The 72,089-nt window shown below is 37.4% G+C and overlaps 1 protein-coding gene and 1 pseudogene across 4 annotated transcripts; one reads left to right on the top strand and one right to left on the bottom strand.

Moving 5' to 3' along the window:
- The first annotated feature begins 35,030 nt into the window (after positions 1-35,030).
- On the top strand, positions 35,031-68,905 carry DNAJC10 (DnaJ heat shock protein family (Hsp40) member C10). Of its 4 annotated transcripts, XM_036421440.2 has the most exons (23): positions 35,032-35,251; positions 36,668-37,016; positions 39,082-39,247; positions 41,191-41,241; positions 42,788-42,870; positions 43,108-43,239; positions 44,202-44,295; positions 45,033-45,110; positions 46,859-46,902; positions 47,374-47,511; positions 49,104-49,193; positions 50,040-50,153; positions 50,641-50,755; positions 54,027-54,154; positions 54,442-54,558; positions 56,846-56,947; positions 58,159-58,314; positions 59,814-59,947; positions 60,884-60,937; positions 61,202-61,349; positions 62,621-62,740; positions 66,017-66,121; positions 67,376-68,905. In XM_036421440.2, exons 2-23 carry the CDS (start codon positions 36,813-36,815, stop codon positions 67,385-67,387), a joined length of 2,385 nt encoding a protein of 794 aa, XP_036277333.1. In that variant the 5' UTR covers positions 35,032-35,251; positions 36,668-36,812; the 3' UTR covers positions 67,388-68,905. The 4 variants fall into 4 exon arrangements, with proteins under 4 accessions (XP_036277334.1, XP_036277335.1, XP_036277333.1 ...); XM_036421441.2 differs by lacking the exon at positions 45,033-45,110 and having other exon boundaries at positions 35,031-35,251; XM_036421442.2 differs by lacking the exon at positions 54,442-54,558 and having other exon boundaries at positions 35,031-35,251.
- A 964-nt stretch (positions 68,906-69,869) lies between these two features.
- LOC118709262 lies at positions 69,870-70,469 on the bottom strand (annotated as a pseudogene).
- Positions 70,470-72,089: the final 1,620 nt, after the last annotated feature.

Raw genomic sequence — 72,089 nt, 5'->3', positions numbered from 1 at the left:
ACATATATTTAAAAAGATAAATTGTACTAAATTATTTTAATCTTCAAAAGCGTAGGAACTTGAAATAGCATAAATCATCCCCTACATTCTCAGGCACTCGAAGATCTTCCACTTTTCCACAACTGCTTTCCCCTTTGGAGTGTTGTTTTATTGTGAATATTCCTTTTCCCCTGGTGCCATATTATTTCTTTGGGGAAGTCTTTCTAATAAAATTGTCACATTATGAAATCACTACCAATTTATTACTTTTTACATTTGCTTTATCTGTACAGAACCACACAAGCATGGTTGACTTTTTTTTATTCAAAACACATCAATAATGTTGTAGGCCAGAGTACACTTCATCTTTTCCTGTCAAACTGAAGTCAACTATCATACTATTTGGAATATTAATGGAGACCCTGTCAGGTATGCAAATTATTGTGGACAATGTTTATCAAAATCATTATGCTCAAGGAAAAACAATAAGCAAAAACCCTGAATACCTAAAATACATTAAACATACATTTTTTTCAGATTACCTTAAATCTTTAATTTCTAATGAAAAAAAAATGTGGCCTATACTGAACAAAATATGGTAAATCTAAGTACTATGTAATCAGAATTGTTAATGTGATAAAGTAAAACAGTCAAAGTTATGCCATCTGCTTGTTCCTTAGTTAAGAGAAATCCATGTTTCAAATATTACCACTTGGCTAACAAGGTAAATTATTATTCATCTTAACGTTATCCAGAGGGGGAAAAACTTGCCAAAAATAAGCTTTCCTTTTTTCTAAATATGCTGAATTAGTGATTCATATATTTTCAACTTGGGGATAAAATAGCACGTTTCTGTTGAAAATAACTTCTGAAGGGCTACTTGAAAATAAAAAAGGCACATAAATGAAATGGTATAGTGTAAAAAACCTTCATCCACTCTTCTGTGTAATTAGAAGAATATAGGTCAGCCCAGCTAGTGTTGCTCAGTGATTGAGCATCAACCCAGGAACCAAGAGGTCACCAGATCAATTCCTGGTTATAGCACATGCCTGGGTAACAGGCTCAATCCACAGGAGAGGGCATGCGGAAGGCAGCTAATCAATGATGTTTCTTTCTCATCAATGTTTCTATCTCTCTCCCTTTCTCTCTAAAAATCAATTTAAAATATTTTGAAAGTAATATAGTTCAAACTGGTCATGAATATTTACAGTAATAGTTAAGCAAAGTCACCTAAAAATTGTAATCCCCAAGTTCGTGAAACATAAGTATAACCCAATTAAAGGTTGTAATATAGCTGAAGAAATTATGTATTAATCAGAAAGAAATATTTAATGGCTTCAAAATCATAAAAGTCTTTTACAAACATTGGCAGTGATTACCCAGACCAGACTGTCAAGAAAAAAAATGGGAAATTTAGCCACCAGACTATCATAATATAATTCATTTCCATGTAGGTTTACATGGAGAAAAATAAGATTCTGGCTGATAGAAGGCTTCCAGTTTTTATCACAAATATAATGGCAAGGTAATAAATTGGCACTCTGATTTTATATATCAACTAGAGGCCCGGTGCACAAAACTTGTGCATGGGTATGGTCCCTAGGCCTGGCCAGCGATCAGCGCCAATTGGGACCTTCCAGCTGCCAGCCAGGCCTCCCTTCCCCAGCTGCCAGCTGCCAGCGGGGGCCTTCCTTCATTTCGTGCCGCCCCATGATGGTCAGCACACATCATAGTGAACCATCAAACTCACAGTCTCTCTGTTGAACTCCCAAAGGGATACTTTGCATATTAGACTTTTAGAGAGAGAGATTTTTAGAGGTGTGGTGAGTATTTTTAAGTTGAACCCAACTCTGGAACTGACTGGATTATGGTTTTAAGCCTGTCCTGCTAAGATCAAGGCAAGTCCTCCAAAGGGCCTCCATTCCACGAGGTCTCTTCTCTTCGCTGGGTGACCTCACCCTGGGCCTGGGCCCTGCCATGCGCTCTGTTAGAGCTATGCCCCCACAGATGAGGGAACATGACAATATAGATTAATGGGTGAATTAGCAGTTTTCAAGAAGAGAATTATTTCTCTTCTCCTTCCAAGAGTATGATTAGGCTAGATTGCATGCTTTTCTAGAACATCTTATTTCTTGCCATCATTATATAATTTGTCATTTTTTTCTAATGGGATTTTTATATTTATAATTTGTTTTTATAATGGGCCAACGGTCTCCTGGGATTTAACTTAAGAGTCATTGAGGTAGTCTAGCAACTTCTATCGGGATGGAATGGGGTCATTTAGAGAAAGTCATATCACCTTCCTCTGAGAAGATAAGAAAGGGATTTAAAGCAACTTTAGCAATAATCTTCTTGGATGGGTACAATTTCAGAATCATTTATTCCAATTCAATTCAGCACAAGGATTATCTACAAATCAAATGGCCATTCAAACCCAAATTACACAGTGCGTTGATAGGCTATAAAATGATATTCTGTCACTGACAGCAGGAGCTGGGCAGAGGAAGAGGCAAAAGGGGAAGAAAGGATGCTTTAATTTATCTGTAGAGGGGAAAAGGCACAGAAAAGGGAGAGAGCATGAGCGGGTAGATTTCACACCTTTCCAAGAGACTCTGTCCCTGGAAGTTGATTTTCAAATTTGCTTGAAAATAAGAGCTCTCTATAATATTTGTTTAAAAACGCTCAGACCTCAGCCCAGCCCTGTCAACCACAGCGTGCTGGGAAGAAACATGGCAACTTGGCAATGTGTGCATATGACAAGGCCTTGGGTGGGTCTTCTCTGATAAGTTTGGGAGGCACTGTTTGAAAAGAGAATGTCAAGCTATTAGCTGAGAGGATGGCTCTATGTGCTTATGGTGATATGCTGAGCCTTGGGAATAGTGAGCCTCATTTCTAATAAGATGATAATTCAATTCTTGGAGCCAGCATAGGAGCTCTGATTTAGTGAGCTGAACAAAAATATCGAGGCCTCAAAATGTGGGCTAGAGCTTAAGCAGACTCAGTAATAACCAGAAATTTGGGTAAGACAATACAATCCTATTACCAATGGCAATTACTTTAAACAAACAATAACAGAAAAGTATCCTGATAGTTGCCCCGATGAAGACATGGGTGCAAATCCTGACTTTTTCAAAAATATTTTTATCATCTATAGAAAAGAAGTAATGATATCAACTGTGGAGAGGCTTATTATCAGACCTAATATAATAAGTAAGTTAAATAATCAGGTAGTCATAATCCTATCAGGTAGTCATAATCCCTCATATTTAGGTGCACCTTTAAACACATTTTAAATAATGTGTTTAAAGGTGCACCTAAATATGAGGGATTATGACTACCTGATAAGGAGTATAAGGGCAAGTATTGGTATCAGGAGAGTCCAACAAGAGAAGTCCTTATAGGTGGGAGGGGAAACCCTGCCACGGGAATGTAGCATATAAGTGGCAGCAGATAACAGCCCCCTCTAGTGGTCAGTAAGTCAGATAAAGCTGTCATCTCCAGGTAAAGAAGAAATTTTAAATAGGACTCAAGTTACTTGAGGATTTTGGAAGAAAGAAGTGTTACCTAGATAAATTTCAGACAACAGGCGGAAAATCAGTACCCACCTCCTGAAAATGGGAAGTGTGGTGAGAGCTTTGTGCCACACAAGTTATTAGCAGTGAAAGCAAAGTCAGAACAGGAAAAGCAGCAGTGAGCTATTCCTAAGACTTCAGTTCCCCTTGCTCACGTCTGGCAAAGTTGAGCCAGCAAATGGAAATAAAATGTCAGCGATAAAGAGTGGAGAGATTCAGAAAGCTAAGGAGGCCCATAAACCAAACTGATGAGGTAACACTTAACCACAAAACGGTGTTCAAAAAAGACACCTGCTCCAAGCAAAAGATCCTGGGTCTATTCAGAAATCCAAACACACACAGCATTTCATGTCAGGCAGGTGGTGTATGTCATTGGGGGCATGTGAGCATTGTTAGAATTTAGAACGCAGTCATTTAAATGCAGTAAAACTCAGACTTTTAAAAACCTACTGACAAACAAAAATGGTCTCTGAGTTAAATTAAACTCCTAGCGACCAGGTTCTTACCATCACCTAATCCATAAGTGGCCCAGGGGTGAGAGCAGAGATACAGAGAATGTAATATTTACATTAACATTAAGAGGGGTTTTTTAATCTTCAGATTTAGATTTAAGGAGCATTCATTTAACACTTACTACAAGGCAGACACCAGATGCGGCCCTCCCACATACACATAATGTGCATGTAATTATAGGAGAATCAAAGTAACATGACAATCCCACTCCAGAAAACATACCCAAACTCTGCATAAAGGGTTTTAAAACTTATGGCAATAATAATGTTATAGCAATAGCAATCAAGTAAAAAATTTTTAAATAAAATGTAATTAAGCAATTCAGAGAAAACAATTAGACTTACATATATTAGAACATTGAACTTTTTTAATATAGGTATATTCCCTTGAGAACTGAATTTTATCTTAGGAATTTAAAAAAATATCCCAAGTGAAAATATGTAACATAAAATGCAAAATCCCATTAATTCGTACTGATTTCAAGATCTTGCGTAAGGATTCTAACCTTCTGTGAAGTAGTCACAATGAATTTTAAATATCTACAATCATCCCTGCATGGAGAAGGGATTTCACCACCTCTTGAAAAACAATAGGCATAGAGTGCCCTCTAGGGTCTAATGCATGTGGTCTTTTTAATTTACTTTTTAAAATTAAATTTCGGGGGGTGACATTGGTTAAGAAAATATACAGTTTTCAAGTGTATAATTCTGTAATACATCTAATGCAAAATCAAGGGGGAAATCTCATTTTGATAATTCCTGGCTATGTTCATTTAAATTTAGAAACACTGTAAAATTTGTCTATTGTTGCTACAAAAAATATATATCTACAAAATTTAATTTAATTCTTTTCCCCCCAAAAAAAAAGTCTTTTAACATTACTTATTTACACAAAACCAGCAAACTGAAGATTTGTATTTAATATGAAACCCACTTTTCTTTTACTTTCTTTCTATGATCTAGACATACAAATATATTTAAAGTAAATCTAATACCAGTAGGCTATTTTCATTTTTGTGTGTATGTTATTTGTTTATCTTATGCATTCATTTGGATCTATTTCCAAAAAGGAGAAACAATGTGAACCTAATAGTTGAGGCTCCTACCTTAAACTGAGGCAGTGCGTGAGAGTAACTAATAAATGCTTTTATATACAGACTGACCAACATGCAATGGTTAAAACAGAGGCATAAGTGACGTAACTTAGCTCTGTTCAAGGCATATAGATCAGAATGTGGCTGTAACTACAGGCATAACAGGAACAGGCTTATAAATAATATGTGAAGCTGGCAGCTGTGAACTTGGATTCAGAGACCAAAATGCAAAGTTTAAAAAGATGAAGAATTACTTGCTGCAGTTTAACAAGGAGTAGGTTTTGCTTTAACATTCAGCTATCGATTCTTTATCAATAAAGTCAGGGATCCAATATCCTAATATTTAAAACGGGGATAATTTCAACAGCTGAACATATTACATGATTTTTTTTTAATCTATCAGATGTGAAAACTTACAGAAGGGCTTTATAAACTACTATTTATAAAAGTGTGTGCTATTATTCTGTTTTCTATATAAAATTGAGATTAGTAAATTTGGCTAATTTAGGCCATCTGAAATAAAAAATTAAGCATTCTCCTGATATTATAAGCTTTTTGTCAGTGTTCCCTTTTTGTCCATATATTAACTGTTCCTCAAATATAAATGTTTTACATATTCTTTAGAACATTCCCCCGTTACCTTTCTCTTTTCTCTTGAAATTTTTCCTAGAGAATATCTTTCCCTCCAATGTCTTCAAATACCTTCTATAGTATGGGAACACTTACATTTACCTCTACAGACCTACTTCCTAATATCTAGATCCATATCCCAGATGCTTATTTTCCACCTCCTTCATCCACAGCGTCAGGGAGCCTTGGGGCTGAGATCAAAGGCATACAGTGTTGGAGGCAAGATGCTATGAGTGTAAAAGGAGGCAAAACATACTGGGAAGTGTCCACTCCAGCCACAGCTGGATTCAGAGAAACGATCAAGAGCAGGTGAGGGCACCAGAGGCACCTTGACCGTGTCTACCCTAGCACCTGTCAGATCCACTCCTACCCTCACACACCCATTACTGAGTGTTCAAGGTGTTATCCTCTTTTAAAAGCTTAAAACACAAGGGTTAGAGAGACACGCTACAGATGCTGCAACTGATACCCAAACCAAAATTCATGTTTCTATTACCCTTATATATTTTTCTCTCCCTCTATCTGCTAGGTGCTCAGCCACACCTCCTTATCTCAGCCCGTTTCTCCTTCATACAAAGTAAACAACTGTGTGTAATGCTCCCACCTCTGCTAATCAGGAGTGTTTCCTCCTTCCCACTGTTCTTCAGGGCCCCCCCTGAGGAAGGCTATAATGAGGTAGCAGCCCACACTTGGTTTCACATATGGAGCCAGCCTATGTATATGAGGTGAGGGAGCTATATAAATGCATTTGAGAGAAGTAAGTAGAATTTGGGTAATCAAATGTATTCGCCCTATGACCTTCTTGGGCCTGATCCCAAAAATACCATTTCCATTTGTCTTAGTTCATTCATGGTACTATAATAAAAATGCCATGGACTTGGTGGTTCATAAACAACAGACGTTTATTTCTCACAGTTCTGGAGGCTGGGAAATCCAAGATATGGCTCCAGTAGATTTGGTGTCTGGTGAGAACCCACTTCCTCATAGACAGCTCTTCTTTTGCTGTAACCTCACATGGTGAAATGGGCAAGGGAGCTTTCTCAGAGCCTCCTTCATAAGGGCACTATTTCCATTCGTGAAGGCTCCATCCTCATGAAATATCACCTCCTAATGACCCCACCTCCCAATACTACCCCACTTAGGGGTTAGGAAGCTAAGATATGACCCATAGCACTATTTTGCAATGAATTTTCACTGTGCTCATCCTAGCTTGATAATTCAGTGATCTTCCCTGGCTGTGGTGGGCAGCTGATGGCTCAGTCTCTTCTCGTGCTCAGCAGTGCGCCAGAGCCCACTGCTGATGAAATACAAGATCTTGGTCTGAGCCACAACTTCCCTGGTAGGGCCTCCAGATACTCCATGTGGAGTCCTTACCTGCCTCTTTACAAGTCAATCTGCCTGAGAGACAGGGCAGCTTGAACTACAGCATGGACCTGCTGCAGAGCCCTCTTTTGCTACAGGTCCCACTTGAAACTAGCTACAGTGTTTGGGAAAATAAGTATTTTTAAGTGTCGTGTATGCTGTCTTAAAATCCAAAAAGGCCTATTAATCACTCTGCCTATTTTCTTGGTCGCATTGGGTATGGAGCAGAAAGTGAGTTAATTTGTTCTTTAACATGGAGAGAATATCCTGGAATGTCCCAAGTCATTAAATCTCTAGAAACACTAACAATAAGATAGCTCTCTGTAACTTTACAGAGTTTTTCTCTTATGATCTGACATGAATGCCACTACTAGGGTAACTAGGGTACTTCCTTCTTACACACCAGATCCAGGTAGCAGAGGCATCAGAATAGTAGTCCAGTGTAATGATCTTTGGAATGTTAAGATATCAATGTCCCTGAAGATCTTAGTATTATAGAGAGCAGGAGCATTAATATTGTCCTGGACAAGACAGTAAATGTGTACCACTGTTCATCTAACAATAAGTAATTTGACCTTGAAACTCTTGAATGCTTTTGCTAGATCAATACCAAGTATAAGAAGCTGTATTGATCTGTTCTAGCAGAGATAAAATATGTGGCACCTCTGCATTAGGGCCAACCACTTGGTTAAATTTGTGGTAGTCTACCGTCATCTTCCCAAATCCACATGGTTGTTACATGGGTCAAACAGGTGAATTTCAAGGCAGTATGTTGGAAATAACCCTTTTCACTTTACGTCTTTGAGGATGACACTATCCAGTTTCAATTTTATTTCTGATTTTTTTTCTTGGTGCAGGGAGCATGACTCACTACAAGACAGACTTAGGACAGGACTCCATTTAAAACTTGCCCTTCCAAAGATTCACCGTAACCAAGACTCATGATAATATTTCTGGTTCCCTCTCATAAGTACTAGTTCAGATTATTTATCCAAAATCCCTTGAAAAGTCTTTATCCAATGCATTTACCCAATGTCTGATAAATGGCTATAAGTCCTTCTGGGTAAGGATTGGAGAATACTTACTGTATAAACTCAGAGTAACCTCTCAGGGTTCTTTCTCAAGAGAGCCCAGCCTTTCCTTCAACCTACGGTTTCTACATCTGTGGACTAGCTCAGATCGCTCTGACAACTGGCTCAGATCTGGGATCTCTTTTCCATTGTCTCCTCTAACATCAGCCTCTTCTTCACACCTCATGTTCTTCCATTAATTGAAATGAGCAAGCTACACCCTGATTAGCTTTCCATGTCTCTTCTCCCAGGAGCACCACGATGTCTGAAACCTTTGCCACAGATCCCACGACACCAAGATCTCCTGGTTGCCACTCTGCCTTGTTGCCTTACAGTAATGATGTCCTAGGTGCCATCATTTGGCTGCAGGTATTCTGATATCCTGTCATTCCCATTTTCTCTAGGCAAGCTCGGGTGGCCATCTCCAGCTGTCAACAGTAGAACAGAGAGGACAGCCACCACAGAACTGTTCCCAGATGCCGATGTCTCCCTCAACAGTGCCTTCTGTACTGTTTCCGTGAATGAAATGCCATTTGTGCTCTCCCAGAAAACAGAGACAGGGACGGGTTTGCTAGTCTCACATAATAAATCTATTCTAACATAGCTCCTTCCTGAGCTCCTAAACTCCATTTCTCAATATCCTATTAAGGAAAGTCTGGCTTCACCTAACTTCAAAGAGCCATCGCAGCAGGGCATTAGGACAGGCTGGAGGAGTCCTTGCTAGTACATTAAATCTTGAGCCAAGGGAGGAATGTGAACCCAGGTCAATAAACTCTCCACTTTCCAGCCCAAGGCCAGTGACCTCAAGATCTTCTCCCACACATGTTCCATCTGGTACATCATATTCAGACGCTGCAGTGCTTTGCTATTAACTACCCTCCACCTCCGAGGCTTTCTTCCTCAAGCTGTACTCAAATTTGACTTTTGATTCTTATCTCTAGGCAATGAGGAGAGGAAAGAGTATGTCTTAAGGGGGACATGCATCATTTTGCAAGGCATTTGGCCCTATTGGTGTTTCTCATGTAGCGTCTTTCATCTCCAGGCAAGGAAAGGATGTTCTTCTCTAGCACATGGGCAGGGATCACTTCTGCCAGCCTAGGGAAATTGAGGGTTCAAAATTCTCTGGCAAATCTACCTAACTTTCTCTTCTTATTTCTTAACTTTCCACTCTCAGGGCCCTGCTTCTAACATAAAAGGCCTGACAAGGGTTCTCTCTCCATCTCCTTTGCATCCTGACCACCCTCACAATTCCATTCCAGTTCCAGTTTGGTCTCCAGCTGCAAGAGATGGGTCACTTTAAACATTGCTGTGTCCTGAGTGAACAACTGGTGGTTCTTCAAAATCAGTTAACAAAGGCCAAATAATCATACAGTCCTTGTTACCTACCACATCATTCAATTACAACACTACCCAGTATTTCACCCTCTATCTGTTGCATATTCAATCCGTTACATGTAAGGCTCCTCATCATGACACCACATCACCCCAGGAGCTATCATCATCCCATTCAACCTCATCACTTTTCTTCTTAAAAAAAACCTCGGAGACACAGGAAGAATAGAGTTAGAAATAATATCTACTTAACAAGCAACATTCATTACAATCAAAACCTCTGAAAATTAAATTATTTGTGTGTTTTTTGTTTTGTTTTTTACTTTTGTCAGGCAGCCAGCTTGTGGGTTATCTCTAATGACATGTTTCTTCTGTATCGTAACTGAGAGATCACTCCAAATGATCTCTGATAAATGAAGGAATGGGACTCTATTAACGAGCTTAGCAAGAACATGGTAGAAGGAGCTCAGTAAGTGATAAATATTCATCATGTTGTTGAATCCAGCAAGCATACATAAAATAGTATCATGTTCTCTCAGTCATTCAACTTTGTGTCTGTCTTTTGGAAACTGGATACCCAGAGATTGTCCTCCCATATGCATACAAATGCATTTTTCTGCCTTTTTCCACTCATGCTTAAATTCTGCTATAGTTTCCAACATTACCAAATCCTTTTTTGAAGAAGGACTAAACCTCTCCAAGTATTCACCATAAGTCACCAAACAGCTGGAAGGATCTGGAACATTGGCTCAGGAGAAAAACTCACTTCTCACTACACATTCTTGTGATCTATTCACATTTATCATGCATCTATATCTATATTTATTATTTGTGCAAAATAATTTAAAGTCACCTGATATCTACCAGGTTATACCATCTTTTGTAAGCTCCATCTACTCAACAAAAGCCACTTGCATTATAGAATATGCTTTAAATCTCCAAACCTCCTGAAGATTTCCATTTTGAATATTATTATCCCTCTTTTTTATTAGAAAATTTGCCACTAGACAATGAAATGTGAATAATAAGGAATAGTGTAGGTGAGAAGAGCTGTGAATCCTTGAATAAATCTATTAACTGGTGTTTTTCCATTTGTTCCCTCTTTTAAATAAGATTCATAAAAATACAAGGAGAAGATGAAGCAGACAAGAAACATATGCCAAAGTATAAAGATAGAGCATAATATAAAACCAATTCAAAAAGAATTACACATAAGACATAGGAAAAAGACAGATTCATACTTTGAACCAGTTCAGAGCTGCCCAGAATGGGACTACACAAAATAACACCCCTTCAGTTCTAGAAAGCTCTATCTCTATTATTTCATGCAAATATAGGAGTAATAAATTTTTTTTACTCATGTGGTAGAAAAGCAGCTTTATGAGAAATCTCTATACTTAAAGTTGAAAGTCCCAGTTCTGTTCAATTCTATGTGCATAATTTGGGAAATCACCAATGTAGGCCTCACTTTCCTCTCTATTATAGTCCTACTGAGCAATAATGACATAAATAAATATGTGGCATGATATCTTATAAACTGCAAAATGCAACTAAAACATAGTTACTACTAATAAAGTGCACATTCCCAAAGATAAAACAAAATGCCATGAAAATCTGGGAGGGAGGGGGTTCTGTCATTTTAGGATTCTGTAATGCTCTCATAACTTTTAAACATCCTATATATTCAAACTGGGAAAGAATAAAATCATACCAGGGCCTATTACTAATAGCAACACATTATTAAAACTCTGGGATAATCCACCAGAAATTCTGAATATGGCTGTTTTGTGTGTGTGTGTGTGTGTGTGTCCTGTAGTTTTGAATATAGCTGAAAACATAGCTTACAGCAAATGAAATCCAGAATCTCTTGGATTAAAATCCATCAATTATCCAAGTAAGAAATAAGGCTAAAACCAAACTGTCAATTTAAGACACATGACAGCTTAAGCAAGTATAAATATTTGAAGACACCTTCTCACAATGATGCTATGAAACAGGAAACAAAATATATCTCTGAGAGAATGAAGAAGGAAAGTGAAACTCTACATATGGTAAATAGTAGCTGTTAGTCAGAATCCTACGTAATCCCCATTGACCTTTATCCTCTCCCCTCAGGTGTGGGCAGAACCTGTGCAATATGATGAAATAGGAAAGGTGTGGAGGAAGATTTACAGTACATACTTGGTGGCTGTATGGGGCATCCTTCCTCTAGAGAAACTAACCTCCCCTTCAGTCAAGGAGCTCTAGGTCTGTGAAATGAGTAAGACCTAGAAACTAAGTAAAAATTCACCATTCTCCACAAAGTGACTAAGTCAGATTAAATAGTCATCCTGTCTGCAGTTTTTCATGTTATATAAATTAAGCAACATTTTAGCAGGCTGTTCATCTCTTTCATTCCTAGTGACACTTGGGTTAATTCATCAAGGTAGGTGAGAAGCATGCCATTATTGGGGACAAATGGAAAGAACTATGGAATTAAGCAAAAGACACTTACACACTAGTCAGAATCAAGATGTTATAAGTACATCTCTGCAGGACCAGACAAGCTAATCAACTTCAACACAGTAGAGACCGGTATGAGACAAAAAACAAAAAACAAAAAAAGACAAAACTTAGGCTAATGGAGAGGCCACAATGAGTTCATATAAGTCAGACTTCTACCATCACAAACACACCTAGACACTCTCTTGAAATGGAGAAAGCAAAAGAGAGATCCTTGAAAGAGAAGGAAAACAGCCTATTAGGAAGTTTGAATTTTGAATGAATTATTTCCCCCAAAGAGGCTATTCTAAACAGAAGAGGCTAAATGAATTTTAATAGGTAAGATTGTGTGTACTGATCCTCCGTCTCTCTCAGCCCCACCATTCACAGGGTTCCACAGGAAGATCAGTTCTCACAGTGAAAGGACAGCACTTGCTCTGGGCCAGTTGTGTTTGTCTGAGATACTTTTAATACCGTGCCCTGTGGGTTCAGCTGTTGCTATGCCATGGAGTAAAGTGACAAGAATTAATTTGACAAAATCTAAACCTGTCTTCAGGATTGTTGCTTTATTTTTTTAACCTATAGTACCTTTTGACAAATATTGCCACTAAAGTAAAGTTTGAATTTTTTTCACAGAATGTACAAAAAATTAGAGGATTGTTGCCGGGGTTCTTTTTCCCCAGCCTTACAAAGAGTTCAGCATTCTGGAGAGAAAGGGGCTGTACATAGATAATTAAGAAGGAGTCCGTGGCCAAGACCGGTTTGGTTCAGTGGATGGAGTGTTAGCCTGCGGACTGAAAGGTCCCAGGTTCAATTCTGGTCAAGGGTATGTACCTTGGTTGCAGGCACATCCCCAGTGGGGGATGTGCAAGAGGCAGCTGATCGATGATTCTCATTGATGTTTCTCTATCCCTCTCTCTTCCTCTCTGTAAAAAAATCAATAAAATATATTAATTTTTTTTTTAAAAGGAGTCTGTGGATGAAAAGATATTTTTGATAGGCATTGAGGGTCTGAGGAGCTTCCAGATGAAGGAGCTAGAAGGCTCTCCTTGTCTCAGGACCCTGTGCTTTTATTAACACAATTTGTCCCAAGGCAAGATGGAAATATACACTTCAAAGATAGGGTTTCAAAGGGTATACAGAAGCATTATCAGTTTGGGGAATAGCCTACAGCTGTTCAGGTGTTTGGCCAGCAGGAGGCAATAAAGTGCCCTGAGCTGTCTGGCAGTTAACAATCATCCTATTCAGGTTTGGGAGAGATGCCTTTTAGCCCTTTCCAACTGGTAAACTACGTGTAACTCAACCTGGTTGAGCTTCCCAAGCTTCACCAACCTTTTGGTAAAACTCTTGTAGACCCAATCTGCTGGGATTGGTTCTCGGCAGATTGTCTTGTTTTGCTTACTGTTTTCAGTCTCTTCTCTGCTTGTCACTAAACCAGGACCATTTTTGGCTAAATGTATAGATCTCACCCTTCTTTAAAACAACCACCACCTTCACTAGACTATTTTTCTTTTCTAGCAAATGTTATTTTTTTTTCTTGTCTTCTTGGTTAAATTTTAAAGGAACTCATCCCACAACCATATTTTTTACATCATTAATTCTCTCTATAATTTCTTGCATTTTAAATTCTGTTCCATCCCTTTACCAGAATAATCCTGGCAAAAATCTTCATCGGTTCTTTACCCCTCATTTTCCTTTTGGTAATTTTTTAATGTGCAGCCAACTTAGAGAATCATTGATCTGGAATAAGATCAAGTCCAAATTGGAAGACGCTGGCCTACCCTGGGGCAGTGATGCGTCATAACACCCCCCCTCCTTCCCGGCAGAGCTTGTTAACATGTTTCCCAATCTTTAAAGTACATGAGAAATCTTATTAAAAATGTAAGGTTGGAGTCTGAGATGCTGTATTCCTAATAAGCGTTCGTGTAAAGGCTATGCTGCTGCTCTATATTAAAGAATAAAAAATATTAAATGATGCCTGTTAAAGCACAGTGAGTAAGATTTTGTTGAAGGAGGGGATATTGCAATACAATAGAAACCACTGAGATGGAATATTGAAATGAGAAAGAGAGATCACGCTTACCTCTGTAAAGAGCATGGACAAGTGGGAATTTATGAAAAAAAGTAAGATGGGAGTCAGTGGATGAAAAATTACCAAAAGGAAAATAAGGGGTAAAGGAAGATTCTGGCTAAACTATCCTCACAAACAGGTGATTGTGACAGTCGGCCTGTCTGCCCAAGAGATAAGGACTCTGGAGACAGACCTGAGCAGGAGGGAAAAGTTAAAAAAATAAATAAATAAAGTCAGTTGCAACTCAGTGTCGGGAATTCCTTTGTAGTAAGATATGCAGACCTCCCTCCAGACCTGGCTAGGAGATTGGTGTCATCAAAACAGCAGCATCCTGCACTTCTGTATGAAGTCAGAACAGACATTCTGCTTGAGACAAAAACAGGCCAGGTTGTGTAAACTACCTAAGAAATAACTCAGGAAGGCCAGGTCTTTGTCCTGAGGGGCCAATCTGGGAGTGACATACCAACGGTGGGAGGGGTGGGGAAAAAGAGGTATAAGAGGAGGGACTGCCCCTCCATTGGGGCTCTCACCTGGGTGTTTGCTGGCTGCTGTGTCAGCCAAGGTTTGAGCTGGGATTCGAATCTGTAATAAACTCTAGCATGCTTAATCAAATTGGCTCCGGTGGTTCATCTCTTGGGGACTCGCTTCGTAACAGTGATTCTTGTTGAGGAGAACTAAGATGACCAGACATTACTTAAGGATGGAAGAAGATGGGGAACCAAATTGAGAGGGCAGGGCGGAGCGAGGATGAGCTCCCAACTCCGCCCCGCAGGGCGGAGTTATCCCTAGCCCTCACCCAACCAATCAGGGTTAGCTGAGGCAGTGACATCACCACCGACCAGAGTAAAACCCCTGGACTGGGAGAAGTTCGTGCTCTCTTCCACCATGCTGCCGGCGTGGGTGGGAGGGGCCCATGCTAGCATGGAGAAGGCTCTTTTGTTTATTGCATCGGACTCGGCTCCCTGGTGATCCTTGGGGATCACGAAGTCTGGGCATAACACAAATCAAATATTGAGGGTGGGGGATTCTAATTAAATTGACGTAGCAGTATACTTGCTAAAATTGGACAATACAGAGAAGACCATGGAAGTCCAAAAGTCAGGCCTAGTTGAAAAAAAGAGTTCAGGGGAGGCTGAGTAGAGTTTGGTCAATGATAAACACCTCATCAATAACCAGCACTCAAACTGTACAAACCCCATTTTTCCTATATAGATGCTCCTCTACTTATGATGGGGTTAGATCCTGATAAACCCAAATGAAACTATTGTAAGGTAAAAATGTATTTAAATCACCTAAACTACTAAACATCATAGCTAAGCCTGGCCTCCCTCAACCACGTTCAGAACACTAACATTAGCCTTGTTAGGCAAAGTAATTTTCTTGCCATTGCCCAGCATCACAAGAATATATAATACTGATATTGCTAACCCAGGAAGATATCAAAATTCGAACTTTGAAGTACAGGGTCTGCTGAATGCATGTGGCTTTAACACCATTATAAACTCTAAAAATCAGAAGTTGAACCACTGGAAGTCAGGGACCATTTCTACATGCATCTCCTCCATCTTTCTTGCTGGTGTAACTGCCACTTTGCTCTGGTTGTCGTAACTTTTTTAAATGTTCTTCATGACATTTTCTTCATAGCCACACACTTCATAAGCCCTCCATCACTTCAGCCCCACCTTGACCTCCGCTTGCTAAACCTCTGCTCTAAACTGTTAAAATATATATTGTCCAGACTCATCCTTTTCCTGCTTAACAGCATATTTACCAATTGCTCAAATATTTTGTGTTTCTCTTGTATTCCTAACTACCGTATTTTTCAGACCATAAGACGCACTTTTTTTCCTCCCAGAAGTCAGGGGGAAAAGTCCCTGCGTCTTATGGTCCAAATATAGCCTACACATATACTTTTAAAAAAAAAGTTTTTTTACTTGCCCGACTCTGTATGGTCTCTGTGTGCTTGCCCGGCTCTAAAATGGTTCTAAATGCTGCTGTTTACTTTACAGGGTTGATTACATGTGTTTATGACTGTGATGTTGGGTTTTAATGCACATAAAATATTTTAGGACACAATTTGTTTCAGAATCTTTTTTTCTTCATTTCCCTTCTCTAAAAACTGGTGCATCTTATGGTCCGGAGCGTCTTATGGTCCGAAAAATACGGTAGTTGTATTCTGAGGCCATGCTAAGTATATATTAGGTATTTTTAAAATACTGGCTAATGATTATGGTTAGTATAAGAGCCATTGTCTTCATCATTATCTGTTGATGGAGAAAATACACATTAAAATATGCTTTTATTAATGCTTTTATATAAACTTATAATGATTTTAACTAAATAGAGTATACACTTGAAAATAGTTTTGCACATGAGTGCAGGAGTTACAAATTTGAACTGAATGCATAACTGAAGCAGTTAATATTAACACAAATTGTAACTCATATTAAAGTCAGTTATTAAACACTTTTCAACCAACAATAGCAAAAATAGAGTTTATAAAACAAAGAGGAGACTAGGTTGGGAAAACAAAGCACAGACTGAGAGCAGGGCATTTGTTTCACTTTCCTTTGTGGAAGCTGATTGGCTGGAGGCCATTGGCAGTCAGCCCTGGAACCAGTTGACTATTTATTAGTAAAATCTGTTTTAGTTTCTTCTGGATTCACTGAGAAACCGTAGGAGTTTAGCTGACAGCATTCATGACAGGCTGCCTCTGTGTGATGTCTGCCAGAGTCTTTCTGTTAACACATCCACTTTATTTTTTTTATTATTTAACTTATTGTTCAAAGTGTTACAGATGTCCCCCATTTTTCCCCATCGACCTCCTCCAGCCCTTTACTACACTATTGGCTGTGTCCATGGTTATGCATATAAGTCAACACATCCACTTTAATAAAACTAAACTTACACCATTTTTCCCCTCAAATTTTCTCAGTTCCATAGGCAGCTTGCTCTTCATTCTACTTTGTAATAATGATCTGATGGCCTCTCAAGTCTTGCTAACCCCAGATTGGGAATCCCCATTCTAAAGCATTGTCCATTTCACCTTCTAATGCGTATTTCTGGTAGTTACCAACTGACTTGCAAAGTTGTCATCCTGCTACTCACATCACTCCAAAAAACATCAGAGTCAAAGGAATGACAGTAGGACAGAAAAAGAATCATAATAATCATAATAATTCATATATCAATAATATTATTGGAATTCAGTTACTACCAAAATATTAATAAGATATACCATTTTATAATTAGCTACATGCCATTTTAAATATTATTGTCTAACTCAATATGAAAGCTTCTATAGTTCTAATTATTCCAGATTTATGACTTTGCAAATCTATTTAGGCTGAGCTTAAAATTTCACGTTTTGACATGTTTTTATCTAAACATGTAAAAGTTATTAAAAATTTATCAGAACATGTTAGTATAAAGAGGTGTAAGTGTTGAGAGAACCTCTCTGTGGGTTGCTCCTGTTTCTGCACTTCCTGTGAGCCAAAGCACTTGCTATCTGTTGTTGTAGACTATCTTTTCAAGGATATTTGTATAGTGAACAGCTTAGGTAAACAGAGATAATGTGTCATATGGAGCAAAGAGCAGGTATTGGTATCCTTATTGTCTATTATAAAAGATTCAGGGTTCCTCTCCCGTAACACAGCCCACTATGTACGCCATTATTATCAAGTCTCAGTCACATTTTACGATGGGAATAGAAACTCAGAGAAGCCATGCAAAAATGCTGACATTCTATCAATAACTACCACTATTGCTGTGATTAAAAAATTGTCCTCTATCTGTGATTTAAAAATTGTCCTTTATCTCTGATTTAAAAGTGTCTTCTGGCAGCATTCATGAGACTAATTAGCTTGTCAACAGGGCAAAACTTCAGACCCTGAAAATTTATTGAGAATTAGAAATATTAGACTATTTAAGTTGCTATATTGATTCCTAATAGGTTATAATAAATAGTCTACATTTTTCTGGAAATGGAAGTTACACCAGTTATTACCAAATATGTCATTGTCTTTAAATGCTTTGATAGCAAAGTTTAATTGTCAAAGAGTAGACAAATGACATAGTTACTATACATATTATAAACTAAAATTTAAAAACATTTCCATAATTATGGGAGTATTTAAGAGAACATTTTATATCAATCACATTATTTACATGGCTTACCTTAAAAATATCAATAAATTTCATTACATTTCTGTATCCATTTACTTTAAAAATAGAATAAAGTTTTCTTTATAAGAAATGCGTAAGATTTCAGAATTGGAAGGGATATGTAAGAGATCTAGTATTAATTTCTACTTTTATGAGATCATGAGGCCAGAGATAAGTAACATGACCCAAATTATTTTTACTAAAGTCTACCTTCTATATATCTAAATTCAGACTATAACATGCTAAAAATTTTAAACAATAAAAAAATGATAAGAGAATAGTATTTCAGAAAACGTGTCACAAAAAATACTTATCTTTAGGAATTATCTGTTATATCTTAACTAGAGGACTGGTGCATGGAATTAGTGCATTTGGGAGGAAGGGTCTCTCAGCCAAGATTGGGAGAGAGCACAGGTCAGGCGGAGGGACCCACTGGTGCACGATCAGGGCTGGGGAGAGATGCAGGAGGGACCGTGATAGGGCTCCAAGGCATGTCTGCACCTTCTTGCTCAGTCCCTATTGGTTGGACCCCAGCAGCAAGCTAACCTACCAATAGGAGCACGTGTCCCTTGGTAGTCAGTGCACATCATAGCAACTGGTCAACCAGTAAACTTTCTGCCCCCTGGTGGTCAGTGTATGTCTTAGCAAGTGGTTGAGCATATCATTAGCATATTATGCTTTGATTGGTTGAACAGACAACCAGACAACCAGATACTTCACATATTGGGCTTTTATTCTATAGGGTAAAGTTTCATTCATAAACACAAAGTGGGCAAAAGTAGGTTTTCAGTTGTTCATATAAAAATAATGCAATAGTTAATAAATAATAACACATGAATAAACTTTCATGTAATCACAACTGTAAACCTACTTTTGCCTATGCCAGTACTCCCCACCCACCCTAATTCCACACGAAAACTTGTCCATAATCCATTCAGAATCACCACCTCTCATCATGGTAAAACTGGAAACAGATTCAGTGGTAGATTCAAAAGTATATACTCAAAGAAGTCCTATTTAACTATATATACTAAAAATTCAAAAAGCCTGCTTTCTACTTCCTATATTTTCTTCTGTACATCCTTGACAGCCTATTTCATCAAACAATGCTCAGTTAGACCCAGGAATTCTCTTCTCCTCCCTAATCAGGGTTACTAATAAAGGTTTAATTACTCATTAAAATGGTAATAGATAGAAACTTGCTTTTAACATATTGCGGCATAAAAGCCAGGAGCTCATCTAAGCGGTAAATACTAGAACCATTCTTTTTCTTTTCCTTTTTCTTTTTCTTTCCCTTTTTCATTAAGATATTATATATGTACATACCTTACCATTGCCCTCCCCACCCAGTATTTTGCGTCCATTGGTTATGCTTATATGCATGCATACAAGTCCTTCGGCCATTCTTTTTCCAAACAAGAGCTACTCCAGGAAAATCGCTGTCACTGCTATTTCGCATGTATTGGAAGCGTTATGTCTAACGCCATAAAGAAAGAAACAGCCTTGAAGGCATGAGAATTGAGAAATGCCCTAAAAGCTTTCTGTTGCTTAATAACAGAAGGATTATATAATCTGATGTGATATGTACCTGAAACTCCAAGAAAATCAATGGAAAAACAACCACAATAATAACTCAGGTAGCAGGATATAGAAATCGATAGCCTTTATCAAAACAACTACCATTTAAATGATATAATGGAAACTAAGATCCCATTTACCATAGCAACAACAACAAAAAATATGAAATGCTAGAAATATACTCAATAAAAAAAATGTAAAAATCTTTATGAGAAACAACACAAATATAGCCTTGAGCTGTGTAAGGCATTTTCTGAAGATATTTCATTAATGTTATAAAGATGTCAGTTCTCTCTGTATTAATTCGTTAATTTAATGTGACTCCATTTAAATAATCAACATCTTTTCCTAGAGTTCACAAAATTGATTCAAATGTACACATGGAAAAATAAGAAAGCAAAATAGGACAAGAAAACTCTGAAATATAGGAACTAGGGGTTGGGAAAGGTGAGTAGAAGGAAGAGAATTAGCTAGCTCTATTAGCTATTAAAATAGTATGAAGCCTTAATAATTATGTGGCATTGACATATGAGTAGTCAGACTAGACATGAAACAAAATTGAATGTCCAGAAATAGGAAAGGCACATACAGAAATTTAATAAAAAAACAAAAGCAGTATTTCAAATCACCAGAAAGTATGTATAATTATTTCTGCTATAACGGAAAATTGATATTCCTAAAAGTCACCCCATTAGCCTGGCTGGTATGGCTCAGTGGTTGAGGGTCAACCTGTAAACTAGGAGTCAGGAGTCACTTTTCCATTCCTGGTCAGGGCACATACCCGGGTTGCTGGCTCAATCCCCAGTGTGGGGCATGCAGGCAGCAGCCTATCACTGATTCTCTGTCATCATTGATGTTTCTAGTTCGCTCTCTCTCTCTCTCCCTCTCTCTTCCTTTCTGAAATCAATAAAATATATTTTTAATCACCCCATTAAAGCAAAATTGCCCAATAAAAATCACAAGTCTTACAGGAAAAATAGGCTAGGGTTTAAAATTCAACAACTTCATCAATAAAACATTAAAAATGGAAATCAGATTTTTTAAAGTATAGCAGTTTGTTACATGCTAAATGGTTAAGAAATACTTAACATAATAAATTTGGCACTTAACCTTTAAAAAGACCTGAAGTTTGCTCATGGAAGTTCATTTAGGAAGGATTGCAGCTTGGGACTCAATATGAAGTAGGTAGAAGAAGGATGCTGGACTGGACTTTAACCTGGAGCAAAAACTGTAGGCAGTTGCCTTTCTTCTCGCCCTGCTGAAGACAAGATTGGATGGGAATGGCAAGACAGACAGAGATGGGGTCTTGGAGGGGAACCCACTTCATTTTACCTCATCCATAAAACTCTCCACAAACCTCCAAACTCCCCTGGGAGCCTCAGGGAATTCTTTTCCCGACAGCACCCCAGGAACCCCACTTCCACCAGTAACACCCGGCATCTGACACATCTGAGTTTGAATGTTTATTCAGCCACCGGTCACTTAGTCATGTGACCTTAAGAAATGTAGACCATACCTGAACTTCAGGTTCCCTACCCACAAGTATGAATCTGATCTTCATACTAATCTTTTGAAAGACTATTTGTGATAACTTGAGGAAGTATTTCCCTTTCTCATGTTTCCATGACGCCAACTCCTCTACACCACTCCCCAGGAGAGGAGGAGTGGCTGGCCTTACTGGGTTCACGGAGAGGCAGTTCTCCATTAGCCAGTGTTGATCAAAAGGCAAGGACTGAAAGGCCACGTGGACAGGACACTGCCTCGTGTCCTCTGGGGCCTGCTCTTACATAGTGAACCCCTCTAAATAGACTCTGTAAACCTACGCTTACACAGTGAACACCTGTGTTTTTAATCCTTATGTGTTAAGCAGATCAAAAGGACATGCTTATCAACTCTGGTTTCTCACCTGTAAGCAGGTAGATATAAATGACAGACAGATGGATTCCAAACTCTATGTTTAGAAGGAATTTGGAGACATTTCACCTCCTCAATCCAATTTTAGTAGTAATATGGCTAACATTTTGAGCCCTGTTAAACTCATGTCTTTTGCGGAAACCGGTTTGGCTCAGTGGATAGAGCGTCGGCCAGAGGACTGAAGGGTCCCAGGTTCGATTCCGGTCAAGGGCATGTACCTTGGTTGCGGGCACATCCCCAGTAGGGGGTGTGCAAGAGGCAGCTGATAGATGATTCTCTCTCATTGATGTTTCTAGCTCTCTCTCCCTCTCTCTTCCTCTCTGTAAAAAAATCAATAAAATGTACTTTAAAAAATAATAATAATAATAATAAACTCATGTCTCTTGTGCTGTATTTTATTGACCAGAATCTTGGAGGGGAAAAAGACATGAGTGGTACAACTGAGGCAACAATCCTACTATGTAACTCCATCACTCTACCTGAAGCCAGATAGGCACTCAACAAATATTAGTTCCTCTCCCCTACCTTAAGGAGTTTATCAAGTTGAAAATATGTTCACTTTTCTGCTAAACTTCTCTTTCACATCAGAAGAGCAGCAAAGAAGGTTCACATTTTCTCCTGGTAGCAGCTGCTAAATGGTTTACAACTCTCATATACAGGAGTACCTCCCCATAGAGATTTCTAAAATATAACTCTTCAGGATAATCTTCAGGCACCAGATTGCAGGGCACCAGTTAGGTTTTATCTGGAGAAAGTGGTTCTTTGCCTCTGACTAAAAATGCCTTAAGGGAACATACCTTATACCCTAAAAACAGGGTGGGCAAAAGTAGGTTTACAGTTCATATGGAAAAATACATGCAAGTTATGTTTATTACAATGGCTTTGTTAACTCAAAAAAAAATGTCACAATGCAACTGTAAGCCTACTTTTACCCACCCCTGTATACCTGGAACTCCAAAATTCAACTCTGGAGAATCTATCTTAAAGTAAGAAATGTAAAACAGCAAAAGGTTTTATACAGAATGATACACCAGCATTATTTATATCAGCAAAGTGAAATCTGGAAATAACAATAGAGTGGTTATTTAAATTGTGCTAAATCTATTTAGTGAAATATTATACACTATGCTATTATTAAACAAGTTTATAAAGATGTTAAAACATGGAAAATATTTATATTATAATTTTGAAAAGGAAGAACAGAATAAAAAATATGTCAGTATTTTTACAGATTTGTAAAAACTGAATGATACACAAAAAAGTGCTAGTAGTAATTATATTGAGGTGGCAGATATGAGGTGTGTGTTTTTCTTTTTCTCCTTTTTAATACCTATTCTTACCAAGGGGGGGGGAATATATATATATATATATATATATATATATATATATATATATATATATAAAGCCCAGTAACATTTGAATGCAGTGAGCACTTAACATACCTTATTACTAAGGCAAAAAGATAAAACTGTCTGGTTATGACTTCATTTCCCCTTTAAGAATGCTAATGTTCATTTTAAACTGATTTCATCTCTAAATATACTCATGTGGGAGAACATGAGAACACAGTGTATTTGGGCCTGAGACCTCCAGTTTCCAAGGAATGACTACAGACACTTGGCAGTGCTTGTCCATTAACAGGAGGATCAGGCAGTAATCTGTTTCAATATTTTTAAATATTAGAGACAGGCTTCAGGTCTATGTCTATCCCTGACATAGTCCTTTATGAGTAATAATGTTGGCATCTTGGCCCCTGTTTGACTCAACTCTCCACCCTACCATCAACCTTCACAAAAGAAACCAGGCTAGGAATTACATGCATAAGGATAACTAATGCTTCTTGGTAAAACTCTGTACTAAATATCTCACTGTCTACTATCAGGAGGCAATTCACTCAATCTCTTTTCCTGGTAATGAAGTCGGTACAATCCACTGATTGTGTTAGGTTGACTGGTGTTGCCTTTGGGTAGATATACCAAATTTCAGGAGCATATTTTTCTTACTTTTTAGTTTTTGAAAATTGTGTGGGGGGGGGGGGGGTTGTTTGTTTGTTTTGTCTTACTGTGTTTGTTTGTTTGTTTGTTTGTTTTTCCAAATGACATGGGGTAAGAGATCAACCAAAGGACTTGTATGCATGCATATAAGCATAACCAATGGACACAGACATGGAGGGGGAGGGCATGTCCTAGGGGGTAGGGGCGGCTGGGGAGAGGTCAATGAGGGGAAGGGGAAGAAGACTTATATTTTAAATAATAAAGAATTTAATATTTTTTAAAAATAGTGTGGTAGGCCTGGGGGCAGGGGAGGTGGCATGGGTGCAGGGCGAAAGGGGTCAATGGGGGAGGGGAGGGAAGAGACAACTGTAATATTTTCAACAATTAATGTCTGTTTACTACTTAAACCTACGTCCAAATGTCCATGGGTGCTATATTTGTCCGAAGCTATCTATTGGTTTTACTCTCTTGTGATTCTAGGCCAGTCTTCAAAGACATGACAGAGAAGCTGTGATCTCTCAAGTGTGATCGAAGAACAGAATATTTATTCCAACAAAAGTAACTCTCTGAGACAATGCTAATGAAGCCAATTTTAACCATTATTAAGGTGATTACTGCATTTTATGGGAACACTCTTTTAAAGAATATAAATAAATAAGTAATAAGGAAGACTCAGTTAAATTTGGGCTCTAGTATCTAGATTCCTCTAAAGAAACCAATATAGGTTTGAAATTAAAATTGTGAGAGAAACATTAGCATATGTGATAAGTAATAATTTATGCATATAAGTATTTATTGGATACACACACTGTAAAAAGCACTGTGCTACTTTTGGTGAAGGATACACGTCTGCACTCTAGTGAGGAACAAGAGAAATGTTCATAATGTTATAAGTGATGCACCTATATGTGCAGTGAATTAGCAGATGGGATCAGAGAAAACAGACATACTGTCATATTTTTCATAATTATAAAAGCTATTTTAAATATATATTTTGAATAAAAAATATGTACATAGCCGGGACCGGTTTGGCTCAGTGGATAGAGCGTCGGCCTGCAGACTGAAAGGTCCCAGGTTTGATTCCGGACAAGGGCATGTACATTGGTTGCAGGCACATCCCCAGTGTGGGGTGTGCAAGAGGCAGCTGATCGATGATTCTCTCTCATCGATCTTTCTAACTATCTCTCTCTCTTTCTCTCTGTGGAAAATCAATAAAATATATTTTTTTAAAAATATGTACATAATATTAAATTAGAATAATACTTTTAAAAGCTACTTTCTTAGTTATTTAGATCTCTCTTAACTTATATGTCATATTAATAATTTTTGTCTGAAGTCAATCTAACTCTGTACTAGCAAAGTGGCTGGTAAAGCTCTCTCACCACTGTTGATGTGACTGGTAAAAATTCAAGTCTTTCCTGTTAGAAATAAAATGAGTCAATGGGTGATAATTAAGATGTATTCACTTTCTTCCTTGTGATCTTTCAGATAGAAAAATCACACAAAGTACTTTCTAAAAGGATAACCATTACCTTTTAAAAATTCTAGTTATAACTGCAAATAGAAATGAAAGTTAATGATATGAAAAACTGTTCATGTATTTTAAATTGATTGCTAAAGTATATTTGAACCAACCAAATTGTTCTAGGGAGACTAATGAAAGCAAGATAGAATATCTTTTCAGGAGGGGGTGTGGGTAAGTATTTCAAGATATATGTTTCATGTTAAATTAAAAATCCTACTTGGGATTTGATCTTTCTTTCTAATAACTCTTCAGTCCCCAGGAGAAATTTATTTTTAAGTTCCTCTTATATTAATTCCAACTTTACATTCTGGAAAAAAGCACGCCTATCTTCACACATTTAAGAAACCCCTTGAAAGGTCGGAGACTCTCCATGCTAAAAGGTACCTGATTATAATGCCTTTATGAACAGAGGGAATAGTTAGAAATCCTGATTCTAATCAGGAAGCAGGAATGATCTCAGAGAAAAGAGAAAGAATCAAAAAACAGCTAAGTAGCACTCAACTCTTGGGTTGGGTCAAATGTATGCCTCCATTCTACATAAATGTATTTATTAAAATCTATTATGGTCCAGACCTCCTAAAGAATAAATATCACAATAAGTATTAAAAGGCACCTCTTGCTCATGTGTCCTGGGAGCTAATCAAGCCAGGCAGGGCATCCCAACTCTGCCAACTATCTGTATGGTCTTGACCAAATCACTTGTCTTCTTTGAAGCTTGGTTTCCTCATCCATAAAATAAGTCAGTTATGCATACCTCCAAAGAAACTGTGAGGATTAAGAGAGTAAAAAAACATAAAGTAGCTGATAGAATCTCTGACATATTACAGACTATTCTTAATGATAAGGTTCTAGCTCTGGTCAGTTCTTATTACCTTGGTTATCTATATATATAAAAGCCTAAGCAACTGTTACAATTGGTCGACCAGTCACTATGATGCACACTGACCACCAAGGGGCAGACTCTCAAAGCAGGAGCTGCCCCCTGGTGTTCAGTGCATTCCCACAGCCAACCTCCCATGGCCAGCCAACCTCCCATGGTTCCTCCCCACAGCCAGCTGTCCTGATGGGCCCTGATCACTGGCCAGACCAAGGGCCTCCCACCTGTGCATTAATTCATGCACCAGACCTCCAGTATGAATAAAGGACTATAGGAAAAAATACTATCAGTTCTAAAACCTGTTCTTTAAAGCTCACCATTCCTACTCTTATCTCCTTATACGTCTCCAAGCAATTTTGTCTCCCAAGTCACCAAGGACTCACAAAATTTAGGATCCAAGGTAATTGATCTGACAGAATTGATACCTGAGGTTGGAGGAGGTGGCAGTGCAAAGAACAGGGAAGGCATAGAATATATTAATTAAAAATGGAGTTGTCATTAAAATGAATAAGGTAATATTAGGTAAAAGTTCAAGTACACAATTCTTGGGATAAAATAGTAAAAGTAGGAAGTTTTCTTGGCAATTAGATTGATCAGTGGTTCTCTAACTCTTGTCTTAGGATCCCTTTACATTTTTAAAAAATGTTGAGGATTTTAAAGTGCTTTTGTTTATATGCGTTATGTCTACTGATATATATCATGCTAAAAATGAATCACAAATTTTAGATATTTATTTTTTAAAATAATAAATCCATTAAATAAGAACACATATTTATGAAAAGTTTCCTAAAAAGTGATAAGACAACAGGATTTTACATTTATGCAAATGTCTTTAATGTCTAGCTTTACAAAAAGGGCTAGATTTTCATATTTTATTTCTATATTTAATCTACTGTGATATGACACATAATGTACTCTCTAAAAAACTTCACTGTACACTTGTGAAAGAGTGAGAGTGAATAAAATAATGTCTTATTGTTTTGAAAATAGTTTATAAAACAATTAGCATCTCATTATTAGTATGAAAATAGTTTTGACATCATAGATACTTGCAAAGAGTTTAGGGGCCCCCAAAAGTCCCTAGCCGGTTTGGCTCAATGGATAGAGCTTCAGCCTGCAGATAAAGGGTCCTGGGATCAATTCCCATCGAGGGCATGTGCCTCAGTTACAGGCTCTTCCTTGGCCCAGGCCCTGTTCAGGGTGCCTGCAGGAGGCAAGCAATTGATATGTTTCTCTCACAGCGATATTTCTCTCTGTCTTTCCCTCTCTCTTTCACTCTCTCTGAAAATCAATGGGGGGGGGGGGGGGGAATATATCCTCAAGTGAGGATTAAAAAAAAAAAAAGCGCATTCAGTTTTATTTGATGATTTTAAATGTTAAAGAGGTAAAAGAAATAACCCCTGGCAACAGCATTTAATAAAGAAAAATTTCTTTAAGTATATAGTAGTCTCCCCTTAACTAGGGGGGATACATTCCAAGACCACTAGTGGATGCCTGAAACCTCAGAAAGTTTTGAACCACATACACTGAGTGGCCAGATTATTATGATCTCTGAACACATAATAACCTGGCCACTCAGTGTGTGTGTGTGTGTGTGTGTGTGTGTGTGTATGAAAATTAGAGGCCCAGTGCATGAATTCGTGCACGGGTGGGGTCCTGCCAGCCTGGCAAGGGGAGAGGACATGGGCAGTTGGCCGACCTGCCTGCTGGTTGAACTCCTGGCCAAAGGAACAATTTGCATATTAGCCTTTTATTATATAGGATATACACTGAGTGGCCAGATTATTATTCGTTCAGAGATCATAATAATCTGGCCACTCAGTGTATATGTGTATCTGTGTGTGTGTGTTTTCCTGTATGTACATACCTATGATAAAGTTTAATTTACAAGTTGGAAACAGGGAGAGATTAACAATAATAATTAATAATGGAAAAATTATAACAATATACTATAATAAAAGTTATGGAAATGTGATCTCTCACTCTCAAAATATCTTATTGTACTGTACCCACACTCAGTGGTGATATCCTGCCCATGGCATGAAATAAAGTAATGTGGAATTTATTTAATACTTTCAGACTGAAGTTGACCATGGGCAACTGAAACCATGGAAAGTGATTTCATAGACTAGAAGGAATACTGCAAAACAAACTCACCAAGGCGGGAGTCATATAACTTGAACTGGTTACAATGAGTAATAAATTCCAAGGCAGTGAAAGTAAACTTTTCTGATTAAAAAAGACAAAGCAGCAGCAAGACTTAAAACACACACACCCATACACACACACACACACACCCCACCCATGTTCTTTGTTTTCTTGTTCTGGCCACAAAATTTAAAGGGCACGTGGCTGGTAGAACAAGCAGAAGTTGCAAAAGACAAATGGTGGTTCTCTCTTACCTATAAAGAGCCTGATTAATTATAGAGACCAATTTCATTTTGGCAATATAAGAAAGCGGTGCCTTCAAAGCATTTTTATCTCAAACTGGTAGTAACCAAGGGTATAAGAAAGTAAACATTGGTTTAAATGACCCCCACGGTTTATGGTATCAGGGGTAAGAGAAAATCCAGGTTTCTCCTTAAAGCAGAATAAAGAAACCCAAAGGTAAATTTGGCAGTAAAAATAATAGCTGATAATGTAACAATTAGTACATGTCAGGCTCTGTTCCTAAACATCTTTTCTGACAATGAACCAATGCCACTTCTACAATGGTCCACTTACTTTCTCACAATTGTTTGAGGGAAGCACTAGTCTATTCCCTTGGTTAGGTCTAAATCGCCCATTGACCAGAAAAGAATTACAAGGGAAATTAGAAAATATTTTGAACTGAGTAAGGATGAAAATACAAGGAATCAAAATTTATGGGATGCCACTAAACTGGTCCTTAGAAAGAAATTAGAGGGAACAAGATGGTGACAAAGGAGACTCCTGAACTTTCCTCTTGCCATACGTGCACCAAATGTGTGGCTATACACGGAGCAATTCCCTCTGAATGAGATCCAGACACTAGCTCAGTGACTCCTGCACACGGGCAAATGAGAGAGTGCCACAAGATCACAAGAATGATAGAAAAAGCTGAAACACTCCTTCACCGCAAACCCCCTCTAACACAGCGCCAATTAAGAAAGGAACCCCCCGCCCCAGCTTCCAACTTCTCCCTGATAAGTGAAGGGTTTGAACCTCACATCTAGCAACTCAACTTTTAAGACTCCCACCCCAGGGACAGGCTCTTGAGGGCCAAAAAGGTTAGCGTCCATGACACCCATGGGACTGTGGTGAACAGAGAAGCAGCGGTGCATGGACACTGGCCACAGCTGTCCTCCCAGGGTTCCGCGTTGTCTGAAGCCTCATTTTCTGGCTGCTGCCTGGGAAATGGGACCCCTAACTGCCTGGCTGTGAGAGCAAGCATGGTTTGCGCTTGCCACGGTTGTCCCTCAGGGATCAACATAGAAACAGGCAGCCATGGCCAGTGTGGCTCAGTGAGTTGGGCATCATCCCATGCACCAAAAGATTGTTGGTTAGGGCACATGCCTGTGTTGAGAGCTCTATCCCTGGTAAGGGCTGTGTAGGAGGCAGCAGATCAGTGTTTCACTCTCACATTGGTGTTTCTCTCTCTCTCTCTTTCTCTCTCGCTCTCTCCCCCTCCCTTCTCCCTTCCCTTCTTTCCTCCTTCCCTCCCTCTCTTTTCCTTTTTCTCTAAAACCAATAAAACTATTTTGAAAAAGGAGGATCAGGCAAAAGCATTCGTCTCCCAGTTTTTCCCTGTAAGAGGTCTGATTGCATACTTTACAAGCTGCTGCCTGAGGATCGGCTTCTAATTTAACATGCATCTAGAGGCCGGTTGCAATCCCCTAAGAGACGGGGAAACCAATGGGCACATCCCTGCTTTCTCCATCTGGCTTATTCCAACAATGCAATCACATCCACAGTGTCTCCCTGAAAGAAACTCACTCACACAACTAACACCCCAACTTTTATGGATGCCAGGACCCCAAATCACCTAGTTCTGATAGCCAACAGGGCTTGATCCATCTCAGAATTCTACCAGCACTGAAATCCTTAAACACTCAGTGGTAGCTGATTATCATGGAGCTCAGCAAAAGGCCCAGTCCCTTCAAAGAGGACAACCTACAAGGAATCAGATTCAGGCACCTTTATTCTAAATTTTTACCCTGATTTATTCCTTTGTATATTTTCATCATACATATTTAAAGTCATTTTCATAAAAAGAGGACTTCATATAAAGTCCTTTTCCATTTCCTCCCATGTGAAATCTTCCCTTTATTATGTCCATTGGCTCAGTCACAAAAAAAGTTCTTGAATGACAAGAATGGCTCACTGTGCCTGAACTCTAAAAAGAATGTGGTTTGTGCTAAACATCTTCTTCGGAGAGTCTAGAATTTTGGTGCCTGCCAAGCAAGGATGCCTCCGTGTCTATCTCCCAGTCAAAACTTTAGTCACTTGTTCCCTCATAAATCCCCTTGTACACAACCCTGTGCACCTGTTATTACAACTCCAGCATGAGTTGTGTTTCCTGTGTGACTCCGCTGGGAGAGGATGCTTATAAGTTTCCACCTGATTTCCTCCAGACTCTGTCCACGCACCTTTTCCCTTTGCTGACTTTATGTTCTTTCCCTGTAGCTCCTCCCCATTAGCCATCAGTACGATTCTAGTCTTAGTCTGAAGGACCATTCAAATAAATCATCAAATCATCATAATCGTAGGGACAGTGGGCACAGGGGTCAACCTGTATAGCTACCCTAAATGCAATGCCTCAACCAACTAACATCTCTAACTCCCTCATTCCTGTGTCCTTCTGTTCTTAAAAACAACCAGAGCCATTCTCACATTTTGCAGCATTTTTCTTTGGGTTTTGCTCAATGATTTATTTTGTCAATTCAACACTTTGTCTTCCATGTTTCAGGGATTCCTCAAAATCTCTGATCCATTGAGGGTACTTGTTATTCCGTAACAGTGATGTAGATTTATTTTTAAAAGAATAAATTTCTCTGTCATCTCTAAAGATTTACAGTGTGGGTAAGCTTGCAGGCACATTTTATCAATTTGTAGCCTGATCTCCTGGTCTTCTGTTGTTTATCAAGTAAAATGGAAAGAAAAAGTATTTCATTAGGACTGTCAATCCATACTTGCTTTGTGTTTGCTATCAATTCATCTTAGCAAGTATTTATGTAGGGATTAGTGCCAATAAACCTAAAGTGTTTAATTACCACTTTTAATGAAATGTAGTGTCAAAATAATTGGAATGTAAGGAAATAAGCACAAAAGAAAGGTTAGTTACGGCTGGAGACAGACCTGTTTATTGGAGATAAAAATATAAAATTACAATTACCATAGAAAAAGGGACAACTACAAATTCAACTGAATTCAACACATAGATTGAATTCCAAGTCCACTAGTAAGTGCTGTAAATGATTTTAAAACATCAATCAGTTTGTCCTTACAAATTAGGTCTGATCTAATAAAATATTACAATTTATCCCCCAAATCAAACTCATGTGATGGGTTATCATGTTCTTATTAAAAACTCTGTGACAATAACACCTTACTTAGCTTAAATAAATGCTGTCAAAAAATATTTCAATGAACTGATTATGGTGTTTCCTTTTGTCATCCAACTTCTGCCATTACTTACTGCAGTGTTGGGCTAGTAGGTTAACTGTTCTTAGCCTCAGTTTTCTCATCTCTAAAAATGCCATGATAAATGCACTTGCTTCATAGAGTTGTTATGACAATTAAATATGTTAATGTAAGTAATATGCTTGATACAATACCTGGGAATATACGTAAGTTCCTCTTATTATGATTATCATTATCACTTCACACTTGCTAAGAAAACAGAAAACGGGTTATATTCCATTTCAACCATTTAGATTTGACTGTCTTTAGGCAAACCATACTCATCAACCTTCCTGGGCCTCAGTTTCCTCCCCTATGAGTTTAAGGAACTTCCAAGTTCCTACCTGGTTCTAAAATCCCAAGTCTGTTAAGGAATTCTTTACTTAGAAACAACCATAATGTTCCTTCATTGTCCTTTGAGCACTTAAGCTCAAAATTGAGTCCCTATGAAATATGTTGTTTAAATCACTCACCAACATATTACTGTCTATTTGTACACGTGAATGGCTGTGTTCTCCACATCCTTCCCCCTGGGGCCAGACAATAAGGACTTTAGGAACAAAGAACTATTCTTTCCTCTCTGCACATAATAAATACTCAGTCTTCAGTTCTTTTCATGCGTGTATTGAATAGATAGATGCCAAGCACTGCCCTAACTAGGTATTGAGGGAAAAGTAAATAAAACTTGATTGGGGGGAGGGGGAATAGGAGGGTGGACAGGTTTCATCAAAGAAACAATGGCCTCTGCCAGCATTGGACAATTCTATTCCTCCCCATAGGCCTCTAGTACTTTTCAAGCTGCTGCCCTGGTGCTGGAGCTCAGAGGGAGGGAGTCAGAGGCTGGGACTCCAGCAGCTGTCTGTCTTCCTCAGCCTCAATCCCACTGGTTCTCACAGCCAGAGGTTGTGGGACTTCTCCTGGCACTGGAACCCTGGATGGGAGGCTCGGTGTGGGGCTGAGAGAGATAAAAATCCCTCCTGATTTTTATCTGCACACATGGGTGTGGGACCAGCACGTTCTGCATCTACACACACACAGAGACACACACACACACACAGACACACACACACACACACACACACACACACACACACGTCTTGATATGGCTTCTTCCTTAATTCCCTAGTGTAGGACTTCCATTCAGCAAGGTTTCAGGTGGTTCTGAATGATGGTTGTTTTGTAATTTAGTTTTAATTTTGATGTGGTTGCGGGAGGAGGTGAGTACCGCATTTACCTACATCACCATCTTGACCAGAAGTCTTCAAAGGAATGTATTTGTTTGAAATGGCCCAAGTTATAATCGCAGAAAATAAGGTCTCATTCTATCACTGTGCTTTGAAGCATGTCTTTAATGCACCAAATATTTAGAGTATTGCAAAGCAAAAAACAAACAAAAAAATTATTCCTAATCTCAAAGAATTCATTATAGTAGACAGACCAATGAAATGTAATTATATTCTGGTATGATAAATTCAATAATAGAAGATTGTGTGATCAAATCTGCTTGAATGGCTTACAGAAAATCATTTTCAGAAAAAAACATGAACTGGGTCTTGACAGATGAGTAGCAATTCTCCAGCTGGGACTAAAAATGAAATAAAGCAGTCCCTTTGTTGTGACATATTTCATGCCCTGTATTAAGTTTTGATTTATTATACTGAGGCTGGCAAGGCTTTGATTTCTCTGAACCAAGTGGACATTCCTGACGTCAAGTATCTGAAGTGGAAATGTACTTTCAAATATCTTTCTGTTCCCCACGATGACCATTTTCTCAACAGATCCTATACATATTACCTCCTATTTTTTCTGTTTATTTCTCTGTATATGAACTAACTCCACTCTACTCCAAGCTCATCATCTATCACCTGGTCTATTACAATGGTCTCCTAGCCAGTTTTCCAATATTTGCTACTGCCCGCCCACAGTAGCTTAAATGGCAATATATATGGTAATATGCAAAGTGTCCTCTCAGGAGTTTGACGGGGAGACCAGGAGGTCAATCACTCGCTATGACGTGCATTGACCACCAGGGGGCGGCGCGGAACAAAGGAAGGCCATGGCCAGCAGCCAGAAGGCACAGGATCAGCCCTGATTGCCAGCCAGGCCTAGGGATGCCACTCATGCATGAATTTTGTACACGGGGCCTCTCGTTTAAAAATAATCATAGCCCTTCCACCTTTGGCAGAGGTAAAAGAAGGGGGGGGAGGGCAGTGAATGACTGCAAGTTGGAGCCTTTTCATGGTGTCTCTGTGGGAAGGCAGCCTGACATAGGTTGGAACCTGAGTGAAGAGCAGCCAATATAAAGTGTGGGAACCCAATCAGGATGAAGAGGGCAGCTGCACAGGAAAGGGGCTAGCACTAGCAATGGGAGATTGGTTACATGTGGGGGAATTGAAAGTTAAAACAAGGATAATGGGAACCAGATTTCTCATTGTCAGGGAAAGGAGCTACACTTGAAGAAGGGAGAAAACTGGAATGATTCTTTGTGGCATTATACTAAAATTGGAAGTTTTGGTGTAAACTCGTAGTTTCATGTATATGTAAACATGAACTTATGTATGTGTGTGAGTGTTAATGCACATATATTCCCTACCTGCTTTCAAGGGAGGGAAAAAGAGGGGGGACAGGAGAGAGAGAGAAATATCAATTTGTTGTTCCACTTATTTATGCATTCATTGGTTAATTTTCATTGGTTGATTCTCCCATGTGCCCTGACCCGGGATTGTACCCACAACTTTGATGTATAGGAGCAAAGCTCTAACCAACTGAGCAACCCAGCCAGGGCCTAAGCTTTCCTTTTTTATTTATTTATTTATTTATTTTGCAAAATTTCCCTTCTGCCCACCCACCAAAACAATCCACTGCAGCCCTGCCTTCCCTTTAAGAAGGGGATCACAGGGAAATGGCAATCCCAGATGGCCCTTTGAGTTTCCCTGTTACCATAGCAACGGGCGCCGGAAGGGGCGGCCCCCGCTGTCCTGCGTCCGCCCGGCCCCCTCCACCCCCCCCCCCCCGCCCCCGGCAGCGCCAGTCCCACGAGTGCGGGGAGAGGCGTGCACTTTGCGGTTAGACAGCGTGTCCCTCAACTCCGGGTTGGAACCGGAGCCGGATTCCGCGCCGACCGCCACGTCAACCTAAGTACACACCGCCCTCCCCGCCCAGCCGCCGCCGCCCCAGGCCTGGGGCGGGTCCGCCCGGGCCGAGCCGTCCCCGCCTTCCCACAGTGCCCCGCGCCGCGGGCTCCGCCCCCGCCCGGAGCCTGGCGTGCGGAGCCGGCGGAAGGTGGCTGCGCGCAGCTCCCCGCGCGGCGCACCCTCCCCGTCCCGAGCCGGCGGCCGGCGGTCCGAGAGGGCGCGCCTCCCTCCGCACGCCCAGCACCGCGGCGCCCGGCCGGGAGGACCAGCCGAGGGGGCTGAGGACGGGGAGCAGCTGTGGAGGCCACCCCGCAGCGCCGAGGTGGGCACGGGCCGGCTGGGCCGCTCGGGAGGGAGGGCGGAACGGCCGTGCGCGCCGGGATTTGAACCCTCGTCGCCCGGCGGCGGCCGGGTCACTGTGTTCTTGCTCCCCGTCTGCCTCCATACTATTGCCTCCGCCGCCTTCCTCCCCGCCAGCCGTTCCCCCTTCTTGTTCCAGGTCCTCCCGTTAGCGTCCGTGACTCGGGCTCCTTCCTGCCTTTTCTGGCGGAGGCTCCGCACGCCGGCCACGGGGGACCGTCCCTGGAACCTATTGTCTCCATCTCCCCCTCTGTCCGCCTGCCGTCCGGGGCGGGGGCTGCCGCGCCCCGCGCCCCGCGCCCCGCGGCACACACCCGCCGGGCTGAGGTCGGAGAGCGTGTTCTCCGCTTTTTTCCTCCGTGTGTTCCCGTGTGGATATTTATTAGTACGTAAACCTCACTGTATTTTACAAAGGTGTCTTTTGGTGGCATGAAGAGGAGGGATTAGGAATGATGTACAGGTTAGGACAAAAACTATACATGGACATTTAGGATTCAATGCAGGGAGATCCTGAGGATGCTTAGGAAAGTTAGCTTTTTTTTCTAAGCATGATAAGATCTCTGGAAGCAAAGTTTATACACTTTTCCATGTGATCTGACCTCATTTTTCCCTCCGACACAGGTGAGCATGTCGATATAGCTGATTCCCTTCTTTTATTTGTGTTTCTGCCAAACGGAGACTTGGCAATCAAGTTACACCGTTAGCTTGGGGTTCTTCTCCTACTTTTGTAAAATAGTTTCTGCTTATATGTCATGTGAGCACCTTCTGGGAAAACGGCCTGCTATGTAAGTTGTCTGTCAGAGCAGTAAAAAGCCACTGCCTTTTGTAGAAGGGGTATATGGAAACACAGACCCGCTGGAAGGTACCTGTCCTTCTTTCCAGTCCCCCTCCCGCACCCAAAGGCTGTTCCCTACAAGTGAAATCTGATTAAAATGAAAACCGGATAGCTTTAAAGATGCGAAGAAGTAGCCAAAAAGGAAGTGGTATTACAAAAGGGCAAAGCTTAGAGCTGGGTAGAAGGAAGGAAACGGTGCCCTGGTTACCCCGCTCTCCCTCTCCACCCCACCCCTACCCCTCCTTGTATTCTGGTGCTGAACAGAACAAATTGCTGAGTTTATAAAATGTCCTGGCTAGCTATAACCACACACTAGCTTTCACTTTGTGCCTGCTGTCTCTTGGGTGATTTCACCAATCTGGATACCTGGATGTGGAAGCAGCAAAAAGGGGCCCCAAAATAATAGATCCCGGGATACTCCCTCTGCTTCACTCTTTAATGGAGATTGTATCGCTGACCACGTTATTGAATGAGTAGTGTTATTGCTGGGTTTGGGGTTGTTGTTTTTTAATGTATTTTAACTGCTTGGTTTTCTCCCTTTAGATTAACATTTGGAAGACAATGTTATGATCCTTGAGTCACCCGTGGAGTAATGTGGACAGAGGTTCTTGACCTTGCATGTTCTATCGCCCGGAACCAGCAGTGTGTATTAATGTTCACTTAAATCAGAACTTGTATAAGAAAAAGAATGGGAGTCTGGTTAAATAAAGATGACCGGGTTAGAGACTTGAAAAGGGTCATTCTCTGCTTTCTAATAGTGTATATGGCTGTGTTAGTGGACACAGATCAGGATTTTTACAGTTTACTTGGAGTATCCAAAACTGCAAGCAGTAGAGAAATAAGACAAGCTTTCAAGAAGTTAGCATTGAAGCTTCATCCTGATAAAAACCCGGTAGGTAAAATTTTTTTTTTTAACAGTCTCGTTAATGTATATTAGTAACTTGGGATATCTACTTAAATCATATGTGCTCAAAATGCTTAAGAACAATCACATGTTAAAAATTGTAATTCAACTTATATATTAAAAACATAGTAAGCAAAAGTCTGTTTAGAACAATATAAAGACATGTCAGTACCAAAAATGCAATTACCTCTTAATTTGAAAACTAAATTTCCAAAAGTTCTATTACAGATGTTAATTCCAAAGCAGACAGTGTCTGCAAAGTAGTTTTCTTAGTAGGGTAAGATCAAGTATTTTTTTTTTTTAATATTTTATTGATTTTGTACAGAGAGGAAGGGAGAGAGATAGAGAGTTAGAAACATCGATGAGAGAGAGTCATTGATCAGCTGCCTCTTGCACACCCCCTACTGGGGATCTGCCCGTAACCAAGGTACATGCCCTTGACCGGAATCGAACCCGGGACCTTTCAGTCCCCAAGCCGATGCTCTATCCATTGAGCCAAACCAGTCCCGACAAGATCAAGTATTTTAAAACAGTAAAAAAAAAATTATTTTCTTAGAAGTTAGAGAGTATGTCTTGGTAAAAATGGCATGCTATTAATAGCATGCTGTTACTATTTCACTATTTTCTCCCATACACAAGTTTAAGGCCAGAGTCAGGAAGTATTTTAAGTAAAACTTGAGAACAGCCAACTCCAGTTAATTCTAATAATAAATATTTGCTTACGTGTCCCATAATGTAATCTTTCAAAACTGAATTAATTTTAATTCTTATATGTCTATAATTCACCTAATTAATTTTGTTGAGGTTTGATACTCATCAAGGAGAGAGAGGGGTTCTAATTTTCTATTTTCTAGATAGAATTTTTTAAAGGATTATTTTATTTTGGTGGCATTAAGCTGAGCACTAGAATCAGTATTTTTCTAAAACTCTCATTACTTGGTAATCTTTCCCCAGAATCTGTATTCTGCTATTTTAACATGTTTTTATTGATTTTTAGATAGAGAGAAAGGGGGATGGAGAGAAACATCTTATCAGCTGCTTCCTGTATACCCCCTGCTGGGAATCAGCCTGAAATCCAGTCCTGGTCTGTGCCTTGACAAGGGAGTCACACTGGTGACTTCCTGGAGTGGAGGCCAATGCTAAATCCACTGAGCTCTACTGGCTGGACTGTGTTCTATTTATAGGATTTTTATTTTTCTTAGAAATTTCAGAATGCGATTTTTTTTGTTTATTTCCATATGAAAAATGGTTGATCTACAAGTAAGTATTATTTGGATGAAAGCATTCTTCAAAAACTAATTATTGAACCAGTAACAAATAAGGACTATTTCCAATCCAGTTTTAAATTGTTACTCTGATACTAGTTTTTATTTATTAGTAATTATCTGATGAATTGGGGCACGTACTTTTTATTTAGTTAATATATTAGTTTTGCCTCAAATGGCAAAATAACCTACAAATTTCTTTGTAATTGTGTTAGGGGCAACAGATAATACCTAACAATACAAAGGATTTTCAAGGGTTCATAAGTTGGCCTTTTCTCAGTTGCATTTCTTGGAAGTAATGACTTACATTGTATAATCACATCTATCAGACTTTTGAGGCATCAGTTCTCATTTTTCTTATACTTTTAAGATTCACATTCTTGCCGAAACTGTTTTTGGCTCAATGGGTAGAGCTTTGGCCTGCGGACTGAAAGGTCCCGGGTTCGATTCTGGTCAAGGGCATGTACCTTGGTTGCAGGCACATCCCCAGTTGGGGGTGTGCAGGAGGCAGCTGATCAATGTTCCTCTCTCGTTGTTTCTAACTTTCCCTCTCCCTTCCTCTCTGTAAAAAATTAATAAAATATATATATTTTTTAAAAAAGATTCACATTCTTTAAAAATCCTTCTTTATTTCCACCCATGATAACCCACTTCATATTGTACTACTACTCCTTATTTGAATATCTGTTCTCCCAAAAACCTTGGGATTAAATTAAATTTAGATATAGATTCTGAAGATACTTGATTATATATCTGAAATAAGTGTTATATCTAATATTTTTTAATAGAATAACCCAAATGCACATAGTGATTTTTTAAAAATAAATAGAGCGTATGAAGTACTCAAAGATGAAGATCTGCGGAAAAAGTATGACAAATACGGAGAAAAGGGACTTGCAGATAATCAAGAAGGAGGCCAGTATGAAAGCTGGAATTTTTATCGTTATGATTTTGGTAAGATAATATACCTTATGAAATGATTGTTTTTTATTTGGATAAATTTAGAAAATTAATTTTGTTTCATCACGTAGCTTATGTAGTTAATACGTTTTGCCTTGACTCTTTTTAATGTAACAGGAGTGTAATTCAAAAGAAAAATCAGGTGGTAGCTGAACAAATATGAAGGTATTTGGATCACAATCTTGTTAAATATTTGTAAAATAAGGTTTGCTCTTTAATTTAAAAATACTTACATTAGAAGTTAAATATTGAAGCTTTTCAAGATTTTTAGAACAAGCATCATATTTTCCAAGAAAAGCTATTAATAGTTTCTTTTAAGTTTAATAGTGGTCACTTCAGTAGAAATGCCATCTTGAATGTTGTACAGTGTTGACAGGAATAAGAAATGAGACAAGAGCAGAGATGGTAAACAAGTTTAAAAAATCAAGGGAAAGCCCAGCTGGCATGGCTCAGTGGTTGAGTGTCGACCTATGAACCAGGGAGTCACAGTTTGATTTCCCCACAGGGCACATGCCAGGTTGTGGGTTCAATCCCCACCGAGGGCTGTGTAGGAAGCAGCCAATCAGTGACTCTCTCATCATTGATGTTTCTCTCCCTCTCCATTCCTCTCTGAAATAAAATATATATATATGTATGTATGTGTATATATATATATATATATATATATATATATATATGTATTTTTTTTAAATCAAAGGAAAGTGAGAATAAGCAGGTATCAAGGCAAGAGGGAACTTTCAAGTACCTAATATTTCTCGTAAATCATTAACCTCAAATGTAGGCTAAGAATTGAAGTATGCCTTTATATTCAACTAAAGACTATTTTCAATTTATAACTATTATATATGTTTCTTAAGACTAACTTTCTTTTCAAAGTATTATTTTCAGGTATATCACTACAGCATGATAGCCTATTTCAGGTGTCAGCAATTTACATTTCACAGTCTAAATCTAGCCTGCCACCTATTTTTGTAAAGTTTTATTGAATACAGGCATACCTCATCTCATTGGGATTCACAGGTCTTGCGTTTTTTTACAAATTAAAGGCAAGACCGTCCACCAGCAAAAAGATTACACCTGCCTTTGATCCTGCCTTTATTGTGGTCTGGAACCAAAACACAGTATTTCTGAGCTATGCCCAAACAGTTAGGTTCATTTATTTATGCGTTATCCGTGGCTGCTTTCACACTTCAGGTGCAGGATTGAGTAGTCGTGACAGAAATTATATTTCCCACAAAGCCTGAAATAGTTACCAACTGGCCTCTATAAAAAAAGTTTGCTGACCCTTGGTCTATATCCATCACTAGTATTATTTGGATGTTTCATAATAGTGAGAAATTTTATTGCATTGATTTTTATTGTAAATAAAAATTTATATTTACTTAATAAGTTTGTCTCTACCTCTGTAAATATTTTAATTATAAAACTTTCAGCCATAGAATATAATTTTAAATGATGCCACTTATTAAAAACATATAACTGAAAAAATAAATGAGGACTGTAGTCTAGTTAACAGTAATGTACCAGTGCCAATTTCCTGGTTTGGATATTGTTCTAAAATTATATAACATGTTAACTAGGGGAAGCTTGGGGAAAAGATAAATGAGAGTCTGTACAACTATTTTAAAAGAAAAAGTTTTTAAAAAATAATAGGAATTTGCAGTGAAGATAAAATTTTGTGAATATTGGGAACCCAACAAACACACACACCTATGACAATCTAAATCAGAAACTTAATATCTCGATCACTCTTTAAAGGTATCACCAGCGGTTTTGTGTACTCTTGGTCTCTCAGTTTGTTGCATATTTTTCAACTTTGAGGTTTAGTAATCTGGTTTTTGATGATTAAAACAAAAGTAAGTAATCTATTTTAAGTGTGGCAATTTACTTTTATGATGAAGTTTTAATTTTATAATTTTTATGTACTTTTAATGTAGGTATTTATGATGATGATCCTGAAATCATAACATTGGAGAGAAGAGAATTTGGTAAGTTTATGGTATACAGTTATAATCAACTTTCCTTCCGTTGTCTTAATGAACTTTAATGACTTCACTGTGCAATAGCTACAATTATTCCTCACATTTTACAGCATCATATGAAATGAAACCTCTATGCCTCATATGAATTGAAACATCTATGCATGTGTGTTTGTGTATGATTGACACATTTGAAATTATAACCAAGATAATTTTATTCTACATCATTATTTTTTATATTATTAAAATATTTTTACAACATTTTAGATTATGTTAAGTGAAAAAGATCCTAAAACGAAATTGTATATGCAGTGTAATACAAATCATGCAAAAGGCCAAAGAACAATTGATAAAATTCTAAATTATACACCTTGTCTATAATGTATGGTGTTAAACTGTTCTTCTCATAGGTTTTTGTGTCTTGTAATTGAAATGTAGGTAAATATTGAGTCCTGCACATTTTACTAATTAACCTAAATCAGTTACACAATAGTATGCATGTTTTGATGTCTTAATATACTTCCTATAACTATGAAACTTTATTTAAAAATTCACTGATTTTGATGTGGAATTACATGAAAACTTTAGACAAAAGCAAATTGTCTTCACCTTTTTATCTTATAAATGTTACATTGTTAAAAATTTTAGATGAATAAATGTTGACTTACATAAAATTACTATATATATGAAAAATAGAAAATATGCTAATTAACTGGGATGCTGTAATGGGTTGACCCAACAGGAGGAGGTTGTACACGCAGTGTCAGGGGCAGGGTGGCAGGGCCTCTGCCTGCCTGCACTGGGGAGGTCCTGATCCGCAGAGGCCACTGCTGCTTCAGGGGCTGGAGAGGGAGGCAGGGCCCGGGGAGGGAGACAGGGCTGGACCAGCGACTTGAGGGTGGTTGCTGCTGAGCTATTTCGAATCACGTGCTGGGCTCCTAGTAATTATAATGTATAATATATTGTTGGCTAGACATTATGTGGTGTGCAAATCTATTATTTTACAAAATAAGTATTTTTTTTGAATTGTTAAAAATCTTGATACTTTTCAAATAATGGCAGTTTTTCACGGGAAATGTTTGAAGGCAAAGATTAAATTGAATCCCAGAGTCCTTACTACATCAAATAGACCTCTTATTCCATTCTTTCAGAATTTGAAATAACTGTCAGAATTGATTGGCTCCATGTTTACCTTATGCTGCAGATAGGAAAAGAGCTTAAAACTCAGTTCATTCTCTTACTGTTTTCTTCATTTCTCTCATCCATGAGCTTTGGGTGTTGCTTCCTTTCTTTTTACAGCTTCATGGTGAGATGGTATCAAGCAGTTCGAGGCTGCTGCTTGCACAAGTATGGCTTCGAAGAGTTTCTTTAAAAAGGTATTATTTGACAGTTGAAGTACATTTTCTTACAGAAAAAAATTGTACAGAAAGTTATTGGTGAAGGCAGTATGAAAGATGTATGACTTTCTTTCTGATCTCAACAAAAAATTTTTAACCCAACTATGCACAAACCTCAGTGACTAGTTCTAAGTTGTTTTGGTTTCATATACTTTCAGATGCTGCTGTTAATTCTGGAGAGCTGTGGTTTGTGAACTTCTACTCCGCAGGCTGTTCACACTGCCATGACTTAGCTCCTACGGTATGTATTTTTTACATCCCAATTACTAAAGTTTTACTATTTCTAATTGATCTGTTATTTGAGTTTTTTAATATATTGGAATTTTCCTATTAATGGCAATTTTATCTATCAGTAGTGATTATGTATGTTCACATATTTGTGGTTTTATTTGCTAAAAATAGTCTTTTAAGTATTTATAGCTTGAAGAATGCTCAAGAGAAGTGTCCAGAGAAATAGTTGTTTCCTTTTTTCTCGTAGTGGAGAGACTTTGCTAAGGAAGTGGATGGGTTACTTCGAATTGGAGCCGTTAACTGTGGCGATGATAGAATGCTTTGCCGAATGAAAGGAGTGAACAGTTATCCCAGCCTCTTCATATTTAGGTCTGGAATGGTAAGGGATAAAGTTAGCATTTTTTAAACTTGGGGAACTTTATGATAAGGAAAATACTAGAGAAAGTACAGTATGAGAACTTATAGAATGCTTTGATATTTAAGTTTTATTTTAGGTACTAACCCATCTCTAGTCATAATGAACATTTTGAGTATTACAAATACTTTTAGATACCATTACAGTTGACTTGGAATAATAACATAGAGGTTAGTGGCACCTATAAAAAAAATGCGAAGCCTGACTGGTGTGGCTCAGTGGTTGAGTGTCGACCTATGAACCACAGGTCATGGTTTGATTCCTGGTTAGGGCACATGCCCATCCCCAGTAGGAGATGTGCAGGTGGCAGCTGGTCCATGATTCTCATCATTGATGTTTCTCTCTCCCTCTCCCTTCCTCTCTGATATCAATAAAACAAAAACAAATTTTTTTTTAAATGTGTGTAACTCAAGTGAGCGGTCTGCATACACAAATTCCCAATCTCCAGTCGACCCTTCACAGTAGTTTGAACATCAGACAGTTAAAAACTGGGCCATTTGAAAAATTCCAAGTATAAGTGGACCTGGGCAGTTCAATCCACATAATTAAATGGTCAAATGATGACTTTCAAAATTAAATGTTCGCCAATTTCTGTTTCTTAACATAGTATAACCAATATGCATATTCTACTTTATAGTTTACAGAGTATTTTCAGGTATTGTCTCATTGAATATAAAATTCTGATGTCCTTTTTCCCCCCAGTTTTAAGTGATAAAACTGAAACAAAAATCATAAATAATATTAAAAATGTCTTCCTTGAATTCTATACAATCAAGATTTTCAGCATATCAGTTGGAAATACGTTGTATGTTAAGAGACATCTTACTGTATTTTTTAAAATAATGTAGAATCAAAAGTATTCTTTATAGTGGCGTTTTTAAAAGAAAAAGTAAGCATATTTCCCTTTTTATTAAAAAAAACAATAGGCTGCAGTGAAATACCATGGTGACAGATCAAAGGACAGTTTAGTGAGCTTTGCCATGCAGCATGTCAGAAGCACTGTGACAGAATTGTGGGCAGGTAATTTTATTTTCTTAATTTGCTTGATTTTTAAGGATACTTTGAAATTTATATTTTAAGTTTTTCAGCGGCAGTATTAATATTTTGGTCATAATATTAAAATTTTAAAGTACTTTTTTGATGCTTTTAGAAGGGAATTGTGTCTTTTGTTCTGACCACTACTAAATAGTAGGCATTTAACAAATGAATTGTATGTGTACAGAAACTAAAGCAATTAAGATATGGGAAATAGATGTGAGGTGGGGCTAGAGCAGCATTTCTCAACCTTTCTAATGCCTCAACACTTTAATACAGTTCTCATGTTGTGGTGACCTCCAACCATAAAATTATTTCGTTGCTACTTCGTAACTGTAATTTTGCTACTGTTAATGAATTGTAATGTAAATATATTTGTTTTCCAATGGTCTTTACATTCAGGAACAGTAGCAAAATTTGGGGAACTGGCAGTATTTCATGACTCTTAACAGGAGGATGTGTAATGCATGGGAAGGAATATGGCTGGCTGATGGGGTAGATATTACCAATTTGAGCTTCCTGGTGAAATAATGAATTTACATTTTATGTGTTGGGGAAAAAATGGAGCACTGGTGAATGAATTTTACAAACTCATTTTTAGAAAATCCTCTCTACTCAGAATGGATTGGAAGAGGGTGAAATTAGGAGAGGGGAAAAAAGCATTTAGAAAACTGTTTTCATTATTAACAAGTGATCAGAAATTTGCTTTATTTTCTTTTAAGGAAATTTTGTTAATGCCATACAAACTGCTTTTGCCTCTGGTATTGGCTGGCTGATAACGTTTTGTTCCGAAGGAGGAGGTAAGTTATTCATTATTTTATTATGAAGAGACTGTGACATATAATTTTTAAATGACAATCTTTTTTTACTTTTTCAGCTTTATTAAGATATAATTAAATAGCATTGTGTAACTTGAAGGTGTTCAACATGTTGATTTGATACATTTAACAAAATGATTACCACCGTAGCATTAGCTACCATCTCCATCTTGTTAAATAATTGCCATGATGTACTCTCTGAGCAACTTTCAAGCATATAGTAAACTATTGTTAGCTATAATCATTATATGTTGTACATTAGATCCTCAAGACTTGCTAATCTTATAACTGGAAGTATGTACCCTTAGACTAGGTGACTATCTTGAGTATGCTACTATAATTGATTGTTCACTTCAAACTACAATTTATATACAAGGTTGTAATTTTTTACTTAAGAAATATTTTTATTTCTATTTTACACATAAAAAGTTTTTAAAGTATTGTTTATGGTTTCTGTTCAGTGGGCAAATTTTCAGCCTAATTATATTTACAGTAAATGGTATGTTCAGATAGTCACAGATGTACATATTTATCAGTTTGCAAAAATAGTCATTTACAGATACAGTCCTCTCAAAATAATAATTTTTGGAGTTATTGACTTTACCTCATACTTATACATATAAATATGTGTACATGTTTACCTTATATTTTTGAAGATGACAACTTCCTATTTATAGGAACCTTTCCCTCTGTAGATTAAGGTGAAAATACCCTACCTGTCAAACCACAAACTGTAAAATGTATTTAAGCAATTTGATTGGTTAAAAATTGGTCCCAGTATTACAAAATATTCTAATTCAGCCCTTGGCATGGCTCAGTGGTTGAGTGTTGACCTATGAACTAGGTCACAGTTTGATTCCAGGTCAGGCCACATGCTCAGGTTGCTGGCTCCATCCCCAGTAGGGGATATACAGGAGGCAGCCAATCCATCTCTTGTCATTGATGTTTCTGTCTCTACCTCACTCTCCCTTTCTCTCTGGAATCAATAAAAATATTTTAAAAGAAAAGAAATACTCTGATTCATTAATATTTTTTCATATGTTTAATCCCAACATGAATCTTTTCCTGAAACTTAATCTCATAGTCTTTATGCTGCCATGTTAAGGAGGTATTGCCTTGAAAATAAAATCACCCTTAAATTTAGTCCATCCTTGAGGAGTTTATTCATTTTGGCCTAATGTACAAATTTTTGTCCATTTATTTACACATGAAAAAAACTCTTAAAATTAGAGATTCTACATATCTCTGTAGGCTCTGTGATGCTATAGGCTCCCTTCAAAGTTATCTCATTTAGTGTTAGTATTTATATTTACAGAACTTTTATAAAAATAATGAAGAGGCTATTTTATCTTATTTTAAGGATTTTTTACATAATTTTTATTTAAAAAAAGTTTATTACATGTTATTTCTCCACAGTTGTGAGATATCTAAGGTAAAGGGAATTATTGATCAGAGAAATTTGAGAGTCAGATCCTAAAGGAATGCTTGAGAGAAAATTACCCCTTTTCTCTTTAGCTGGAAATCCTAGGTATCTAAGGGGAATAAAAGAATGAGTGAGTGAGAGTGGTAATGTGTATGTAGAATGAAACTTTGACCGCAGCAGTTATCTAGTGAATAAAGATTTCAGTATTTACCAATAGAGCTCAAATAACTGCCTTAGAATCAGCATGATAGCTTTGTGAAAAGGCAATGGAGGTATACACTCAAAAGAGCTATTTTTTTCCTTCCAGATTGTTTGACTTCACAGACACGTCTCAGGCTTAGTGGCATGTTGGTAAGCACGAATTATTTTGTAAGACTACTAGCATATAGCCATGTCAAAAAATAAAAAAACACCACACACACACATTTAAAAATGGATTCTAGATATTGTCTTTGGTAGTTTTTTGAACATTTAACTTGCTTATTTGTAACCTTTCTTATTTTCTGATAAATGTAGTCATAGTTGTAGGTTTCTAATAATGAACTGTTTTCAGTCATTTTGGCATGTGGTGCTTTCATTGTCGTTCACTACTAAGTATTCTTTAATTATGAAGTCTTTTTTAACCAGCGTTATATATCAGTGTTTTTATCATTTCCAAACTTCATTGTTTTGTTTGTTATTTTGTTATTTAGTTAGCTCGCATCATACAATGTTTGGGTAAGTAGTCTTTGTTTTTGATACTTTGTTGTTGAAGCTCCCTTTGTGGGGAAACTTGGTCTTCCATTTGGCCTTTGTTTTTATTGTTTTTTCTTTCTATTTTAGGATGGTCTTGTTAATGTAGGATGGATGGACTGTGCCACCCAGGCCAACCTTTGTACAAGTTTGGATATAACAACAAGTTCTACCGCCTATTTTCCTCCTGGAGCCACTTTAAATGACAAAGAGAAAAGCAGTGTTTTGGTATGACTCATTTTTATTTCTTTGAATGCACACACTTAAATATGTTGTTTGTAATCAAAGAATAAGAAAATGAATCAGTTTATATCATCTGAATTTGGAACGTTTAATAATCTAGAACAAATTTAATTTCTGGGATTCTGTTTAATACATTCTTCCGTTTATAAAGTCTGTTATAAGAATTATTTTTAACTGATATAAACTATTATATTAATATTTTCAAACCCCAAAGGTATGGAATACATTCTTAGGTTAAATGAATTTTCATTAGTTTCCATTTATTTATATATTTTCTGATGTTAAAATACAGGTCATTGGTCGGTTTGGCTGGAACCCAGTATTTATTTTTTTAAGCACCTGTTAGATTCTGGTGTAAACTCAGCGCAGAGGTCTACTGGTATGGTTCACTCTCTACTTTTAAGAATGAAGAAATTGAGGGTCAAGCTAGTTATCAAGGAGTTGAGATATAAATAATGAGATATCAGACAAGTTTCTAAGAAACTCCAAAAGAAAAGACTCAAATAAAAAATTAACTTTCTTAATTTTCTTTTCTGTAAATTCTTTTTTTGATGTTGATAAACAGACATATTCATTACAGAAATTTATATATAGTAAAGAAATGTTTAAAAAAAAGATGTAAAATTCACTGAAACCAAATTACCAATAGACCAGTACCGTCAAATTTTGGTGACTATCCTTCCAGATCTCTGCTTAGGTGTGCATACAATTAGGACTTGGTGCTGACAACTCTTCGGTTTTTTCTGTGGCCTAGGTCTCTGCCCTCCACTCCAGACTGCATTCTACTGCTGCACTCTTTATTATAGTAACAGCTGCTTCATTGAGAATTAGGCCACCGGATAGTTCTGTGAGAAAAATATGCTAAGGATGAAATATGGGCAGAAGTAAAGGAGATGTGTTAGAAGGAAGGTGTGGCTTCTTCAGTTATTTGTTTGTGTTTTAAATGAGACCTAGATCTAAAACACATTTAAAATAAGATCTTTACCAGTATAAATTTACTCTGCAAAACTCATAGGTAGTTTGGTTTTTTGAACATTATTTCTAAAAACCTCTATAATGTGCCTTTTCATTTTCTAGTTATAAGTTCTTAATTCCTATTGATTATTGATTGGGGTATGAAGTGTCATGGATCATCAAATACTCTCTAGTGTTTTAACAATTCTTAAATAATGGGTAAAACATTGGCGTCCTGTATGAAACATGGTTAGCATTAACATTGAACTGAACATAAGATAGCACTTTCCTCATGATGCAGTTACTCCAGGATGTGGTGGGGATTATTGTAGAACACACAGAACAGTTAATGGACAAGTCCAGGCAACAAAACACCTAATAATGAAATTTGTCTTACATAACTTTTTTTTAAAAACAACAACCCAGTTATACAATTTTTAATAATTGCCAAAATATAATACTTTTTTTTTTAAAGATAACATTTAGAATAAACAGCCTGAAAACTATTTAACTTCTGTGACTTTTTTCCTTAAAAGTTCTTCTGTGGAAACAACAACAAAAAAGACACTAAAGTAGATGGATGTTGACTTAAAAAAAATTACAATATGATTCTCTTATTCTAGTTTCTTAATTCATTGGATGCTAAAGAAATATATTTGGAAATAATGCATAATCTTCCAGATTTTGAACTACTTTCGGCAGACACACTAGAGGTAATATTTTTATAATGATAAATAACATTGCTAACATTTCAAGTCTTAATAGTTTAGCCAACATTTGATTTATTCATCACTAGAGAGAAAGTACGTAGTAGTTTCAAAGGATTATATATCAGTCAATTTTAGGTTAAACTCCAGTTGCTGGAGCTGCTGGTGGCACAGGGAGGATCTGTAGTTTTGTAAAACTTAACCAGTCCTGCCGGGACCGGTTTGGCTCAGTGGATAGAGCGTCGGCCTGCGGACTGAAAGGTCCCGGTTACGATTCCGGTCAAGGGTATGTACCTTGGTTGCGGGCACATCCCCTGTGGGGGGTGTGCAAGAGGCGGCTGGTCGATGTTTCTCTCCCATCGATGTTTCTAACTCTGTCCTTCTCAATTCCTCTGTGTAAAATCAATAAAATATATTTTTAAAAAAAAACAAAAAAAAACTTAACCAGTCCTAAAGGGCTTCAGGAATGTCATAAAAGCAAGATTTTGATCACAAAGCCACTTTGGATCCGATTTGAAACTTTATGTTCTTGCTTACAGAACTATTTATATTATTCAGTGAGTAATTAAGAAGCAGCTTCTGAAATACTTATAGTAGAATCAATTGTCTACTTTAACATTTTAAAATGTAGTGACTTTTATCCTTCCGTAATCTTATATAATTGATTTACATGGCATTATCCCAAATAAACTACAAAATAAAATATGGATGTGCCTGAATTTTTGACATTATTTTGAAGTAATAGTTAGGATTATTAAAATTAACTATAAGAAAATAAAAAGAAATATTAGAACTCAGAAATATTTACTTCCTGTCTCACATTTCTTTTTAACTTTTTAAATTACTTTTAAGGATCGTTTGGCTCATCATCGATGGCTCTTATTTTTTCATTTTGGAAAAAATGGAAATTCAAATGATCCTGAGTTGAAGAAACTAAAGACTCTACTTAAAAATGAACATATTCAAGTAAGAAAAATGTCTTCTGCCCAGCTTTCTGCTACTATGTTTTCTTATTAATTTAATACATGAAGTTATATTTTAAATAACTGGTTTTCTTCCACAATGTATGAAAATGTCAGCCTTTTTCTTTATTATCTGCTTCTGGGGTCTCACATGAAAAGGTTTCTTTCTCCCCACCTCAAGATTATATAAATATTCTCTACATTTTTAGAAGGGTGGCTTTCTTAAACTTTATATTATCTTGGAAATTTCTTGTCAGGTTTGTTAACTTTCTGGGAGTTTTTTTTTGTGTGTGTGTGTGTGTGTGTGTGTGTGTGTGTGTGTGTGTTTTAGTGTTAAATGTAAATTATTTTTATCTCTCTTATTTATAGCCTATTAACTTCTGTTTAGAAACTTGTTAAAGCAATGTCATTTTGTGATTACCCTTATGAATGTTTAATTGATTGGATAAGATTTCATTTTCATCTAATTAAACTTTCTCTTTCTGCTTTAGATTGGCAAGTTTGACTGTTCTTCTGCACCAGATATCTGTAGCAATCTCTATGTTTTTCAACCATGTCTAGCAGTATTTAAAGGACGAGGAACCAAAGAATATGAAATTCATCATGGTAAGGAGAAAAAAATGATAAAAATGTAACCTCATTTTCAAATAGTACAGGCATAGAGATATTGTGGGTTGGGTTCCCGATCACCACAATAAAAAAAAAAATTGAAACCTTTTTGATTGTTGGAGGTTCTTGCCTTCATTTTGTAAAAATGCAACATCTGCCAGGACCAGTTTGGCTCAGTGGATAGAGCGTCGGCCTGCGGACTGAAAGGTCCCGGGTTCGATTCTGGTCAAGGGCGTGTACCTTGGTTGTGGGCACATCCCCAGTAGGGGGTGTGCAAGAGGCAGCTGATCGATGATTCTCTCTCATCTATGTTTCTAACTCTCTATCCCTCTCTCTTCCTCTCTGTAAAAAATCAATAAAATATGTATTTTTAAAAAAAAATGCAACATCTGTGCCTGGCCAGCATGGCTCAGTGGTTGTTGAGCAGAGACCGATGATCCAGGAGGTCACGGTTTGATTCCCGGTCAGGGCACATTGCCTGGGTTGCGGCCTCAAATCCCCAGAGTGGGGCATGCAAGAAGCAGCCAATTGATGATTCTCATCATTAATGTTTCTCTCTCTCTCTCTTTTCTCTGAAATCTATAAATTAATATACTTTTAAAACAACATCTGTGATACGCAATAAAGCAAAGCCCAATGAAACAAGGTTTGACTATAATTTTTAATTTTATTTTTTACCTTGTATTATATGGACACATGTATAATTTATCTTAATAAATTTGTTTCTTGTGAGGAAAGACATTTTTAACTATGTTTAGTTATTTTATACTCTTGACTGTTGATCAGTGTTTCAGCAAGAACTGTTGTGACAGGTTAGGCTAGGGGGGAATTTAAGGATCTTGCTTGTTGACCAAAGTAGCATCTATAGTGTTCATTCCAGTTTACCAAATGTAGCATCTCAACCATTATGAGTAATTTTCAGACATTCTTTTAGATGTTTCCTCCACTAGACTACCAAGCATCTCCATTGACTGCTTTGTCATCTTCCTTGAATTTATAATCACATTTATAATATAATTTATAATTACATTACAGCTTGTTTGGGACTGCAGCTCTACATTCATGTAAGCAAAGTTCCAGTTCCTAGGGTTTGGGATGCATCACAGTCTCTCTCCTGAAAAGGTGAAATGTAGCAAGAGACAAGCAAACTACTAACTATCACAGTGAATAACAGATACTAACATTGTGCCTGTGTTAGGTGTTAGGAATGCAAAGTTGTAAGACATGGACTTGACTGTCAAGAAGCTTAAAATCTCTAGTACAAGTGAGAAGAAAGAGATCTATAAGCAAATATGAAAAACAATGTAATAGTCATTATGTATAAATTAATAAAATCAAAGAGACTTTTGCATAGTATAAGTTAAGAGGTGATATTTGAATTCAGGTGGCATTTGAATGCTCAGTTTCCCAAAGCAAATACAGAAGAATGAGAAGTGAGTCCCTTTAGGCCAGGAGTCCTCAAACTTTTTAAAATGGGGGCCAGATCACGGTCCCTCAGAGAGCTGGAGGGCCGGACTATATGAACTACTAATTCCTACTGTAACACCTCAGCTGCGCTCACTGCCCAAAAAACCTGGCGGGCCGGATCAGACTCCTCTGCGGGCCGCATGTGGCCCGCGGGCCGTAGTTTGAAGACGCCTGCTTTAGGCCATAGGAACTGTGTGAACAAAGGCTTGCTTGGCAAGGTAACCAGTAGGAACGACTGTTTATTCTGTACTTTTTTATGGCAAACATTTTTCTAAAGATTTTGCATACTTACGTATTTTCATTTTTTATCTTCACAACAGTCCTGCAAGGGAGAAAATTGAGGCTCAGAAAGGCTAAGTAACTTTGCCTATGGCAAAAACCAGTAATTGGTCAAGTAGATTTTGTATTCAAATACAATTGTCTCCAAAGCGTAGGCTTATAGTTCACTAAATGCTACCTCCTTAAAGTGCTAGAAATGACCAGGTTTTAATAATGGAGTTCTGTTCTTTTTTTTACCTCTGAAATATTTATGACTCCTCTTCATTTCTGTGCTTGCTGCCTTATTTCAGATCTGCCAGAGAACCAACTCCACCATGTAATAATTACAAGAGTTCCGTCAAAAGGTTGATGGGACTTGGGGGGCTCAACAAGGGTGAGCCACATAAGTAATTTACCTGTTGGAAAAGGCTAAGGCACTTCCCCCAAACCTGAATAGGATTATTGTTAGCTGCCAGACAGCTCAGGGCATTTTATTGCTCCTGTTGGCCAAACACCTGAACAGCTGTAGGCTATTCCCCAAACTGATAATGCTTCTGTATCCTTTGATAACTTACCCTTTGAAGTGTTTATTTCCACCTTGCCTTGGGACAAATTGTGTTAGAATAAAAGCACCAGTCCTTGGTCAAGGTAAGTGTCTTTAGTTCCTTTTAGCTGAAGCTCCTCTGACCCCCAGTGCCTTTCAAAACTATCTTTCATCCTTAATCGTCTACGTGTAGCCGTTTCTCCAGAATGCTAAACCCTTTGTAAGGCTAGGAAAAGAACTCCAGCACAGATCCATCATGTACTATATCATCCTCTGATAGTTTTCCATTTCATAGCCTTTCTTCTTTATTGTTGGTTATTGGTTTTATTTGCATTTATTGCCCTAGAATAGTGGTTGGCAATGTTGAGATTTCTTTTGAGAGCCAAATTTTTTAACCTTAAACTTCTTCTAATGCCACTTCTTCAAAATAGACTCACCCACACCGTGGTATTTTGTGGAAGAGCCACACTCAAGGGGCCAAAGAGCTGCATGTGGTTCACGAGTCACAGTTTGCTGACCACGACCCTAGAATATCTAAAACATTCTCATGTCACTTTTCTGCCTTGACTGCTGATTTCTTTTAAAATAAAGTTCAGATTTCTTAGCATAGAAGCAATGACTTTGTCTGTTTTGCTTACCACTCTTATTTCCAGCACCAAGAATGGTTGGTAAATTAACAATATACATTCACAATCTGCCTCTGATGGCTCTTTCAGCCTCATCTGTACCCTTCCAAATGTAGCTCCAGCTACTTGTGGATCCATGAAAATATGTTCTTCCACACCTCTGTGCCTCCATATAAAATTTTTCTTCCTCCTGCATTGTAATCATTCCTTCTTGCTCTTCCAAATACAGGGGTGGGTAGGTTTATACTTGTGAGTATATGAAACAGAGTTTATTCTTGTATTATTTACTAATATATTAATTTCCGTACAAACGTGTTTTTATAGATAAAAGGCAGAATATGGATTTTAACTTTTCTCTTACTCAATTTCAAAGGGAAGAAGATTCTCTATGATATACTTGCCTTTGCCAAAGAAAGTGTTCATTCTCATGTTACCACACTTGGACCTCAAAATTTTCCTGCCAATGACAAAGAACCATGGCTTGTTGATTTCTTTGCCCCTGTAAGTTATTTTTATCTGTCAAAATTGAATATTGTCAGATTTTCTTTTGTTACAGCAAAAAGACATTTTCTAGATAACCTTGAATCATGGATACGGTTTGGCTACAACCACATATTGTATCTAAGAGAGCACTGATGTACTTCCCTCTAAGGATTAAGTATATACAAGCATAAGATTTGCAACTAAGTGTCGTTTGTCTTTTTTAAATTGCTTGTTGGAAAAATTATGTAAGTTTTTGTTATTCATTTTATTTGGCTCAGTACTTATGAATATTTTTTCTTTTGTAGTGGTGTCCACCATGTCGAGCTTTATTGCCAGAGTTGCGAAAAGCATCAAAGCATCTTTATGGTCAGCTTAAATTTGGTACACTAGATTGTACAGTTCATGAGGGACTTTGTAACATGGTAAGGCAAAGTATTAAAAGTGTTTTTTAATTAATCTGATATTAAAATAACCTTTTCAAAAATACATCTACATTTAGAATAGTAATTGTTTAAACCAATAACTTCAACAAATTATGGATTAAAATATAGTATATGTAGTTAAGTGTAGATATAGACTTATTTATTAAACTCAAAAATATTTAGTTGACTTGATAAAATATATGATTTTTAAATTATTTAAGATCTTTATATTTTTTAACTTAATATTTCCTTTTGGCAGTCGATAGCTTTATTCTTTGGCTTTCCTTGTAATTGGATAGCTAGTAGAAGGAAATTAAAATGAATAAGATATTAAGTTAATTTTCACTCTTCACTTTTAAAAAGTACTAGAAATTAATATACCTCATGATGAAAGTATACAATGCCCCCTATAAAATATTCTTGGAAAAAATTTAAATGAAGTCATCGGCTCTATTAATGTATTGAAGGACAGATTAAGTGACAACATGGGTGTGCAATTTGCAAATCCCAGCATGTAGAGGACTTTATAAGACAAAGACCCAGTTTATTGGACACATTTATTAAAAGGGGAAGAAGATTAAAGACTTAGAAGACATGCCATTCAAATGTAACTTTAGTCTTCCTGTGGATGCAGTTTAAGCAAACCCAACTGCAAAAACAAAGAGCAAACTGAGGAAATTTAAACTGATAGGATATCTAATGATTTTTAGGAATTGTTAATTTTTATATATGAAAATGATAATGTGGTTATATTTTGGGAAATATATGTTTTTAATATACTGAAATATTTCTGAATGAAATGATAAGTCATCTGGAATTATCTTTAATCTTGGAGTAGGGTAGAGTGGGAGGAAGTATAGAGAAATTAAAAGTAGCCATGAGGCCTGGTCACAGTGGCTCAGTGGTTGAGTGTTGTCTCATGAACCAAGAGATCACAGTTTGATTCCTGTTCAGGGCACATGCTTAAGTTTCAGCCTTGATCCTCAGTAGGGGACATGCAGAAGGCAGCCAATCAGTGCTTCTCTCTTCTCAATGCTTCTGTCTCTCCCTTCCTCTCTCTAAATAATAAAACATATTAAAAATAAATTAAAAAGCCTTTGGGTAAATGATTGTTGTAGTCCCAAGAGTGCATGAGACTTTATTGTTCTGTTTTTGTATTTTAAATCAAAATTTATAAAAACTAAAACTTTTAAAAAGATAAATGGAAGTGAATGTAGGATGAAATGTTTTTTATGACTTCTGTGTGAGGACTAATTTCTCCACACACTAAAACTAAATATAAAAATCAATGAATATGAATGAATTTGACTACATTAAATGTAAAAACTGTTACCAAAGAGACACTATAAAGTTAAGGGAACAGGCTGCACATAAAACTGACAAAGCCAGAATATTTAAAGACAATAAATCAAATTTTTTTAAAGTTTACAGATATCACAAAAGAAGAAACGCACCAAACATTAAAAATGTTCATTTAAATTAAGTTCAGGGGAGTAAAAAGGGACCAAGCTCATAATTATCCGTACTCCCTTGTATTTGATGCCTATGGATTTTATGTCTTACTAGTAGCCCTGGGCACGAATCTGTGCACCAGTAGCTTTCTGCAGGGCCTGGCCACTCCACGCCTGCTGCCCAGAGGACCTTCACGGTCCAGAGGCCCTCCATGGCAACAAAGCAAGCATTCTGCCAGGCCACTCTCAGCAGCTACCTTCCCCCGGGGATGAGGGGACTCCTGCAGGGCCGAGAGGACTGGGCGCCACCATCTTTGTGACAGAGTGACAGTTAATTTGCATTTTACCCTTTTATTAGATAGGATGTAGTAGGCGGTACCTGTAAATAAGGATTAGGTATTCATCAGTACAATTGTGATTCCAATTCTTTTGCAAATTTTGTCTAGGCTAAAATTTTTTAGTCACCAGCAATTTAGCAATGGGTCTTTTAAATCGTATTACTTAAAGGCAAACTGGTTATAAATTTTTTTAATATATTTTATTGATTTTTTTACAGAGAGGAAGGGAGAGAGATAGAGAGCTAGAAACGTCGGAGAGAGAGAAACATCGACCAGCTGCCTCTTGCTGCCTTTTGCAGCCTTTTGCACACACCCTACTGGGGATGTGCCCACAATCAATGCACATGCCCTTGATCGGAATCGAACCTGGGACCTTTCAGTCCGCAGACTGACGCTCTACCACTGAGCTAAACTGGTTTCGGCAAAACTGGTTATAAATTTGAAACAAACTGGTTAAATGTATAAAGCCATGTTAATTTGTCTTCTCATTCTTAACAGTATAACATTCAGGCTTATCCAACAACAGTGGTGTTCAACCAGTCCAATGTTCATGAATATGAAGGCCATCACTCTGCTGAACATATCTTGGAATTCATAGAGGTATTTAAGTTAATTCTGTAATATTATAAAATATAGAAGTAAGTTATTTTAAGTTCATGGCTGTAAATCCTTCTCTGTGTGTATACTCTTTGTATAAATATTTAATCATGTTTAATAACAGGATTTATTCTCATACCAACACATTTTCTGACAAGAAAATGAATTTCTTATATTTTTCTAATGTTTTATTCTTATATACTTACTATAGACTCTAAGAATAAGTCTGTATTTTGTTTATTATCTAGTTCAGTGCCTTGTACTTAGTGGGCACAACTATTTCTTGAATACATTGAAATTATATTTTCACATAAAGCTTTGCACCCCCTCTCCATGTTATCTCAGCTAGAACCGCCACACCTTCTTTTAGGTCCATCCATATAGATGAGGTAGGCGTAACCTCAGTATCATCCAGGAAATGTAAGGGCAGTCCAGTCAACCCCCAGTGGAGGGCCTCTTTCAAGCCTGGGCAGCTGTGCCACACCCGTTATCAGCACAGAAGTGTCCTATATCTATAGCATCTCCTTTTTCCCCCAGTAATAATATTAATTGACTAAAGTAGTTAAACGGGTTTCTTAAGAATGAAAAAATTTAGCCTATTATTTATGTAGTTACCATTCTCTGACCTTTTCTCTCCCTCCTCCTCTAGAATAATAGTTTTTGATTTTGTGTTGTTTTGATTTTTGAGTTTTCCCCCAGTGAAGCTAACATCTTTGTTAACATTACCCAATCATGATAGACTAAAGTCTTATTAAAACAGCATTTGGAGCAAGTGATCTGTAGAGAGGGTGTGCAGTGTCTCCAGTCAGAATGTCAGGAAAATGACTAATGGGCTTTCCATTATTAATTAAAGGGCCATTTCCAAACCAACCATTGGTTCTAAAGCAGCACTATTTCTTATGTACACATCTGGGAAGCTCTTGAAAATCTTGCCTCATCTCATAAGCTTAAAGTTGTCTGTTATTTTAGTGATAATTAGAAATAGGAATAGAATATACCTTAATTTAAGAAGACTGGTAGAAATAATCAAAACTTAATAAAAAATCGGGGATCATTTTTCTTTTTAAATTAATTCACTATAAATGCTTTTTAAATATTCTTAAGTATCTTTTTATTCAAAAACATTTTTTTAAATGACTGATACCAACAATTTGCTAAGAATATATGAACAACTCTTTCTATATCTGTTATAATGATAGCTGTATTGTTTTTAGGATCTTATGAATCCTTCAGTGATCTCCCTGTCACCCACCACTTTCAATGAACTAGTTAAGCAAAGAAAACATGATGAAGTCTGGATGGTTGATTTCTATTCTCCGTGGTGTCATCCATGTCAAGTTTTAATGCCAGAATGGAAAAGAATGGCCCGGGTATAGTAAAATCATTTATTTCAAATCTAAACATTTACTGAGAATGTTTAACAGAATTATTTTGAAACTGGCATGAGTAAGCCCACCTCTAGATTATAACTTAACAGTTCTGATCATATCACTTGGATTTCAACTTAGTTTCTGTCTGGTATATGAATGGTATAGAATAATTTACCTTTTTTTGTGTTTCACTCCATACATATTATATTTGACCAAACTTCCGCCAATGTCAACCCAAAGGTCTCCTTTGTTTTTATTTTTAGAGCTCAGATATAGTGTCTTCACAATATTGTAGAACTTAAAAATAGCTTTGATCTACAACACTATTTGGATTTTTTAAATTTCATACAAATAGACATAGTTTTATATAAATCAAGAAAGATTGGAAAGAAAAGATTTAAATACCAGAATGGAAGATACAGTTACTTTCTGCTTATTTCTAAGATAAAACATGAACAAACTTGAGTTAAAGTGATTTCTGATATCAACATTTGAGATAATACAACTAAGTGCTCTTTTCATTAAAATTTTTAAATTTAGCTATGAGTTCATGTGCTGGCCACAGCCCATGTCTCCATTTGAAAAAGTAACTCTGGCTGAAACCGGTTTGTCTCAGTGGTAGAGCTTCGGTCTGCCGACTGAAAGGTCCCGGGTTCGATTCCAGTCAGGAGCATGTACATTGGTTGCGGGCACATCCCCAGTGGTGGGTGTGCAGGAGGCAGCTGGTCGATGTTTCTCTCTCATCGACGTTTCTAGCTCTCTATCTCTCTCCCTTCCTCTCTGTAAAAAAAATCAATAAAATATATTTTTAAAATAATAAAAAATAAAATAAAATATATTTTTTAAAAAAAAGAAAAAGTAACTCTGAAATACCATTGCCAAAACCTTCATTTGTTCTTGGTTTCTAACACTTTGAATTTTAGAAAACATTTTCATTTTCTCACCCTGGTCTATTTGGCTCAATGGATAGAGCGAAAGCCTACAGACAAAAGGGTCGCAGATTCAATTCTGGTAAAGTGCATGTACCCTAGTTGCAGGATCCTCCCTGGCCAGGCCCTAATCAGGGCATGTACAGGAGGAAACCAATCGATGTGTTACCTCTCACATCAATATTTCACTCTCTTTCCCTCTTTGTTCACTCTCTCTAAAAATCAATGGAAAACATCATTGAGTGAGGATTTTAAAAATTAATTAATTGGTGTTTTTTAATTATTTTCTCTATAATTGAACGAAATCATTTGTTTAACATGCAATAATTGTAGTGAGTTCTTAACTACAAAATTAGATTTCCAGTTTATTACTCTAAATGTTATATTATCTACTAGTATCAGTGATTTTTTTATTTGATAAAATATCTTATTTGCTAAAAATCAATGATAGTAGTAAATAATATAATAATCATCTCAGTGATAGTTTCTCTATTGCAAATATATATAAAGCAGTTGTGGAGGTAATTTCTAATCACTTTGATATATTTGTCTCCTCTTTTTCTTTTTCAGACATTAACTGGACTAATCAATGTGGGCAGCATAGACTGCCAACAGTATCATTCTTTTTGTTCTGAAGAAAATGTTCGAAGATATCCTGAGATAAGATTTTTCCCCCCAAAATCAAATAAAGCTTATCAATATCAGTAAGTACTGTCTAAAAATTTAAGGCACTTACTATAATCATTTATACAGTTAACATTTAAAAGTTATCCTGACTAAATAAAAGTTAACACCAGTACTTTTTTGGGAGCTCACCATGCTTAAAATAGTGTGCTAATGAGAACTTTGGGAAATGAAAAGAGAACTGAACAGTTACACTGCTCATGAAGCTGACAATCTAGTAAAGAAGAAATAAGGAGAGAAAGAACTAACCTTTATTAAGTCCCTAATTAGTTTCAGGTACTATACTAGATCTTTGCTCACATTATCTCCTCTAATCCTCACACATACCCTGAAAAACAAAAATTATTTCCCTTCCTTTACTATTACTTATCAGATAAGTAAACAGATTCAAAGACCTTAGATTAACTTAGATAACAGCTGCTAAGGTTTGAAGTTGGAGTTGGAACCCAGGTCTGTGTCAATCCCTATGTTTCCACAATACCACATGATTTTTCAGGTAGAAAACTGGAAATCGCAAGGCAAATATAATAAATATTATTTAACAAGTAAAAATGAACCATGTATTTCAAAGGAGAAAGGAATCACAACTGAGAAAATCATGAAATACTGCATTTGTGAGGTGGCTCTTAAAAATGGGTATGAATTTTAAGACAGTAATAACTGGAGTAAAGCCTTGGACATTTTTCGTTTTGTCATTCCTGTGAGTTTATAGATGTCCAACAAGCAGCTACATGTTCAGGTCTGTCTGGAACACAAAAAGACATTAAGACTAGTGAAAAATATATTTGGGAAGCTATGTAAGCAGTCTTTATAGCTAAGTGTATCGGAGAAGAGAGATGCTAGATAAAGTCATTGGGTTAAATTTATCTTTAAATTGCTACAATGAGATTGTTTTCTGAACATATCCAATAATGAAAAATTCTATTTACAACTGACATGTATTTTTCTTTTTTCAGTAGTTACAATGGTTGGAATAGGGATGCCTATTCCCTAAGAATTTGGGGTCTAGGGTGAGTAACTAAAATATATTATTGTATGAAATGGATTTAATATTATTTACCTTCTTATGTTATAATTAAATTTACTGTGAATTGTCTAAAATTCTAGTGTTTTAAAGCACTTAGTAAAAAATTATAACTTACCAAAGATAAGGTTGTGGTTTATTACACTGTTATTCTTTAAAGTCATTTTTAACTTAGACTTTTGCAGCATGATATTTTAGAAGTTTGTTTTGATTTTTGTATAATGAAAAATAATTTTGATTTTTGCCTCAGATTTTTGCCTCAAGCATCTATAGATCTTACACCTCAGACCTTCAATGAAAAAGTTTTACAAGGAAAAAACCATTGGGTGGTTGACTTCTATGCTCCTTGGTGTGGACCTTGCCAAAATTTCGCTCCAGAGTTTGAGCTCTTAGCTAGGGTAAGTCTTGTCTATCTACTTAAATACATTGTAATCACATGCTTGTCTTAAGAATTAGCTGAAACATTTTAAATACAATTTTTATTTTTTCTTAAAAGTTTCCTCTAAATTTCAAAAACTTTCATTTCTACAACTATAATCATCGCAGTAGGTGTCATTCTTTATTTAAAAAATTAGCCAACATCTCTACCTAATTCTGTTTTTGGGTCAGTGACTTTTTTTTTTTTTTTTTTTCTCCAATAAGAAACTAGACATCTACCCCCTGGGTCTTCAAATTCAAATTTAGGTGATAACTTATATGACTATTAATACAAAAGCATATGCCTGGCTCTGGCCAGGTTGCTCAGTTGGTGAGAGCATTGTCCCAGTAGCCAAGGTTGCAGATTTACTCTCTGGTCAGGGCACATACAAGAATCAGCCAATGAATGCATAAGTAAGTGAGACAACAAATCAGTGTTCATTTCTCTCTCTCTCTCTCTCCCCCTCCTTAGATGTCAGCATTATCTACCTAACCTTAATAGCCAGAAGCCTCACTTCTGCTTGTTCCCTTTTTCCTTCAATTAATTCCTTCCCTGCAATTAAGGAAGGAATCTTTTTTTGATCGGATGTGTACACTAGAGAAAGTAAGAGATATGTTAGTGAGATAACTGGAAAGTGTAGCTGGAATAGTCAGCCTTCTACAAGATGAGTGCTACCTCAGCACCTGAAACCAGAGAAAGACAGGGAGAAGACCGTCCCATATGTTTGTGCTGTGACAGACAGGTGTGGGTACCAAGAAGTTGAGGTCATTCTGGGCAAAGCTCAGTTTTCTTGATAAGGTAAAGGAGAAATTATTGCTATTGGAGACATGGTGCTGGACAAATAGGAATGCAAAGCACCAGTAAGAATTTGGAAACAATCTTATTTGAATGGGAAGGATTGAAATGTTTTAAATAACAAATCCTTAGGATTATAAAGATTTGAAATTTTTAATATCACATTGCTTTGTGGTTGCTAAAATACTTTATGCCAAAGAAAATGGTTAAACCAGCCAAGACCGGTTTGGCTCAATGGACAGAGCTTCGGCTTGGGGACTGAAAGGTCCCGGGTTCGATTCCGGTCAGGGGCATGTACCTTGGTTGCGGGCATATCCCCAGTAGGGGGTGTGCAAGAGGCAGCTGATCAATGACTCTCATCAATGTTTCTAACTCTCTATCTCTCTCCCTTCCTCTCTGTACAAAATCAATAAAATATTTTTAAAAAATGGTTAAACCATATTTGTCTTTTTTCAGATGATTAAAGGAAAAGTGAAAGCTGGAAAAGTAGACTGTCAGGCCAATGCTCAAACATGCCAGAAAGCTGGTATCAGAGCCTATCCAACTGTTAAATTCTTTCCCTACGAAAGAGCAAAGGTACGTACAGGTTTTTCCTTCATGTTCCTTTTCTTTAGCAGGCCAAGCCCAAAAGATTTTTTTGTTTAGACTGAGTAATGCTCTTTTCTAGTTTCTTCTCCGTTGATCATTATCTTATTGCATACTAGAGGCCCGGTGCACGAAATTCATGCACGGAGGGGAGGTATCCCTCAACCCAGCCTGCACCCTCTCCAATCTGGGACCCTTCAGGGGATGTCCGACTGTCCACTTAGACCCAATTCCCACTGGGATCAGGCCTAAGCGGGTAGTTGGACATCACTCTCACAATCCAGGACTGCTGGTTCCCAACTGCTCGCCTGCCCGATTACCCCTAATTGCTTCTGCCTGCCAGCCTAATCGATGCCCCTACCTGCCCTCCTCTGCAGGCCTGATCACCCGGAACTAGCCTCTCCTACTGGCCCAGTCACCCCTAACTGCCCTCCTTTGCCATCCTGGTCCCCCTCAACTGCCCTCCCTTGCAGGCCTGGTTTCCCCCAACTGCCACCACCTGCAGACCTGGTCCCCCCAACTGCCTTCCCCTGCAGACCTGGTCTCCCCCCCCCCCCCCCCCCCAACTGCCATCCCCTGCCAGCCATCTTATGGTGACCATCTTGTGTCCCCATGGGTGCAGCCATCTTGTTTGTTGAAGTAACGGTCAATTTGCATATTACCTCTTTATTATATAGGATTATTGAAACCTGGTCCTTTTTATATAATGATTTTAAAAGGTTTTGTGTCTCACAGTTGCTATGATCTCTATTGCCTTAAAATTTTTACACTCATGAATAGAAAATTACTCAAGAGACAAACCAAAATACTAATCATGATTTTCTATGGGTGATAGAATTCGAGGTAATTATTTATTTTCTGTGAAGTTTTATATTTCCTACTTTTATAGAATTAACATATATAGTACCTTTATAATTAATTTTTTTCCAGGAAAGAGTAGTATACTATTGTAATACTTTTGAAATGACCTTAGTACCAGTGTTTATCTTGTGGACTATTAAGGAATGATTTAGGCTATAAAAGTTGGTGCAGTCATAATTCCTTTTATAGGTCAGTGACTTCTTTTTCCCCCCAACAAACTAGATATCTAACCCATGGGTCTTAAAATTTAAATTCAGGTGATAACTTCTATGATTACTAATACAAAAGCATATGTCTGGCCCTGGCCAGGTTGCTCAGTTGGTTAGAATGTGGTAACAATATGCCAAGGTTGCAGGTTCAATCTCTGATTAGGGCACATACAAAAAACAGCCAATGAATGCATAAATAAGGGGAACAACAAATTGACGTTTGTTTTTCTCTCTTCCCCTACCTCCATCTCCTCTCTTTCTCTAAAAGAAATTATTTTTTAAAATATGTGTATTAGCCAGTATAATTGCTGACTGAAAGGACTCATCTTTGCTGTCTTCCCAAGTAAAAGAATGACATTTTTGTCACTAGAATTATGATAAAATATTTCCTTTGTACTATATTCATGTTTTCTGTAAAACATGAAATAATTTCAAATATTTTAATATTTTTTGAGAAAGAATATCTGATTAAGGTCTTATTTATTGGTAATTATACATTTTTAAATAGTGCTAAATAAATAAATGGTGAATTTCAGAAATCTAGAATTGTCAGACATTTAGATTTTTCAATGAAGGATTTTGATTAGTCCAAGAGGTAACTCTATTTTAAGAACAGCATAAAGTAAGCATCACTTGAGGGGGAAAGGTTTTATACCTGAACTTGAGTCTTCATTCCTTTGGAATCACTAGCTTTGCTTCCCAGTTTTCAGAACAGCTGAGAAGTAGGTGACATGTAAAATGATGTTAGAGAAATACCAGTGAAATGACCAATCACAGAAATGATCGGGCCAGAGAGGGACCTCTGAAAATATTGCCTGGCTTAGGTGGCTCAGTGGTTGAACATCGACCTATGAACCAGGAGATCCGGGTCAATTCCTGATCAGGGCACTGATGCTCCAGTTGCAGGCCTGATCCCCAGTGTAAGGCATGCATGATTCTATCTCATCATTGAAGTTTCTCTCTCTCTCTCTCTCCCTCCCTCCCTCCCTCCCTCCCTCCCTCCCTGAAATTTGTGTGTGTGTGTAATTAACAACAAACTGTTGAACAAAAATAGAACCAAAGACGTAGAAGCATCAAACAGACTGTCCAACCTATGAGGGAAGGCAGGCTGTGAGGGAGTAAGAGATCAAAGGACTTGCATGCATGCATGAGTATAACCAATGGATATAGACGGTAGTGGGGTGAGGGCATGTGCTAGCAGGGGTCTTCAAACTACGGCCCGCAGGCCACATGCGGCCCGCAGAGGAGTCTGATCCCGCCCGCCAGGTTTTTTGGGCAGTGAGCGCAGCTGAGGTGTTACAGTAGGAATTAGTAGTTCATATAGTCCGGCCCTCCAGCTCTCTGAGGGACCGTGATCTGGCCGCCACTTTAAAAAGTTTGAGGACACCTGTGCTAGAGGGATGGAAGCAGCCAGGGAGAGGTCAATGGGGGAAAAAGCAGACTCATGTAATACTTTTAAAAGAGTTTAAATTTTAAAAAGTATATAGATATATATTTTTTCTATGTATGTGTGTATATTTATATTTAAAAATGTATAGATACACATTTTTTAAAAAGGAGAAAATGTGATGTTACCATATGTCTAGAGGAGTCCAGAGGAAGATCAGGACCCAGAATATCTCTGTCCAAACTGAAAGGCAGGATCCAGAAGTCCAGGCTAGATGAGGAGGCCAAAGTAGAATAATGATGGGAATAAACAGAAATGCAAATCCAGATGGGCAGTTATATAACGAAACAAAATCCTAGCATCATTGTGCGGTTCTCTCCAGGAGGAATGAAACGGGCTCCAGATCCCACGTGAGCAGAGCTGGGCATATTCCCCCGTCCCCTGGGCAGAGGAGAGCCAGGAGACAGGCATTGCTTTTTATTGTGGCAGTTAGTCGTGGTTTTGTCTGTGTCAGAGATTGTATTAGATTAGAATGATTTCAGTCCTCTGGGCATATCTTATACAATTTAAATGTTTTCAGGCATTTGGAGTTAACAGTGCATTTTTTCCATGTTCTCATAACAGTATCAGTAGTATTTATGTCAGATAAATAATGGGTTAACTGTGCTCTTATAGCATTATTTCCTTGAAGAAATTTGAATTTCGTACACTTGGAACTTTAAGGACTATTTTATACAAGTTTCTTGGATATAAATGTCATGTTTTGATTAGATACTTAAAAGATTATAAGAAAAGTGTTTTTAATTTTAGAGAAATATTGGGGGAGAACAAATAGATTCCAGAGATGCAAAAGAGATTGCTTCTTTAATATATGAAAAATTAGAAAATCTCCAAAAACATGGAATGAGAAATAAGGTAAGAAATAAGTCTAGTGCTGACTTTGCAAACATTATCTAAAGTTATTCTTCTTATATTTTATATATATAAATAAGCAGGGAAAATGAAGCTTCAAAAAATAGAAAGTAGTTGGAAATTCTTCTTTGGAAAATCAGAATGTAGTCTATAAATACTGAAATGCTTAGAAATTTAGACAAGTAAAATCACTTAAGAAATTATAGCTAAATTATTTACATTTTGTTCAAATGTAAGTAAAGCAGTGACTTGTTAGGAATAGAATAAATAACGGGAGCCGCCTGACAGACACATTTAGAGAGCAAATACTCTTTTGTTCTTATTTAGTTGGGATGTGTTGGAACCCATGAACCTCCTGGCCTCTCCTTGAATTTTAAACCTATCAAGCAACCTTTCTCCTGGTATTCTTTGCAAGGGCTATTAATTATTTTTCTTCTTTAAATCATGTCATTCTCAGACATACTTAGACCAAAGAGTCCATGAATGCTAGATTGCTTTTTGAAAGGAATACACATTATGCTAATCAAAATAAGCCAGCAGGAGAAAGATAAATATCATATGATCTCACTCATTTGTGGGATATAATGAACAACATAAACTGATGATAAAATAGAAGCATTGAACAGACTGTCCAACCTAAGAGGGAAGGTTAGGGGGTAAGAGATCAAGCAAAGGATTTGCACGCATGCACCTGAGCATAATTAATGGACACAGATAGCAGAGGGATGAGGGCATGTGCTGGGGGGTGAAAGTGGCCAGGCAGCGGTCAATGGGGGAAAAAGGAGACTTATGTAATACTTTAAACAATAAAGAATTTAAATTAAAATTAAGAAGAAAAAAAAAGAAAGGAATACAGTCACATGAAGGTTCTTGGATTCCTTTCCTATTCAGTGAGAGGGCAGAAGAAACAGCACAGCGTTGGGAAAGGGACAGGGACGCCTGGCTCCGTAGAATCATTAAAACCACAGAGCCCAACACAGAGAGGCTTACAGCTGCTTTAAAGAACACATCAAAATATGACTGAATGTATAAAGCTATAATTGATAGTATCTGCCTTGGTAAGAACTAGATGATAACCTTTCCTCTACCATTGTTACAGGTAGGAGAGGTACATTTCTTATGTGGGTGGGCTCATTAAATAAGAATATAGCATAATTATTTTTGAGAAGATAAAATTTTGGTTAGCTTATACTATTTTACCCTTTTTTAATCTCACGTTTCTTTTCTCTTTGAATTGTTTTTATATTTTTGTTGAAGGATGAACTTTAATAATAGTGAAGATGAAGAAAGAGTTGAAAAGAAATTCTGACAAATGACATCAGAAGATATCTTCTTAGACTGTTACTACATTCATGGTGGGAATAAGTGAACATTATATTGGACTTTAATTATACTGTCTAAATTCTATACAACATTGGTATGAAAGAAGGTCTGCAAGCTTTCTATAATGTGCCAGGTCATAAATATTTTAGGTTTTATAGACCATATGCAGTTCTTTATCACATATGTTGTTTTGCTTTTACAACCCTTTGAAAAATGTAAAAACCACTCTTAGTTGAGGGCCATCCACAAATAGCCACAAGCCACATCCAGTCCATGAGCCATAGATTGCTGACTACTAAAAATGTTTGGGCTGGCTGGCTTGAACATGAGTCTGCTCTGCTAGTGTACTAGTATATGTTTAAGTGGAACAAAGTGGGCTTTATCACTTAATATGTTGTGGCTCACCTGAAAAAAGAGAACTTGGATTTCAATCGCCTGTTCTTCTAAAACTTCTCTGAAATTCTCTAATCATATTTCATTTTAAAAAAATGTGATGTGGCAAAATAAACAGATACCCTGTTTTCATGATGTATTATAGTGAAGAGATTCTTCATTCTTTCTGAAAGATTGAAGAATTAATTTTCCACAATTGAGAAAAATTTTTGTAACAGTGAGTTAGCAAATTCTATAGATTTCTACCGTATCCAGAAATACCTGAAGAAGAAAAAAAATATGTGCAACAATTAACAGGGCACTGTAGAGTATCCCAAATATATCAAGTATTTAGAGTTCTATATTTTAAAGATATGTGTTAATTTATTTTCTAAATATTTTTCATAAAGGTTTTCCCTGTGATACTAATTATCTTTTGAAGCATCTTTCTAATATTTATGTTTTTGCCTTGTGGGTTCTTTTGTTGTGTACCCTTCATTTAAATTTGCCAGTTTTTCTTCATAGTTGTTGTTTTTCACTCTTGTCTATTCTCTTAATTATTCAAACAGGAAAAATAACTTCGCGGTTTCACTGTAACTCACTGATAACGCAGTCATTCCCATTATTAGTTGGAGGCTATCGTGTTCAGATAAATATTGGCACAATAACCAGTTATTTTTGTAAGAAAATTAAGTCTATAAATCTAAAAATGAGATCTTTTACAATAGTTTCTCGCTTGTTCAGAATCAAATAATTACAATTTAGGGTGTATGTGATGGTAAGAATTTCAATTGAGCAAAAAAGAGGTCATTGAATTTAAAAAATATTTTCAGTTTTCCCAAACACCTATTAGGATTATATTTTATAGCTCCAACTTATAGGGGGAAAAAATTTATTTTCAAGTGTAACCCTATTCTTCATAGTCTCACCCATGTTGTTTTTAGTGTATTCCTTAATTCCTTCTTAGATCTCATTTTACACATGTAGGCACATACAGAATGATTACCACTTCTAGCCTTAATTTAACATCACCTTTTTGAATTATAATCAGTAATGGCAAGTGCCTTCATTTATTAAATTTTCAAAGCCTAGGACATTTTTTGAATTGGCTTGTCTCTATAAGAATCCTGAAATGGAATGCCTAAAGAAGTCCTGGTAAATATTGACTGATTACTGTACTAGACAATGAATGTCAGTGTGCTGGACACTGAGGAGAGTACAAAACGGCCCACGTGTGTGTGATTCACAGTCTTGACACTGAATCCATAAACAAGGATGCATGCACCTATATATTACTACCTGTAAGTATAATTCCAAATTAAATTGAAAAACATCTTAAACAGTAAAAAAGTAGGAAATGTTATATATCCTGTTACTTGGCCTAAGTATGTGCCAGTGGAATCAGCTGTAAAGCCAGCGCTATCTGTGAGTCAGGGTGAGTGATGTGTATCCTGCAATCACATCAGTATCATTGGTCTTAAAAAGACGGCTGACAGAATTCAAGGCTTAATGGCCACATTCGCACAGGAGAGTACCTCTAAAGAAGCCATTTCTCTCAGCAACCCCACTGTTGTGTGCAAGGGGCTCCGGGGAACGCACCATCAGTTCTAGCAGACCAGAGTCCATTCTGTCAGCAGCTAGATTTTAAAATGAGATACGTTTAAATATGTGACATGTGAAACCATTCTGAATTTCTGTTTTTGGTATTAATGATGCTTACGTATCCCAGTTTTCCAGTTTTTAACATCTTTCATATATATTTTTTAAGTATGTGATTAAGATAAAGGAAAAATAAAATGAAATTGTTGTATAATGACTTTTATATTGTAAAAGTTTTCTTTAAATTGGTTCTTTTTGTTTCCTTGTGGGGGGTGGGATTTAATATTGTTAAACAACTAGGGTAAAAAATCTAGATTATCTATAAATGCAATAGAACAGGATCAGAAGCTTCCATAGGGGCCCCAATAGTAAAGGGATGTGATACTTTTGGTGGCTTTGTGATGACATAACCTCCTGGGTATTTTAGCGCTCTAAAGAAAATGTTTACTCTGCACTACTACAAAATCAGCCATAAGGGGTTTTCTGTAATGCTGATACACTTTTTGCAAGCCATGTATCTCTCAGTTACATTTTCTCAGTTGATTACATTCCAAATAGCTTTCAGATATTTTTATACTGAAAGTAATAAGCATGCTCCCACACATCATTCCCCAAAAGTAGAATGAGATGAGACCTGTTATTGAAGGGGATCCTGGTTAGAACAAGCAGCAATCGATAAGCATCCTTGTTCCTTATGGAAACCAGGCCAGCTCCCCCCTGAGCCTTGAACGCCAGCAGAAACAGCGATCAGTTAACTTCTTACAAGCAGCGAAGGAACCAGTCACGTTTGATGACTTCCAACAATTCCCCTTTGGGTTCGCCACCATCACTCGGGCTCAGGTCTGATGAGAAAATGCAGATTAATACGTCCTCCACTGTGGAACTTCTGGCAGGCTGAAGAGTTATTTGAGTTGTAATGTCACCCTTCTCCGTGCCTCCCGGTACTTTTCCTCGCCTCCCTGGTGTTCAGGTTGTTCACATCGGCCACGTGGTGCTTGCTGTGGTGCAGCTGCATGATCCGGGCGTTGATGTGTGAGGCTCTGGGGCACCATAGTCGTAGGGCAAGTCCGGGAGGTGGTGTGCTGACAGCCCGGAGTGAACCAGTCAAGTCTTTGTTTTCTGACAGTATTCAAAGCAGAAATTTTCTTTGCGGTACATTCATTGGAAACGAAATACATTGTTTCCTATGGGGCACATTTACAAAGCTGCTTAATTTGAGAAAGTTTTTAATGAGGAAGTAGTATTTTTAAACTATTTTAATGGAATTTTTGTATAATTAGTCTAGTTTTAAACCTTATATCTACCAACAAACTCAGGAAAAGATCTTAAATTATGCATATTCAGTGAAAAATACAAAGGTTAAATTAGCCCTGACCTATTTGGCTTGGAATAGAGCGTCAACCTGCAGACTGAAGAGTCCCAGGTTCAATTCCGGTCAAGGGCACATGCCCAGGTTTCAGGCTCATCCCCATTAATGGGTGTGCTGCCAATCAAGGATTCTCTCTCATTGATGTTTCTATCTTTCCCTCTGTCTACCTCTCTGAAGTCAATAAAAATATTTTTTTAAAAAAAGGTTAAATTAACCTAATGCATATTAAATTTCCTATACCTAAAGAATAAAATTGATTCTGAAGATGAAAAAGAATTAATATACAGGCAGTCCTCGGATTGATTCAACATACATTGTTTCGTGGTTATGTCGCCATCTCCATTTATATAAAAAATGTAATGTCATTTCAACATATATACAATACATATGTGCTTTATGGGGTTTTTTTTGCTGTTTCACTTCATTACTGCTGTGTATGTGCTCCATGTGAGTGATGTAGGTGGAATCTAACAGCAGCAATACAATAATAGTAAGGTATGTCAACCCCCACTTTCATCAATGGGTAGATTTAGATAAAAATTCAATAGGGAAACATTGAGTTTAAATTATATGTTAGACCAGATGGACGTAACAGACACAAAATATTCCATCCAAAAGCAGCAGGATATACATTCTTCTCAGGTGCATAGGGGAGATTTTCTAAAATAGATTATACGTTAGGGCACAAAACAAGTGTTAATAAATTTAAGAAGTTTTAAGTCACATCAAACATCTTTTCTAATTTCATACAATTATGGTCAGAAATCAATTACAAGAAAATTAGAGAGTGTCTTAAGGAGAAACCAAGATGGAGGGATAGGTAAACATCTAAACTGCCTTGCACAACAATTTCAAAACAACTGAAAGACAAAACTGACATCATCCAGAATCACAGGAAGGCTGGCTGAGTGGATTCTAACTAGAAGAAAAGAGAAAAGCGCCCTGAGGCTCAGGAGCTGCAGGAGGCAGAGGTACTGAAATGTACACACACAGAGGCCTGGCAACTGCGCGGCTGGCTTTCTCAAGCAGGAGGGAGACAAAAGCTCCCAACTGCATTGAACTCCAGTTCCAGGCAAGACTCTGGGGACCCAGACTCATTCAGGGAGAAACTGGACTGTCTGGCAGCCGGCAGAACTGGAGGGCGGATTTCTCTGAGGTGCTTGCAGCGATTACCACAAAACACTGAGACACGGGAGCCTATTAGGGCAGGGCTGATGGGAAACAAATGCTGTCTGCTCTGCCTTGAGACTGCCCATCCAAGCTGAGGACAGAGGCTTTTGCAAGTCTCCTATAAGGTGTTTCCAGCAT

This window comes from Pipistrellus kuhlii, unplaced genomic scaffold, assembly GCF_014108245.1.
Source record: "Pipistrellus kuhlii isolate mPipKuh1 unplaced genomic scaffold, mPipKuh1.p scaffold_m20_p_7, whole genome shotgun sequence".
Lineage (NCBI taxonomy): Eukaryota > Metazoa > Chordata > Mammalia > Chiroptera > Vespertilionidae > Pipistrellus > Pipistrellus kuhlii.
The sequence above is the reverse complement of the archived record's forward strand: the minus strand, read 5'-3'. Positions and strand labels throughout refer to the sequence as shown.

What these genes read in the sequence shown, in the direction of transcription:
- DNAJC10 (XM_036421440.2), top strand. Translation starts at nt 36,813, where the DNA reads ATGGGAGTCTGGTTAAATAAAGATGACCGGGTTAGAGACTTGAAAAGG. An exon ending in TGTGACAGAATTGTGGGCAG is followed by an intron (nt 44,296 to 45,032) that starts GTAATTTTATTT and finishes TTTTCTTTTAAG; the next exon opens with GAAATTTTGTTAATGCCATA. An exon ending in TTGTTGATTTCTTTGCCCCT is followed by an intron (nt 54,155 to 54,441) that starts GTAAGTTATTTT and finishes TTTCTTTTGTAG; the next exon opens with TGGTGTCCACCATGTCGAGC.